Genomic DNA, 70,178 nt, shown 5'->3' with positions numbered 1-70,178 from the left:
ACTTCGGAGTTACGATGAACTCCAAAGCCAGTGTGCTCCCAAAATGCCTCGTGCTAGGTTGAGATGGGAATATACATATAAGGCACAGAGGATCTACTCCCATGGACGATGTGAGATGTTACAATTAATTTATGTCCCATTAATTCAAAATATTTCAAAATAAAAAAATAAAAAATAAAATAAAATTTCTATAATAACAAAAAAGACATTCAATTGTGGGTGCAAAAAGACGATTTTTTTAACAAAAGAAAACTAAATGGTGATATTTTAAACATACTAATGTACTCCAAATGATATTACATACATGATATATATATATATATATATATATATATGTATGTATATATGCATGCCCATGTATATTAAAAATAGTGTACCAATAAATTGGTGCATTATTGTAACTTCATGTAATTCAATGTGTGTGCAAATTAGTATTTTGATATGTTATTTATTTTTTGTTTAGATACATGCCAGGTTACTGATATGTTTATGTTATCATAATTTTAGTATGTGAAAACCTAACGGCAAGTTATGTGTAACCTAAACTACCGGTACATTTCAAACTAATAGTACGTTCCAATTCGGCATGGGCAAATTGCAATTTAGTAAGCATACATTGTAATTCGGTATGACTATGTTTTAAATTAGTATAGGTACGTTTCAATTTGAGAGTTGGTACATGTCAATGTTTATTTTTAAAGAACGATGGACATTGCAATTAAATCATACTTGAATTTCCAGATACAAAAATAAAGAATGAGAAATAACCATTAAAAACAATAGTTACAGTAATGAATAATAAAGGATGATACACCCGTTAATTTTAATTTTCTCATTTCTTAACGGGACTAGGGTCATTTAACTTATTAATTTTAGGGGAAACTTAATACGAGTCCAATTTTATGAGCCATTATTAGTTATAGTCCAATTTTGTTTAATTTTTGGGTTAGGTCCAATGATTCATTGTCCACATAAGCTTATTTGTATTCTCTTGCCAAATTTACCCTTAAATTGACCAATTAAGTAATTACTATTTTTTTTCGTTTGTGATTAATGTTAATCTTATTGTAAGATCCCACATTGCCCAAGGGAGTGGATCATGTAAGCCTTATATGTATATTCCCATCTCTACCTAGCATGAGGCCTTTTGGGAGCTCACTGGTTTCGGGTTTCGTAGGAACTCCGAAGTTAAGCGAGTAGCGCGCAAGAGCACTCCCATGATGGGTGACCCACTAGGAAGTTCTCGTGTGAGTTCCCAGAAACAAAACCGTGAGGGCGTGGTCAGGGCCCAAAGCGGACAATATCGTGCTACGGCGGAGTCGAACCCGGGATGTGGTCGGGGCTCGGGCCAGGATGTGACAATTTGGTATCAGAGCCTAACCCTGGCCGCGTGTGTGTCAACGAGGATGTCGGGCCCCTAAGGGGGGTGGATTGTAAAATCCTACATTGCCCAGGGGAGAAGTTCTGGTGTAAGTTCCTAGAAACAAAATCGTGAGGGCGTGGTCGAGGCCCAAAACGGACAATATCGTGCTACGACGGAGTCAAGTCCAGGATGTGGTGGGGGCCTGGGCCGGGATGTGACAATTTGTTATCAGAGCCTAACCCTGGCTGCGTGTGTGCCGACGAGGACATCGGGCCCCTAAGGGGGTGGAAACAAAACCGTGAGGGCGTGTTCGAGGCCCAAAGCGGACAATATCGTGATATGGCAGACTTGAGCCCAGGATGTGATGGGGGCCCGGGACAGGATGTGACAATTTGGTATCAAAGCTTAACCCTGGCCGCGTGTGTGCTGACGAGGACGTCGGGCCCCTAAGAAAGGCGGATTGTAAGATCCCACATTGCCCAGGGGAGTGGATCATGTAAGCCTTATATGTATATTCCCATTTCTACCTAGCATGAGGCCTTTTGGAAGCTCATTGGCTTTGGGTTCCATAGGAACTCCAAAGTTAAGCGATTAGCGCGTGAGAGCATTCCCAGGATGGGCGACCCACTGGGAAGTTCTCGTGTGAGTTCCCAGAAGAAAAACCGTGAGGGCGTGGTTGGAGCCCAAAGTAGACAATATCGTGCTACAGCGGAGTCGAGCCGAGGATATGGTGGGGGCCCGGGCAGGGATGTGACTCTTATCCTTAATTATAGGATTAGGATTTAAATCTCTTTTTTTTTTCTTCTCATTCCCCAAACCATTCATTTCTCTTTCCTTGTTTCTCCCTTACAGTGCGTTATTTTGCCCAGTAATCTTGTGCTTTGGGTTCTTCATCTCATGTTTTTTTAACTTTGAAATTCGATAGCATTTTCACTAGTGTTTCCTCCCTCAATATTATTTTTCTTCATGAATTTTTTTTGGTTTTTATCTACCTATATCATTTGTCTTTTTTTTTTTGTTGAATAATTGTATTTATCTACCTATATATATTACATATTTTGTTGATAATCTATCTAAGATTAATTGTGTTTATCAACCTACATATCACAAATTAATTGTGTTTTCTACCTGTACACTATGTTTTTGTTCATAGTCTATCTGTATCACAGATTATTTTGTATTATCTATCCATACAATAGGTTGTTGTTCATAGTCTACCTCTATCATAGATTCTACCTACATCACAAATTTTTTATCTTATTTTTTATCTACCTCTGGCAATGTTTCTTTTAATTTTTGATAAACTTATAAGATTTGTAATAATGTGTTTTTAATTAGAAAACGGGTAAATAAATGTATTTGAAGATTCAAATTTTAAAAATTCAAATTTAAAGAATTAAAAAAAAATTTATTTTCAAGGGGCAAAACAGGTGTAATAGAAAATCAAATAAAATTAAACCCAATTCAAAAATAGCTGAATTTTTTGGACCTAGATCAAGGTGCCCCTTAATTTTAACGAGATGATAAGACTCGTTAAGATAATAAGTATAACATGATAAGACTTGTTAAAATAATAGGTTTTACGCGAAAACGATATGAACACGACTGGTCTACCACTGTACCTATCAATGTGAATTACGTACGTCCATAATTAGTAATGAAAGACTTTGCATATGGCCCCTTATAGTTTCCTGATCTCTAACACAAACTTCCCTCTTTTGGCGTCGTGATTTCTGCCTAAAACTTCAGCAATATCTTTGTCTCGTGACTGAAATCCGTATTAGATTGTTTAACTTGGGCTTGTTTTTTGTTTTAGTGTTCTTTTTGTTTGATCATCATTTGGATTTAATTCATGATATTCTACTTAATGTTTGTATTAAAAAAAAAATGCTAACGAAATCGTTATTATTTCCTAAAAAATTATAATTAGTTTCTAGAGTCTAGACTTTAACTGAGCATTAAGATGATGATCTCATCAAACTCCAAAGGATAATGAATAGCCAGCCTGTTATTTCGTCAACCTAACATGCATGACTTTGTCAAGATTTCGGCAAAACCAAGACATTGGCTCTCTACTAACCATATTATTGTCCTCCAACTTGTATTTTATCACCCACACATCAAACTTTCATCTTATCACATGCAGTGGTGAGATTCTGAGTCTTGGATGGTCTTAATGTTAAAGGTCTAAGCTTTTTAGATAGAAATAGTGTGTGAGACGTATAAAAAACAAATTCAGTTTTTTCATTGAGGCATTTGTTCGAACACTTGATGAGTAGTATCGAGATAATTTGTCATGTGTTGTCCATGCAAGCTGTATGGCTAACATGTTTTACATCAAACATTTAGTAGGTACAAAGGGACTCGTAAAAAACATTTAAAGAGTCCAAGGAATACCTTAGTCCCAATGTGCATCCGCTTCTGACCACATGCACATCACATCCATCCAGGCTTACATATCGTTCAACTAAATACCGCCTCAACATTTCAGAAGAACAAGTCAACGGCTTACTATTAACTACGACATGTTGTCCTTAACTTGCATATCTTATCACATGCATGACATGGCAATATGAATGTTTCATCACAAAATAATAATAATAATAATAATAATAATAATAATAATAATAGTAATATTAATATTAATGTAATCAAAAGTAAAATCACTCAATATAACTATATGTCATAATTAAAAAAAAAAAATCGATTGTATAAATGGATTCATGAACGGACTTTCCTTGCGACGTGTACAGTATATATGTGTATTTGCTAGACTTCCTGGTGGTACTGCACTCGAATTCTTTCATCGAGCATAAGCAGACATAGAAATTTCTTCTTCTTTTATTGACGAGAAGGTGAAAACTCATTGCATAAACTGGTGGCTGGTGCAAGTACAACTAAGTTCCATAATACTCCCCCACCAATTGTCACACATTGACTCAAGAACAATCACAAAATATAAACCCTCGCTACACGGTGCGGCTAAAATACCAATTTTATTGTTTTTTATCTAACATTGACTTAGTTAAATATGAATTCACAAATACGAAGTGATACACGGATACAATTATATTAACTAAACTCAATGTTGCACTTCGTCTTTTGAACGGTAAAGTCACATTATATATTTTTAAATCAAATTTGGTGAGGAGGTCAAGGTTATTAAATATTTTATTTCTAGTGGAGTTGAAATTAAGTATGTTGGGAAAGTTAAAGTAAAAAAATTACAATAAAAAATGAAACGTTAATATTCTCTTTCAAGAAGCCTGTAGATAATTAGGCTGAGGCACATATACATATTTACTTTCTTCAAGGAGTGGTTTGACAAAGTTCACGATCCGACACAACAGTATATCTCTTGACTTGTCCCTCTAAAATATAACAACCCAACTAAATCGTTGTATGGACGCAAACCTATCTGCACAACCAAAAGAGTACAAAGCTCCACCACAAAAGAACAACCTTTTTGGCCAGTAAGAAAACAATGAAAGATGGAGTAGAGAAGATGGTCGTAGGAGAAGTGGGATTCTGAGATGATAGATTAAGCAAAATGATGGAAAAAACGCTTTTACTTATTCGTCACCCCTTAGTTAAGGGTAATAAGCACAAAATATCAAAGATAAGTTACAAGAGAGATAAAATGAAAAGCTAAGGCCATCTTCAATGAAGAGGGCTAAGGCCATCTTCAATGAAGAGGGCTAAAGGTCTAAAAGTCAAAAAATGATTTGATTTGTCAAAAAATATGTCTTCAACCGAAAACTGAGCTATAACTCTAAAAACCCACCATGCCATTTTTGGCCAACGGGCATCAGGTTAGCCAAATATAGCCCCCTTTTGACCCTTTTTTTGGGTCCAGCTACTCAGTTACAATAATTGATTCAAATTCAACGGCTAGATTTGAAAACATCCAACGATAGTTTATCTAAATGAACTAATAAATTAATGTTAAAACTAATAAACTATTGAGGGGCTATATTTAGCATTTTCAGTTGGAGATGGTATATAAGTATGAACTGATACTGGTCATTTAAAAACAATGTTTTACAGAGTTATAATTTTAAACGGAGCTATGTTTAGCCCTTTCGATTGAAAATGGCATGAGAGACTCTATCTTAATTTTCCAATAACAATGATAATTAACCTAATAATGAAAATGCTACAAGTGGTCACAGTCGCATTTAGCTGTGACGAGAACTCAATATGACCCTTTGTAAAACACTAACACAAAATATCAAAAAAAGTTTGAAAAATATGAATTTGAAAAAAAAAAGTGACTAGAATAATGTGTTTTTCGCTTTGCATTCCAATTCTTCTCTTCTTACAATTTGGATAAATTTACTACATCACATTGGCTGTTAAAAAAGCAAAAAAAAATAAAAAATCCTCAAAACTAATTTGAAAACAAAATACAATAATCGGAGGTATTTGATCCGTGAAGGCAAAATATATACTTGTTTCTTTTTTGAAAACAACCCTTCCAACAGAGACGCAGATACTTTTAAAATGTATTTATTTAACATGAAAAGTGGACGGTGGAAGCGCGGGTTTCTCAGAGAAGCAAGCAGTCAAAAGGTCAAGAGTCAGCAAATCAGCCCGCCTCTGCGGACACCTTAAATCATATTTCGTTTTGGATCAAACAAAATCCAACGGATCCACGAGAACCAGAATGGGTCCTACCCAATTCAGATCCCGTCACGTAACCTTTCTTTATATCTGCTAGGGCAGGCCCCAGTTGCTTGTGAGGTTAATGACATCGAAAGTTCAGTGTATGTTCCCCTTACTCGTTTTTGCTTATATCGGCTGGACTAGTAGCTTCAACTATATATAAGCATCCAGGTTACAGTAAGCTCCTCCTAATTTCCAAAGTCTCTCCTCCTTATTTCCAAAGTCTCTCCCTTAATTTGCTCTCTATTTCTTGTTTTTCATGCTTCCTTGGATTTTGGGTGTTGTGGCTTTTGCTTCTTTTTAGAGAGAGAGAGAGAGAGAGAGAGAGAGAGAGAGAGAGAGAGGATGAAGAAGTGTAACAGTGAGTCTTCTTCCAAACCGGACAGGAAGACAGTGGAAAGAAACAGAAGAATTCACATGAAAAGTCTCTGCTTCAAGCTTGCTTCACTTGTTCCTCCTCAACACTTCAAAACCACCAACTCCAAGGTATACAAATATAGTCATCACCCTCTCTAACTAGCTTTGAAAGATCAGTATCCCTTTACTTAAGAATGGAAAAATGATTCACTGTATCATTTATGACATGTTATGTTGTAAGACGGTGAATATGAATCATTCAATAATCTAATGACGTAACATATCAAATATCTGGGATGAGAGAACGTTGATCCTTATTAAATATATTTCAATAGAAATCAAATTTTATTACTGGCTTTACTGATTGCAATATTCCTTTCCCCTATTGATCAGGATACCATGTCACAGCAAAATCAGCTTGATACTGCGGCATCCTATATAAAGAAACTGAGAGAGAGAATCGAGAATCTGAAAGAGAGGAAGGAGAGAGCAATGAGGTCACAACTAGGCAGTTCTAAGTCTGACATTGGCTATATTGACCCAGAAAAAACCGCGATGATGGGCTCAAGATTGCCAGTTATTGAATTAAGAGACTCGGGTTCAAGCATAGAAGTGATGCTGATCAGTGGGTTGAATAAGAACTTCATGTTTTATGAAGTCATCAGTGTTCTTGAGGAAGAAGGAGCTGAAGTTGTCAGTGCTAGCTTTACCACCATAGGCGATAAAGTTTTCCACTCGGTGCATGCTCAGGTACTAAAACATTTATCCGAGAAGCTAATATCGTCTTACCCTTTATTTTAACCTTAAAAAAAATACTAAAACAATTAATTAAGGTCATTTATGAAACGGAATTAATTAATTTTTTTTTGGTGATGATTCTTTGTAGGTCAAAATTTCTAGAGTTGGAGTAGATACTTCGACGGTATTGCAGAGACTACAGGATTTGATGTAGCTAGCTAGCTTTACCTTTTGAAAACTGAAGATTTATAAATAAGGTTTTAGCAACTGCATCATGAAGGAGATCCGAAAGGAGAGAGATGCTTAATTAGGATAAACTGATGTTCCCAGTTGCTGGACGAGCCATTGAGCTAATGGTCAACAAATCAATTAATATATATATATATATATATATGTATGTATATATACACACTCACAGATGTCTGGAGTTAGCATTTTGTTTGTTGTTTTTCCCCTTTCTACATCGGTCTCAAAGTATTGATTCTTAACCATCTTTATAAAAAAAAAATTAGAAAATTTCATGTTTATATACAAGATTACACATAGAGGGTGTTGAATCCTTAATATTATGTTTTTACATATATTCATCCTCATGAAATCGATCAGAAGAGAGATTTCAAGAAATGGCAAATCTATTCACCTTATCAGTAACCAAGTTGGATCTGGTGTATCTTAAGAGATTTGCCTTTTCTATTGGATTGGATAAAAATTAAAATTAAAACAATTCTTGAATGAGGTATATATTCAACTCCAGGGACATGTCGCGATGAGTGGGGCTCATGCCATAACATAATCGGCTGATCCAAGATGTATTCTTACAAGTAAAGGGGGTTCGGACAAATATTGGCTGTGTTTTGGAAGGTTATGAGTCGAGTGACAAGTTCAATCACAATAAGGATTTTTTTATAGACATGAAATAAGGGTTAAATGATCATAAACAAGTTTCAAACTCGCATCTATATATATATATAATCATTGCCTTACATTGATACAGGAAGTGAAGGTTAGGGTTTTCAGGGGAGGAACGTCGGTTTGGAGAGAAGAAAGGAAAGCTAGGGTTTTAGAGTTGTGAGGCAGAGGGCAAACCTATACCATGTAGAATTATGTGTTCTCGCGAAATTTTGTTGCAAATTAACGTCCATTTTATATAATTACAGCAAGACTAGATTTAGTAGCTAGGATTCTAGCAGTGATACATAGGTGAAGCTTAATTAAAATAACAAGTCTTACATAAACATCTTAAAATTATGGACTTTTCTAACAAGAAGCGAAAGCGAAGGAGAGAGAAACAAATATAGGACTTCAAATGCCAAAGTAAATACTTATAACTACTTGAACTATATATATATATATATATCCCCCTTGCAACCCCATAAAATGCTCCAAAACTATATTATATAACATAACTATTTTTTTTCTAGTAATATAGTTTGTGTAAAACTAATCAGTGTTAATGTGCTAATCATATGAAACGGAGTTTATTCCCTGTCTACCATTAGGTTAATAAGTTTTTGTACAACTATTTTAGTATCATATATGGGGACAAATCTGTGGCACCATATTTTTTACGCAAAATTTGACACAAGTTTTAAAACCATTAGCTTATCCCATTATCAATGTTTAAGACTTAGTCTGATATCTAATTAGTTATTATAATTTCCCTTCATAAGAAATTATTATTACTTTTTTTTTAACTTATATACAAAATAACAATTAAAATGCACAGTAATCAATCAAGCCTCGTATGGTATGAATTTCAAAGGTTAATCAAGTAAGAAAACTCTCAATGGCTCTCCATCTCCAGTTTTTATTCACCACTGCAGGCCAAGGAAGAACATTCTCTCCCCTACGCAGGCACTCCTTCATATTGGATTTTCAAAGTTGTTCCGTCTCTTTTCCTTGTTCACGTTGAGTGAAAGAACCTAAATTTTCTAAAAAAAATTTGACCATCTTCCAAATACAAAAGGTTCATTGCTCTTCTTTAGTTTTAATCCGGGTAATTTGGAAACTAAAAGGGTTCCTCTTTTTCGACATGAGTATCAAAAAACAAAATTGTTCTATCAGCCAACGCTATTTCTTCCCTTCCTTGTTATTCATCTCTGGAATTCAAAAGAGTTCTGCAATGATTTGCACAATTAATATTTAACATCGTTTAGCAGAAGCAAAAAAATTATCTCAAGTGAGGATGGATAGAGAAGAAAGATGGAAGTTTTTTTTTTTGGCAGCACTGTACGAAGTATGAACTTAAAGCTGGGGTTAACTTTCAATAAAAATAGAGAACAGAAGAGATTGTTGGTGAAGACCAAGAGAAAAGAAAAGGAAAGAAATGGAAAGTTAATGGGGATTAGAAGACCAAGAGAAAGAAAAAAAGAAGAAGAAAGGTTTCATATTTTTACCTTCAATGTAAGTTTTTATTTTAAAAAAATCAAATTAATTAATTATCATATTTGGTTAAACCTCAACTATTGATAGTGGGATAGTTTAATAGTTTAAAACTTGTGTTAAATTTTAAGTAAAAATATGGTGTAACGGATTTTCCCTATTAATAATTATTTTTGTACGTATAACTAGTTTGTTCTCCTAGCTATGTGCCAAAAATACTACCTATACATTCGTAACTTGTAAGGAAAAATTACTGATGTCCATATAAACCAAACACATTCTTTTTCAAATATTTTTTAAAATGATAAAGTGAAGCTTTAATCCTTTTATTGAATAAAAAGGTGAAGGGAATAATGAAAATTTGACACCTGTTTTAGCTGTTAGTAAATTCATCACTTATTTATTAAATATTACCAAAAATTAATATAATAATATATAGTTATGTTTTAGTAAGACATATTTATAGTCAGTCTTACATGCAGTTAAAAAAATTTCATCATACTGTTGTTTTCATTACGATTTATCTTCTAGTTACGATTCGGCATGGATCTACTTTGTAATCCCATACCCAAGAAGACTAACTGTTGTACAGTCAAACATATATAACATACCTTCCACAGTCCCAATTATTCATGTTACTCACGTATGATTTAGTCATCAAAACGCATGCATTCACCAATGCATGTGTATGAGAAAATTTTAGAATATATTAAAGTGATGATGAGGGGATTTGGATCCTCTCCTGAGCCTAATGAGAGGATCCTTTTGATCAAGCAGTGTAGATTGTTGAATTTTTATCTAACAGCTACAAACATGAGGATCTCTTTAAAATTATATTAATTATAACCGTTAAATAAAAATTCAACGATCCACGCTGCTTGATCAGAAGAATCATTTTCTTGTGCTCAAGAAGGAATCCAAATCCATGACGAGGGATACCGATACTAAAGTTCACACAGAGACAGCGGAAAGCTATGTGCAGGTTTATAATAAGTACGGCTGACTTTCAAAGACCACTCGTACGGCCGCATGCATGAATAGTTAGTCTTTTAGGGGAACGGAAGAGTCAAATTCTATGTAGAAAATTAATTTTGGAATTGAGCGTCAAACCAGCTAACACGCTTTTCAGGTTTGGATGCTCGTATTATTTGTTTTTTAGGGATTCCGCCGATTCCTCACAAGGTCTTTATTTTTCTTTTTGTGTTATGATATCCTCCTTGAGACTTTTGGATTAAACTTTATACGAATGGTTTGTCTAAAGGAAATTTTGGTCCTCTCACTTGTGGGGGACGTTTTCAGAGATTGTTGTAATCGGTTTTTTGGTGGTTTATGTTAGGATATTGGCCATTGAAATTCCTCTTTTCACTTAACTTTATTTCATTATTATTGGTGTGGAATTTGTTTTTTTTTTTAAGGATTGGCATTATCTGTAGTTAGAAAGTAACTCTTCTAGTATTATTTCTATTTCTCTATTAGAATGATCTTGATCCTCCTTGTCTTCTTCTTCTCTCACGTATTTCAAGATGGAAATGTTGTAGCCGATAGTTTTGCTAACATAGGCATGCCTTCTACTAATTTGGTTTGGCACAATTCTCGGTTGTCCATACTGCTTTGTTTACAGATTGTGTGTGCTTGCATGGATTCCGCTTTACAAACTAATGCGTATCCGATAATGATCTTTTTTTTTCTTTGTGGGTTTTGACTTTGTCCCCCCTTGCATTTATTCTTTAATGATTTTTATTATTTACTAAAATTATATAAATACGGGACAAGGGATCAGTTTATTGTAGAGTTAGCTCTTTCTAAACTCTCTGAGTAGGAAAGAAATAACCTAATTTGCAGGTGATGGCTAAATTTCGGGATCCTAATTCTTTCTGATTGTCATGTGCTGGTTTAGAGAGTAAGATTAATATGGTAGACCAATGACCAAGCCTTATATGTTGCTAACTTCCTCAATCATTTATCATCCTTTTACCAAAAAAACAACTAACACGATTAGCTTTATGATCTTTTCAGCTGATAGATGCATGTGAATTTGTTATATATATATATATATATATATATATATATATATATTAGATGGAGCGCGCACACTATGCGTGTCTAAAATTTTCTTTCGGTTGAAATATTTGTGTGCAATTTAAAGTGAGAATATAAAAGAAAATAAAAAAAATCGTTGAAAATGGAAGTAACGTGAGAAAATGTAGAAAGTGGGGGAGAGAAAGTTGAAAAGTAAGATGGATTGAATTTACTATCTTCGTTATTTCACAATGTTTCAGTTGATAAAGAGTATTCTTTTTAGTATTACTGTGTGTATATATATAAATACACACACACACACATATATATATATTTGTGTTGGGGATGGCTCTTGGATTAACAATGAGTGATATCACGTTACAGATTGAGGCGTAGGGTTGAGGCTCTTGGATTCACAGCTGGGCGGAGACTAAAATTGAGTTTCAAACAGCCAAGAAAATTAGATTGGTACTTGACTACTGTGATTCACATGGTGATCAAAGATTGCATAATTTCCAACCTAACAAACGGTGTGCATGTGTGCTATATGCATAATTTCAGACAAAACAAAACAAGTTTAATTCTTGCTGGAGTGATTCAAAAATGACTTATGGGACGACACAAATTTTGAAGAGAACACGAACCCAAATATAAATGTGTATATATACAGGCCCTTTAAAGGAAAGAATTCTCATTTTTAAAAAAAAAAAATTGGGGACACCCTCTTAACCATTAGATTTGGCTTTAATGAAATTTTGTGGTTGAGATTAAATCACAGGCCACAGAATCTCAACCACAGAATTTCATTAAAACTAAATCTAACAATCAAGAGAGTGCCCCTATTTTTTTTTAAAAAATGGGGATCCATCCCCTTAGGAGCAACTCCACCGTTGCAAAGGCTCCCTCAGGCTATTCACTATTTAATCCACTCAGTGAACAGTAACTACAATTAATAAACAGTAACTGCCTTTTACATCTCCACCCTTACACTGAATAGCTCTAACAATAGGCAATAAAATATTAGTATTTTATTTATTTATAATTAATATTATATTATTAATTTATCTCCGGATCCTCCTCATTCTTCCTTCTTCTCCGCATATTTCCTTCTTCCTGCTTCTCTGCAGATTTGGTTCTACTTCTTCTTCAACTATGCATCTTCGTCTTCATTTCCTTCTTCCTTCTTTGTTTGTTTATTGGAAAACTTCTTCTTCAATTATGCATCTTTTGCATCTTCTCCAACAACCATCTTCGAGGAAGTCACTACGCCGGCTTCAGGAAAGCACGACATCGACTTTGGGAAAGCCCACGATGCCAAGTTGGCCTTTAAAGAAGACGGATCCGGATGCTCCAGTGGGTTTGGGTCCGAAGAGGGTCATCTCCGCAGCTTCCAAGGACGACGGAGGTCGAGTAGCTGTAAGATTGAGGCCCAGAAATGCAGAGGAGATGATGGCTGACGTCGCCCAAACATCAACCTTGCGTCACGTTGCCTTTGGGCTCTCGAGCTGGCAACTCGGGCCTACTTGGAGTGGTTGACGAGGATTTGAAGCTTTTGATTTATTTAAAGAGCTATGGTCAACCTTCACAAATATACTCCTCCCATGGCAATAACTTGGACTTTTAATCACATTTCGATAAGGAGAATCGTAAAGTGAGACTTTTTATGGATTTTCTACTATTTTATGCTTTTGGGATAATTTATATGTCAACATTATAAAATATTGTGAAAAAAAACATGAAATGGTAGAGAGTCCACGAAGAATTCCACTTTTGTAAGAGTCTCTTTAACATTCCTCTTACTTACATAAGATGAAAACTAAATTATTCTTCTTTTTTATACACTTGTGTTCATTAACACATGGATATCGAATTCATACAAATTCCTTTCTTATGTATCTAGCAACAAAAGAACTAAAAACGAACAGACTACGTGTGTGTTTCAACTTTAAATTCTTAATACAATACTCGAAAAAATCAATCAAGTAGCTCGAGAGAACTAATTGATCTCATTTGAATTTTTTTTTTCTTGTGCGACGTGTATACATGGGGCTCAATGGGGCTATTCATTTATTAGATGCGTTGGGTCTAGATAAACCTTAACAAGACAGGCACCATATATTCACATACAAGCTCAATATATTTATTTCTTGACTTGCTTAGAAAACGACATTGTTGCCTTTCGGCCGTTGCCATGTGCTCAACGTTAGACAACATTACATAGTATGGACTATTCACATAATAGAAAACGACATTGTTGCCTCTCGGCCGTTGCCATATGCTCAACGTTAGACAACATTACATAGTGTTGACTATTCACATTATAATACGAAGTTCATTTTTTTCTATACGTTGGAAGCACTACGTTCGATATTATTAGTCTCACAATTAAGTATGGAAGTCTTGTGTGTAATGAGTCAATTTGTAACTCATTTAGGGGCTATTTGATGTGCTGGTTGAGATAGGTTGTAAGCAATTATAATGGACTTGAATCCAATCATTTGTTTGTTGCGTCAAAATATGAGCTAGACAGGACTGAAAATGATGGATTATGAATTCACAATAGAATGAGTTATCTAACGTGTTCTTATACATGAGTTACAAGTCTTGCCTTACATGTTCATGATAATACAATTGTATTCTTAAAACCTAATCTCATCCAACTCACCAAATGAACGTTTAAGATATGTGTAACTAACTAGGTACGGACCACAATGTACCCACCTACCTCAATTCTTCAAACCACCTCAATTCTCATTTCTCATCTTAGTTTCATCCTCGGAATGTAATTAGGATTAAGTTACTTGTAAGTAACAACTAACACTGCACTTACTGCTGTGCTAATTAAGCTTAAGTGGATTGGGAAGAGGCCTAACTAGCTAGAGGGTGCATGTCAATTTGAAGTAGCTACTTGGATGGTTCAGTGTTTGGTAGCAAATTGGTGGTCGGTGGTCGGCGGAGATATGCATGCACATTGTATCATTACTGAAAACACAAACCCAAGAACAAATATATCTACATATTATATGTATGTATGTATGTGTGTGTGTATATAAATATAAATATATATATATATATATATATATATATATATATATAGTCCTCCTTGGAGACATCACCATTCAATACCATGCCACGGTTGACATTCTTTGGACGTCTCCTCAATCTAGGCTTGGTCTATCTCTGCTTTTTAGATAAAAAAATCACCCCCTATTTATTATATATGCCTCATAAAATTGAGAAATTTTTTAATAGGATCGAAACACAAGATGATACATCACATATCATTATATAAGTAAAAAAAGAATTTATTTTTTAACTGTCTAACCACTTATATAATAACTTGTAGGTAACAGTCTGTATTCCAACACATTAAAAAATCTCTTGACAAAATTAGTGTTGCTGATGACTTGTGGGGTAATGCTATCATCACATTATAATTATGCATGATTAAATATTAGTCATTGGAGACACTAGTTTTACAATCTAGCGGTCCATATAAACAGCGGGTTGAATTCCACGAACTGCGAATTTAAAATTTAATTATAACCGATCTATCCTGTGACTTAACTCAAATTCCAGTGTCGTTCAATCATAAACTTTAAAAAATATATATATATATATATATATTAATTAATTTTTTGCAACCTAATGGGCTGGGCTGTGTCAATCCATTGACATCCGATTCATTGCTCGTGCTGCTATGTCGACCCTAAAGTCGGGTAAGGTCTACATATAACAAAGCTCTTAAGACATAATCTAACCATTTGTTTAACGGTATTCAATTTCTACTTTGTTATATGTTGGTTCTAGTTGAAACCTCATAAACCACAATTGTTAATTCAAAAACAAAACCGAGATCTCACATGTATTTTTGTATCACCTGATCCGCTCTTGTCACATGCAATCGATCCTACGCAAGAACCTTTCTTATTTAGGACATTGCTTTAATCATGTTTGTCATTTAGTTTTTGGATTCGTATCAATTGGCGATGGTGGTGGTCTAACTACAAAGGGTTCATGAACATATTGTACACTTTCAATCCAACTTTTACACGTTTTTTGGATTCTGATATTTGTACCTTCCAACGTGAAAAAGTCAAACAAACAAGAAGTAAACGATGCATAATTTGATAAATCAATCTGAAGACTGAAGACGAACAAGCAAGTTGGTTCGAGTTCGCCAATTTAAAGATTAGATTGTAGAAACTTCAAACTTTCACTTTCATAGTCTTTTTTTTTTCTCTAATTCTTTTTTGGTGATGTGCTGTATTGAGTAATCAGAACTCAAACGTCAAAATCAACTCTTTATTTTTTATTTTTAAAATCGATAATTTTAACTTTATAAGATTTAAAAAAAATCTAAATACACTCCAAATTAACCAATGAATTTATATACACGTTGATTTTTTTATATATATATATATATATATATATAAAAGAGGACAACTGGTGACAAACAGGGATTAATCTATATAGGAACCGGGGTGGTCCCGGACCCTTCGAAGATTGGGAGAAACGATTGTGAAGTACCATGGAGGACCACCCAAAACTTTAGATGGAGCTCTATGAAGGACTGGATGGGATAAATCATTGTGAAAAATAAAAATTAGGTATAAGATCCACAACTGAACTGGATTTTCTTCGTAGGAGTTTGAATATGTAGTTGCAGAATCGGCTAGGTAAAGTGAATGAAGAAGATCGATTGTGTCCGTACTTCTGTCTTGTATGGAAATGGTGCCGTTTTTGCTTCTTTTTTTTTTTTTTCCTTCTTATCTCTTTTTTCCAATTGGACCCACTATCTTCTCTCTAAATATTTTTTTTAATCCCATTATGCCGTTTGGCCCTTTTTTATATCCCTACAATATATTGAAGCTAAACATAATTATAACCTTTTAAATTAATAGCCTTCACCTCATAATTATTAATATCTCATAAGAAAGAAAACCTTTTAATTTACAAGTACTCTTAAAAAAAAAATTAAAAAATTAAAAAAAAAAAAACCTTTTCAATTTACTAGTTCTCAAGAAAATTGACACTAAATATTGTGGTATGGCTTTTAATCTTTAAAAGACAAAACAGGGATGCCCATGTACACACAAAGTGCTCAACGAAGTGTTCATTTAAAAAATAGAGAAAAAAATTTACCTGCTACATACTATTTCCGTTTACAAAATCTTTAAATCCTTTATATTAGGACCACCTAAAGTTGAAATCCTACATTCGTCATTGGTGACAAACCACAGTTATTCACCTCTTCCGTCAAAAGTAATATTTGTTCAATCAGCCTGTATTTGATTGAAAAATATTTCTTTTGATGAATGGAATATGAAATTAATGTTTTGGATGCTTCACCTGAGTTAAGATTTTATATATATTTTTTTTCATTGTTATAGTAATTTCAATGCAAATTAATTGATATCTTAATAGATATTCGCGATTGAGCCGCCTTCTAAATTCTAATCCAATTTTCTAGCATTGTCAAGAAGAAAAATAAGAAATCCAATTTAGTTACTCGAAGAAGAAAGGGGAGGACAAAAGGGTTCAAGGAATTTTTAATAAAATAATAAGAGTCGTGGTAAAATTACATACTTTGGTATATTTAAAAATTTTATGGAATTATTACATACTTTGGTAATAGTGTGACCAGTAAGCCATAAAATTACAAGTTTGATAAGTTAAAGAATCAACATCCTTTGTACCTAGTCTTTGCTTTTTAAACTTATTAGCTAATTTAGTTATGAGAAATAGCATGTACCTATTTTTTTTGTTATGATGTAACATATGTTATTTGAGGTTGTGACATCAAAACAATTTTTTTTTTTAAATTCAAGTTTGAAATCTTTTTTTAATTTTTAAAGATTAAAGTAGTTTTTGTTTTAACAAATAATATCAAGAAAGGAGATTCAAGCTTGAACTTGAATTACAAATTTTTTGCAGAGATTAGAGTAGTTTAATTATCACTTTGCCACTAGAAAAAATTATAGAAAAATAAAAACGGAAGGGCATATATGTAGCATAATAATTTTTTGAAACCACCTCTAATGATGGGCTAAATGCTAAATTACCCCCCAAACCATCTCCAACCCATGCTAAAACATTGGACTAAATGCCAAATGTTAAAGCTGGGCGAAATACCCCACAGAATCCCCCCCCCCCCCGTGCGACTAGACTTGCTGGCCATTGGGCCAGTCTCTGCCCGTTCATGCTCCAACAAGCCCCACGCGGAGCGCCTGAAATTCGGTGGGCCCCGCTGTCAGCGGTTTGTCGGCCACCCAATGCACTCCAACGACTACATTTTCAATCTGATAGTTGGTTTTCACAAATCGTTGGATCAGATTCAAATTTGATTTTTTTTAAATATGTTATTTTAAAATACATTGAATCCAACGGCTGAGATCGAATATAATCAAATCTAACGGTAAAAAAAAAGATCTAACGGCCCAAATTTAAATCCAACGGCTAAAATTATTTAACTCAAAATTCACCCAAAAACTCTATAAATACCTATGTATTTGTTCAAACATCCACACAAAACTCAAATTTCTCTTAATTCTTCCAATTTATCTTTCTACCATTTTTTTCCATTTCCAAATTGTTCAACATGGCAAGAGAGCATATTAGAGGTTGTAATTGGACATGTGAGGAAGATGTTGCTCTATGCTTGGCATGAGTTTCTGTTAGTGAAGATGGTGCAGTTGGCACAAATCAAAATAAGAAGGTTTTGTGGGATAAAATCATTGCAAAGTTTCAAGAAAACTGCAATAGTGGCGGATGGGATGGTGGTGGTTTTTCAATATTTATCAGAATTTAAATTGAAGGCTTGCTTTGTAGAAAATTTAGTGATTTTTCAATATTTATCGGAATTTAAATTTTTTTAGATTAAAATGTTCATAAAATTAATTTACGATAGTCTGCATATTTTTTTTTTAAATTTAATTTAAGAAAAAAAATAACCTAAGTTCATTATTTAATAATCTCAGCTAAAATTTTAGGCCAAAACAGTTGAAGCAGAAAAACTGTTACTAGGCTAAAAACTAAATTTTTTGGACGAAAATATTTGATTTTTAGGTCAACCATTGAAGATGCTTTAAATATAGTAACTTTTATTAACTTACCAACAAAAATAAAAATAAATACGTGTGAATAAAAAGGGGGAGAGGAGTTCAAAGAGAGGGGAGGTTGGGACTCGGGGGAGGAGACCAAAGTGGGTCAGAAGACTCAGAGACACACGTTGATTGTAGGCAACACCATGTGCTCGCATGTCACATTCCCCTCCTCTGATTCATTCATTTCATTTCTTACCCCCTCCTCTCCCTTCTCTCCTCTCTCCTCTCTCCTCCTCCTCCTCCATAGCCTCTCTCTCTCTCTCCCCAGTCGTGGTCAATACTCATCGTGTCCAAGTCAAGGGACAAAACGAAACAGAACCCAACTCATTCAATTTCTAAGCTTCTGAAATCAGAAGCAGCAAAAATGAAGGAAAGCTCAGATGGGTTTGTGAGGGCAGATCAGATTGATCTGAAGAGCTTGGATGAGCAGCTGGAGAGGCATCTCAACAGGGTCTTGACTTTGGAGAAGAGCAAGATCATGAGAGACCCCGAAACCAATTCCAACAGCATCCACCTCACCACCACCTCCACCTCCAATTCAACCGTCCCCACCACCGCCACCTCCACTTCCTCCAGGACCCTCTCCATCCCCAAACGCCACCGCCAGGAGTGGGAGATCGACCCCTCCAAGCTCCTCATCAAGTCCGTCATTGCTCGTGGCACCTTCGGCACCGTCCACCGTGGCATCTACGACGGTCAAGACGTCGCCGGTATTCCCCTTCTGTCACTTGCTCTTCATCTTTTATTTGGGGGTCCTTTGAAAGTTGTCAAGTGTCTGCCCTTTGTGATTTTCTCCCAAAAATCCAATCTTTTTCTTTCGGTTTCGATACCCATTTCTTAAAAATTTAATCTTTTTGTTGTATTTTTTTTCTGCTTGTATTATGGATGTTTTTAGCAAAAACCAATTGGTTTTTACTTTAATTTAATTGAATTTCGGGAGATAATTGAAGATCTTAGTATTTTCCACTTTGGTTTTTCTACTGTAAAATGTCGTTTAAGCACAAAAGTAAGGTTGATTGTAGTGTTGTTTTACAATTATTCACTTGGTTTAGTCAGTTCAAATGTTGGATTAGGTGTACTGTGTGGTTGATCTTGCAAATCAATACAAGTTTCTTACTTTATATACATTTAGGTACTTATATATATTTGTGGTAAAATTCCAAATGCATATTATTCAAGGGACTGCAATGAAGGTTGCCGATTGTCCACTGTAATTGTACTCTTATGGAATCCGTGACTCTTACACGGGTTTGTGTTGAATTTTCTGTTGAGAGCAACAACTTGGATAATGTTGCTGTACTCCTCAACTCTCATGTGACTTCCCCGCCTGTTAGTTGAAACCTGTCCAGCAACTGAATAGGAAAAATGCTCATACATACATATTTATGTTAGTGAAAGTAAGATCCTTATTTGTCGACATATTATTGTAGTCACTGTCGTCATCATCGTCTAATTCAACCAAATTATCCTTTTCGATTCTTTGTATTTTCCCTTCCTTTTTCTTTTTATTGGTTCGTCATGATATTCAATCTGGTTGCAAGTTCTACCGTTACAATGACGGCTCCTTTTTTTTAATGCCAGTTAAACTGCTTGACTGGGGTGAAGAGGGTCACAGGACAGACTCCGAGATTGCTTCTCTAAGAGCAGCTTTTACTCAAGAAGTTGCTGTCTGGCATAAACTAGATCATCCTAATGTTACTAAGGTAACTTTCTACCTCTCTATTTTTAGAATTGTTGTTAAGTGTCAATGGATTTGATCGATTCTTCGAACTTTTATGAATATCAAAACCCGAATGTCTTTGTTTGAAGGAAGCCTTTAGCATACATAACGTTAAAGACATTCACTACGTCACTTCACTAGGGTTGGTTTTTCTGGCGTTATCCATAATGTGTCCGCAGAGAGGTTTCTAACTTCCTAGTGATAAAATTGTTCTCTAGTCACCATATCATTATCCTTCTTGATGTATCACAGCCTAAGGTTGTAACCTTACCCGAGAAAGTTGCCTTCCTTTTCTTTGGTATCCTTCAGTTGCATCTCTCACCACCTGAGTGAGGTAGAAGCATGAGTTTTTGTATCATGAATTTTCAGAATTTACTGAGCAATTTAAGGTAGCAAATAAGTTAAGGATAACTTTTTAAATATCTGTACAGTAGTGAATACATGCTACATTTTTTTCTGTCTGGACGTCATAAATACGACAATTTTTTATGCTATTTAACAGGCTATAAGTTCAAAACTTAAATGCTGCTTTAGTACATAAATTGCATGCATAAAATATTTTGTGATTATATTTTGATTTCTAGAAATATGATATACATTGCAGTTAGTTTCCAGTAGTTTTTATTACAGATTGAATCTCGCTAAACTTCTGGTCTTTTTGATGTCCAGTTTATTGGGGCGACAATGGGTTCATCAGATCTACAAATACAGACAGAAAATGGTCAAATTGGCATGCCAACTAATATCTGTTGTGTCGTTGTGGAATATCTTCCTGGGGGTGCTCTAAAATCATACCTCATAAAGAATAGGAGAAGGAAGCTAGCTTTTAAAGTCGTTGTCCAGCTGGCACTAGATCTTGCTAGAGGGTATCCCCTTTCAGTTCTTATACTATTTTTAATTTCCTTTTCGTTAGAGCATTGTAATTTGGTAGATAAAGAGTGAACTTCAGGCTGCGTTATTGTCAAGCCAAGCACTTAGACTCACTTGTGCTGTATTTTCCAGGTTGAGCTACCTACACTCACAGAAAATTGTTCACAGAGATGTAAAGACGGAGAACATGCTGCTGGACAAGAGTCGTGTAGTCAAGATTGCTGATTTTGGTGTTGCTCGTGTTGAAGCTTCAAATCCCAATGACATGACTGGGGAGACCGGCACGCTTGGTTACATGGCTCCTGAGGTATTTGGTCTACTCTAGTTGCTAAAATTATTCTGGCTACGACTTCACCACCTTACCAGCTACGTTTCTTGAATCTTAGGTAGTTGGTAATCACATGTGTATGCGCATGTAGTTTCTTGAATCTTATTGCATGAAAATGAAACTTTGGCATTTCCAAACCCTGTTTCGCTTGACGTAAGGAGGGCGGTTTTGCTAATATTATGCTAAGACAGGAAACGTACAATAAAATAATTGTTTACTGTATGTTTAGTGACCTGACAAATGGGTGGGTGACAGGTCCTCAATGGCAACCCGTATAACAGGAAATGTGATGTTTACAGTTTCGGCATCTGTTTATGGGAAATATATTGCTGTGACATGCCATATCCTGACCTTAGTTTCTCCGAAGTGACTTCAGCTGTGGTTCGCCAGGTAAACCATTTTCCTATCTCAACCATCAGCCTAAGTTGTAATTTTTTGTTCCTCGAAATTAATCCTTTTATTGCTATCATGTGCCTCTTTGCAACCACAGAACTTGAGACCTGAGATACCTAGATGTTGTCCAAGTGCCCTTGCAAATGTAATGAAGCGATGCTGGGATGCGAACCCAGACAAGCGGCCGGAGATGGATGAGGTAGTCACAATGTTGGAGGCGATTGACACAACGAAAGGCGGAGGTATGATCCCTCAAGATCAGTCTCAGGGCTGTCTTTGCCTTCGAATGAAACGAGGACCGTGAAGATTTTATTCGTTAAGATACCAACTGGGATGTGATTATTTCCAAGGTCAAAAGAGTCCAATTTGTACTTAAGATAGCAAACAGAGAAAAAGATATATGGGATATATCAAAAGGAGATGAACAGAAAGGTATAGATTGATGGAGCAATGCTATTTTTCTCATTTTCTTCGAGGATGTAAAGCTTTTATTAAATATTGTTACCCTTTTTTTCTTTTCTTTTCGTTAAAACGAATGTGTATTTATTTGACTGGCACTACCAGCACCTTGGAAGATCCGTTTATATACTAGTTATAATGACATGAATTTATGACTAAATTGACCATATTTTTTTTTTAGGTATGTGCCTGTTTGATGAATTATTTAGGTAATTGACTGCATGGAAGTGTTTGTCCCAGTCAAACTAGTTCTAAACATCAGAGAGTTGAACTTGTTTGATTGGTTTTAGCTTACCAAGAACAAAAGTTTGTGTTTTAGTTTTTCCCAAGGACAAAGAATTGGATAAAACTTATTCAAAAAGTAATAAGGATCAACTGAGCAAATTTGAGGGTGATAGGACCGCTAATATACAAATAGCATTACCTCAACTAATACAGTTAATTACAGCAGTAATCCATCTAATGACTAATTCGACATATAATTCAGGCAAAAACCTGCAAAAATTTTGAGGAACTAAATGGCTCAAGAACTAGTTGGCCATAGAAAATAAAACAAGAAACAAATATTAATGCATGTCAATTAGTTTCTCTATAAGCAGCCGACCCTACTTAGCGGGAAAAAAAATTTGTTGTTTGTCAATTAGTTTCTCACTAAACATTGGACACTTGGACCTCCGACCGCTGTCTGACATTAACGTCGTCTTCCCATCGAGTGGTTTTGTAGAAGACGGCGTACAAAATGAGCTGCATTGCGCCGGAAATCGTTCCCAGACCATTTGGAATCTGCCAAAGTTATTCAAACAAACATGTTAAAAATTTGCACTTTTGTATAGGAAAAGGTTCCTTTATTTACTAGTTGGCGCTCATATGGTCAATTAATATGTGTTGAAACTTAATTTGGTTCATAAAATTACCAGAATATTGATATCCAGTTTAAGGAGTGAGTAGACCAGCCAAATAACTCCATTGAAGAAGTTAGCAAGTGAGAGGCAAAATGGCATATACTTTACGCTCTTTGTCTTGATCACCATGCCCTACCAGTCAAAATAAAAACACATAAATATATGAAATTGATTTTCTCATAGATCAACGAAAATGAGAGAAACTTGGGTAGGGTAACAATAATCACAGACTCACAAATTAATGGGTCTCATATTATTTGGCTATGATCCGGGAATCTTATAGAACTACAACTATCAGTGAACACCATCAAAATCTCTATGCCCTACTTAAGTTCTTCTCCAGTGAAGAGATTGATCAATATTAGTTGAGAGTACTAATTAATTCATAGAAAAATATATACATACCATGACTGTCAATGGTGATACATACATAAGGATGTTGAAGACAATGCAGATGATCCCAACTACCAGAGACCGCTCTTTAGTTGTACTGAAAACGTACATGGTAACAAAAACCACAATAACAAAGAAGACAACTTCAACCACAAGTGCAATAAAGACCTTCAACTGCAACCCAAGAAAAGGAAAAACATTAGGTTATAAGTTTTACCACAATGACAAAGAAGATAACTTGAATCACAAAGAAATATTAATACTTGATACATTTAACAACATAACGTATTTTGGCGCACCAACTAATGCATTTGTTAATATACTTTTTAATAAAAGTGGATCGTATCGTTGTGTGTCTAAATTATATTACTTTTATTAATTCCGTTAGCATAATATATACTTACGCGTTGTGAACCTGGAGAAAAGATTAAGAAGACGAAAATGTAGACGAGTTCGATGACAAATCCAATGCCATTGATTGTTATCACAAGAATGCTGTCAGGATGGACAAAGGGCAGGCCATAGAAGAACCATAAGGCACAATTCAGCAACGTTACCACGTAGGGATCCGGCTTGAAATCTGATACTGCTTTTTGCTTTACTATTCTATAAAATGTTGGGCTGCAATGTTGGATTCATTAATCAACACAATTAGATTAATTAGTTTTGTAATTGCAGAGGGGAGAGAGGGAGGGAGGGAGAGAGAGAGAGAGAGAGAGAGAGAGTTACATTGGGGAGAGAAATAAGCACAAAGAGATGACATTACCTGGATGCAAGGTATATGCGGAACAAGAAAATCATTAGAAATGTAAAAGATTTAACAGGAAAAAGTGAAAAAATATTAAATACTAGAAAAACCTAGATTAAGGAAGATTATGTTTAGATAATTTTGTCACAAGAAAACACATTCAGACAAAAATCAACTGGTAATTATGTTTAAATAATATATACAGTTTTATCAAAATGTATAGAGCATTTCCGATGTATTTCTTCCACATTATACGTGCAATATATGCAGTTCGTTTATCTTTGTGTACACATTCATGTTTGATTCTTTGTCAGCCATCAGTTCATGCAATTAACCAAAGACGTCACACATTCTTTCTTGATAAAACAGTCATTGATTAATTAGTATTTTCATTTAGTTTACGATTTTGACAAAGAAACCCTAAATCATGTGTTCATGCATGGTAATTGCCATGCACAAGGTCACCAAAAACTCGATATGTCGCTACTGATAAAAAAATAAATTTGAAAACGTAAAAGTAAGAGGTAAAAAGCAAACACCAACACAATTTCACTGACCGATAATGCCAATAATCGTTCTGACTAAGCATGTGTCCACCATTTTTCCGTTTAAAGAGTGCTAGTTTAAGTACTTAATCTTAATGAATCCAAATTTTAATTATTTAAAGGGTCAACCTACCTATATATGAACGGATGCATGAAGTTTTGGATCAAAACAAGATACCATCCACTAAATTTGGAGGGTCTCTAAATCTATTGACTAAATTTTCGTCCTTAATTTTCTAATCAACCGCAATTAACATTTTCTTTTGTTAATTAATATATGGTTCTGGATAATTCACCGTTGAATTAGGAGTGGTGTGAGTGTGGTGAATCATCCCCTCACTATATATCTGTTTCCAGATAGTATAGAGCGGCGTTTCATGGATTAGGGTTCCACAAAAAAAAGGAAAACAAAAAACCCCCGCAGTTCAGTAATTTCAGGTAGAGTATATAGCAACCCCGGATTTCTCTCTCCTGTATATTACGTTCCACATGTCCAGCTTCAAGCCGGTGTTTCAATTTCAATATTGGGAATTGTTTCGCTCACAATCTTCAGGTGATGATGATGTTCAACACCTTATTTATAACTACTAGATGAATTTAAATTTTCAGATCTAGTGGATACTAGATAGATACAAATCTCAAAATTTAAACACATCTAATTATAATAAGTTGAGTAGTGAGCAGTATCACCACTTTATTGTGGTGACAAAAATTACATCCTTTAAGTATCAACATGCGGAGAAATTTTTATAGTTACTAGAATTCAAATAACATTTAGAAGACAATAGTTACTACACATCTGCAGCAAGTGTCAATTAGTTGGTATGATCAATGTTAATTAGTTGGTATGTTAATACTATCTACTCTTTTTTTTTTTTAAATAAATATAAACAACAAGCTCTTAATGTCAGATTTGTATCTAAAATAGAATCCGGATCCTCCCCGGATCCGCTTTATGAGGATCCCTGGGATCTGTAAATCGTATTTGTTTATCGTACATCGTGCGGTCAGAAATTATTTAAAATTAAACACAAAAAGTACATGATAAAAACTGACTATACGATATACGATAACGAACACGATTCACGGATTTCCAAGAGGATCCGGAGAGGATCCTGTTGGTCTAAAATAGTCCTACAAAATAGAGTGGAGTGGCTTTAACCCAAAAGAAATTAGGTCATCGATCTCTGCACTATCTTATCTACTTGGTTTCCAAGCTTTGGCATTTTCTTTACCAAAAAGGCTTTTGCATTTTCAGAAAACCTTTAGGTTTTTATTAACAAAGAAAGTATTAAAATTAAATGGTAAAAAATAAAAATAAAAAAAAACCGTTAGGTGGCAGAGAGTTCACGAAGAGTCACACTTTGAAGAGAGTCTCCGTATGATTTCCTATAAATAAAAAATAGTAGTGTCATATACATCTTTTTATGTTGGAAAAATTCATATAATAACTATAATATTGATTCTATTAATTGAATAGAAAAAAGTGGTGCCTTTTGGTTTTATATGTGTTTATTCTAATATGAAATTCAAATAAACGGTGTCAACTTTTGACTATTTATGAATAGTAACATGCTTTCCGGAGACACATGTCTACTTCTGTAAATAGGCAAGTCCCTAAGTAGTCATGAATAACTTTTTTATTATTCACATAATCATACATAGAGTGCACTAAATATTATAGTCTCATTAAGTCCATATGAGAGAGTTTTCAAAATAATCATGGTTTGGAGTGTTACTATTACATAGGTGAAGCTACAAAGGGATCCCATCGCCAAAAGTGAAGCCCATGAGCGATGGTCCCCCCTTTGCTCTCTCGAAAAACCTGCAAGTCATGGAGCCCTTTCCTAATCGGCCATAAATTCGAAAAGCACATTAGCGGACGCCTAGGCCGGACTAGGAGGGACTAGGTGAAGCTATACAGTGCTCAAATCCTCCTTCCAATGTTTTGGGTAATCGGTTTGATACTTATGAGTGGTTGAAGTATAGTATAGCAAAAGATGTTGCATTTTGACATTATTGCTATTTTTTCAAATGTGATTTTGATAAAATAGGAAATGTTGGCATTGATGTCCTCATAGAAAAAGGTTTTCAAAAATAACTTGTTTGTATTGATAAAATATAGACAACATTACTATATAAAAAGATTTGATTGCTGCATTTTTTTGAACCTTGCACTCTTTTAAATTCGCCCCACCCTCGATAATTTCTAGCTTCACCACTGATAGTGGACCCCGATAAACTTTTCTTAAGGACATAATATCTAACATTTACCTCGACCATTATTAAGTTTTTCTAATCTATTTTCATACGCATTTAGTGTAACATTCCACATCGCCCAGGGAAGTGGATCCTGTAAACCTTATATGTATATTCTCATCTCTACCTAGCACGAGGCTTTCTGGGAACTCACACGAGAATCACCCAGGAGAGTGGATCTTGTAAACTTTATATGTATATTATCATCTCTACCTAGCACGAGGCTTTTTGGGAGCTCACTGGCTTTGGGTTCCGTAGAAACTTCGAAGTTAAGCGAGTAGCGCACGAGTGTAATCTCATGATGGATGACCCACTGGGAAGTTCTCGTGTGAGTTCCCAGAAACAAAACCGTGAGGGTGTGGTAGGGGCCCAAAGCAGACAATATCGTGCTACGGTGGAGTCGAGCCCTGGATGTGGTGGGGGCCTGGGCCGGGATGTGACAATTTAGGAACTCACACGAGAACTTCCCAGGGGGTCACCCATCCTGGAATTGCTCTCGCGCGAACTCGCTTAACTTCGGAGTTCCTACGGAATCCGAAGTCAGTGAGCTCCCAAAAGGCCTCATGCTAGGTAGAGATGGGAATATACATATAGGGTTTACAAGATCCATTCCCCTGGACGATGTGGGATGTTACATTTAGCATTGTTTTTCTATAATCTATATGCATTAAATTGTTTATTTAATTACAAGACTTTGTTTTATTTTATATATATATATATATATATATATTTAATATAGCAATTAGATCCTATTTACCCTTTATTTATCCTTGTCAAACTTTTGATATTGCATGTAATTATCGACCCACTTTCGTACATGATTAAACATGATAATTTGATAAAAATTATTAATAACTAGATTTAAAATTAAAAGTAAGGGGCATGTTTATATGAATTCTCCAACTACCACCATCTAAGGTAATCTCTAACCGAGGGCTGGCCAGAGGGCTCGTTTTAGTCCTCTGGCCATCCAAGATATTAATATTTTAATGAACAATACACGACGATTGGGCTCGTTTTAGCCCTGTCACAAAAAACGGTCTCCAACCGAAGGCTATAGGGCCAAACATAATTTATTATTTAAAAACTAAAACTTAAATTCAAATCCAACCGCTAAGTGACGTCAATATTTATTATTTATTATTTAAAAACTACAACATAATGTTGCATAATGGCTTAGGAAGTTATAGGAAAAAAATAGAATTTAAAAAAAATTATGAAACAAATTTTGTAAAATAGAAGTTATAGGAAAAAAATAGAATTTAAAAAAAATATATTAAACAAATTTTGTGAAATAGAAGTTATAGGAAAAAAAATGGAATTTAAAAAACTCAGTGTGGTATAAATGTTAAGATTTTGAGGTCTAACAATGGGGGAGAACAAATTTTGTGAAATAGAAGTTAGAGGAAAAAATGGAATTTAAAAAAATATATATGAAACAAATTTTGTAAAATAGAAGTTATAGGAAAAAAATAGAATTAAAAAAAATTTATATATGAAACAAATTTTGTGAAATAGAAGTTATAGGAAAAAATAGAATTTAAAAAACTCAGTGTGGTATAAATGTTAAGATTTTGGGATCTGACAATGGGGGAGAACAAATTTTGTGAAATAGAAGTTATAGGAAAAAATGGAATTTAAAAAAAATATGAAACAAATTTTGTAAAATAGAAGTTATAGGAAAAAAATAGAATTTAAATATATATATATATATATATATATGAAACAAATTTTGTGAAATAGAAGTTATAGGAAAAAATAGAATTTAAAAAATCAGTGTGGTATAAATGTTAAGATTTTGAGATCTGACAATGGGAGAGAACAAATTTTGTGAAATAGAAGTTATAGGAAAAAATGGAATTTAAAAAAAATATACGAAACAAATTTTGTAAAATAGAAGTTATAGAAAAAAAATAGAAGTTATAGGAAAAATTTTGTAAAATAAATAAATAAATAAATAAAATTGTAAAAAAAAAATTCAAAAATAACGGCTAGCTGACATCAGCTAGCTGTTGGATTCAAATTTTTCTTTAAGCAATCATGTTGGTTATAACCGACGGGAATATATTTATATTAAATATATTAAATATACTCCTGTCAGTTATAACCGACAAAATTGCTATGATTTTCTAGCCAACCCTTTGGCCCTTTCAGATTTCGTGGGGCCCACCAGCCCTCTGGCCTAACCCTCGGTTGGAGACGGTTTTCAGGTTATTTTAGGCCTTCTAGCCCTTTGAACCTTTCTGTTGGAGATGACCTAACTTATTATTTCTGCGACGAAGTTGGGCTAACTAACAAGCTTGCCTTGCATTATATATATATATATATATATATATATGACATCATAATTATAAATCAAATTAAACATGCCCTTTGTTTAATTGAAAATGTCTAATTAGCAAATTCTTGTGTTGTACAAGTTTGGTTATAGAATCGCCGTTTTAAGAACCTAATTTGTTGATGAGCAAAATCCAATTTCTTGAGCGTTTGTTTAAATTAATCGGTCAGATTAATGATAAGTTATGATCATTAAGAAATATATAGAGTCATTACTTTTTACATGTAAGTCACAATAAGATATGAATGCAAAATTAGCTCTCTAAAACCATTAACATAAAAGTTTATGCACATATTTCAAACTCTAATTAGCGTTTAGCCTGGCCTCAACTTTAAACGCAAAACCAACTCTCTCTGCCTCTCTCTCAATCAGAGAGCTTAACCTAATTTTCAATCTTTTTAACCATAGATTACTTCTTATTTTGGATGGATTAGTCTAAACTTTGAATAAAATCTTTCTGCCTCAATTCTCAAGGCCTGGAATTTGTATCCTTTCTATCCGTAATTTATTAGCACAAAGGGACAGAAGCAGCCCACTTGTAACTACAAAACTGCCATGCACATAATTCAACCAAAACTCAAACCCCAAGACACACTTATAAGCTTCTGTTCTTTCCTTCTGTTTCAGTTTCTTCATGCCACCTGAACCGGTCTGTTCAAAACTGCGTTATTTCAGATAAGATCGATGGCTTTGATGCATGAGGTGGCCTTCGAAAGCTTTCGGGCTCGTTTAGGTTGCTTCTCTAGAAAGTACTTCCGCTAGAAGCACGTTGGAAATTTTTAAAAAATCCAATCACTTGGAAGAGAGCTTCCTGGATAAGTATATGGCAGATGCGAGTTATTCTTTCAATCGCAGTCGGAAGTGCTTTAAGCCATTCCAGAAGCTTTCGGCTAATTGGGTTTCATCTCGGTTGTGTTACTTCTGTACAATATTTAGGGAATGGAGATTTTAATCTCGGTGATCTTACTGTTCGTGGGGGTTGCTGTTTTAGTAGTAATCCATGTGTGTATCGGTGGGAGAGCATTCAACAGAGGCAATGATCAAGGTGTTAATCTGGTTCAAAGAAGCAGCATTGTTGGGATCAAAAAGATGTCCAATAAGGAACTGAACATGCCGCCTTGCTTCGACTACACGGCAGAAGAGAAAGGGACCACTACCAACCACCCTGTGGATTGTGCAGTTTGCTTGGAAAGTTTCAAGGGAGGAGAAAAATGCAGGTTGTTGCCAAATTGCAGGCACAGCTTCCATGCTCAATGCATAGACTCTTGGTCGAATAGGCATGCCCCTCAGACCTTAACGAGGGGTTTTCGGACAACAACGTTCATGGTCACGCTATAGATACAAAGCATCGCCATATAAATTTCAACTCACGAAGACCAGGACTTCATCTACTAACATGTTAGCTTACGAATTTCGGATGTTTACGCATACCTCTAGGAAAACATACAATGTAAAGTGCTCTCAAGATTTCACATTCACAGGGACAAGCTTAACCTTTGTGATTCTAAGCAAAACTCAAACTCACCTCAAACCACTAAATCTTGAGGCTTTATAAAAAAAAAGTACATTGGAAAGGTAAAAGCTAGTGTTTTGAAACGAAAGATAACAAGAAAACCCATCTCAAGTTCACAAAACAAAGAAAACTACCGACGTAGTCTGCAGACTAAGCTGAGCTCTTCTCAGTATTGTTCTCAAGTTCCCTCCTCAGCTGCAGAGAGAAGTCATCGTTAACATCATCATCATCCCAGTCGTCTTCCCACTGCTGTGTCACTTCTTTGCCTTCCTCTTGGTCCTCCCATTCTGTCATTGTTCAAAAACAAAACAAGACGAAGTTAGAACGAGGCATAACTCTTACCAGATCAGCATTGCAAGCGTACACACAACATCATGAACCACAAGTAAAAGCAATGCAGGTACTCTAAACTTAAACCAGATATGCAGGGAAGCACTGTGTTTACACAAATTAAGTCTACAAAACAATACCGAACACAACAAGAACGGCTCCATCTTCAAAGCAGTTATCCAATTTGAATTCTTCGTCAAATTAACGAATATTCAAACAAGTTACCCGATTTGGGAAGCATGAGGCCCAGAAAAAGTTAACCAATTTGAATTCATAAGCAAATTACCGAATTTCAACAGTTTTAGCATACCACAGGGTCAAAACTAAGAGACCCAAAAACTTAAATCCACCTACTAAATGCCAATGCAGGCGAGACATTGCAAAAATCCCCAAATCAATTTAAAAAATACATACAATAAGTCAATAACAGTAAATTTCAAACATTTCCAATCAATTGAAACCCTAACAAATAAATAGCACAAATTGAGATTGAATTGAAATTAAGGCTAAACGATTCAAACATGTATTGAAGCGCAGAATTCATACCTTCGTTGATATCAAACTCTTCGAACTCGTCGTCGTCTTCGAATAGATCCATCTTCGCGACCTCCGTCACCGCCTGGGGCTCCGCCGCCATATCGATCCTCAAAGCGCACACACCTAATACAACAAAAAGCCGATTCAGCTTTCAAATTCCACGAAATCAGATTCAAAACATAGAGAAATTAAAGAATAAGTAGAACATACAGAGAAAGAGAGATTGGAGAAGCTGAGAAATTAGGAATTAGGGATTTTAGGTGGGAAGCTTCTGGTTTTTCTACAAGGAAGTGTCAACGGTCAAAGAGGTAAAAGCCGAAGTGAGATTAGATTTGAGGGTAGGCCCATATTTTTCTTATGTGGGCTTTTTATGGTTAAGCCTTGGGCCCATTTATTTGTTCTTGTTGATACTTAAAGGACATGTTTACCGAGGAATCTGATTTTGATTACCGATCATTCTTTTGTTTTTAATAAAAGTTTAGATGCACAAAAAGTGAGTGGGGCTCACTACAAGTAATTGGGCCAAGTTAAAGACTAAATAATATTTCTCACATTTGAATTTAAAATTTTTAAAAGTAATGATACAGAGATAATTACTTAAATTATATTTTGCAGATAATATAATGTGGCGGGTGATGATTAAAGAAATAATCCATCAATCAACCACATTTTCATGTTACTTACAAAATATATTCTAAAAACATAATCTTTCCAAAATGAATAGGTATTGAAAACCAAATAGGACTAGGAAGGCTACTAGTAGGGACTCTTTCCAAAACTAAATAGGGTCCCCTTGTTCCGCCACAAGAAAAATCAAATTCAATTGTATAAAACGATATACAACCAACAAGGTCACATATGGCTACTTGAAGAAAACAAGAGCTAATCTCCTTACAAATCAAAGAGTAAAAAGGCCTAGGTTCAAGGGTTGATTAAGTTGGTAAGGGTCGTTCTCTTCACTAGACCTTCAAGTCCCATTACCGGCAATCTCTATTGATGGACAATCTGTATAAGTCCTCAAAAACACTTCTGGTATGTCTGATCCTGTAATGGAGTAGCCTCCCCTCCCCATAAACTTTCTGTTGCCGGAAAACTAATGATTGTTTTTAAATATTTACACCATCTATGAATGTATTTACATGCAAAATCGAGATGAATCACGGTTACCGAACGCATTGTTTGCGCCTAACTGCAGTACGCATCCATCTCGGTGCGCTAGTTTCACCAAAGTTATGGAGAATTTTGATGAGGGAGCACGCTTCCTTGATCGAATGAGATGTTCCATCAGTCAAGAGCGAAAACAGTCTAGGCATTAGAGATGATTCCGTTGCCAAAACAGCAACAACTTCCGCCCCGCCATTGATGCACAAAGACAGCAATGTTGAAACACAATACTTTTTCGCTCTTTGGGATGTCGAAGTTTGAAGAATGCGGATGATCAAATGCAAATCAATGGCGTAGAGGATTTCGTGTGATCCTACCGCATTATCGGCCAAAATTGCAAGAATTGCTAATGCATCATCAACAAGCTGATCAGGGTTTTCTGATGATGAAGATATTATGTCAATTAGCAATGGAACAATGCCTGCGTCCAGCACTTTTTGTCGATTCTTGGCACGAAGGAGCAGCCCGAGAATTGCAACCACGGAGTTCTTTTTGCCACACGTTGTTCCTTCCCTGATCAGCTCCACAAGAGCTGGGATGGCCTCAGGTAATTCTCCAATTAGTTTCCGATACTCGCTTGTCGAAGAGAGGTGAAATATCGTTGCAGCTGCGCATTGCCGGGCTTCTAAACTCAACCCATTTTTAAGAACAGCAACAACTGATGGTAGTCCTCCCCATGAGATTATCAATTTCATTCCGCTTGCATACTTCGCGAGCTTCAACAAGGCTGCAATTGCATTCACTTGCGTGGATGCATCGGCGGAATTCAATACTTTCAGCAGAGGAGGGATGGAGCCAGCCTTGATCAAACAAGACCTATTGAAAATGTTTGATTTGGCTAGCAGTCGAATTTCATAAGCAGCCTTGTTTTTCTGCTCGCTTGTTCCGCAAGCAAGCCTTCCGCTGAGAAATCTCGAGAGAAACTTCATTGCTTGTTTAGCAACGGGGCTACCAGGCGCGACAATTTGATCTTTGTCGGAGCTTTGCCTTCCTGACCTGCCAAGAGAAACGCCGTTGTATTCACAAAGATTTTTTAGTAGCTTGCGAAGAATCGAATTCGGTACCAACTCTGTGTTTGTCATCATCTCTCCTGTTTTGGGGCAGAGCGTATTTCCGGATTGGAGCCATTTTTGAATCGAACTTCGGTCGTAAGTATGACCTGTAGATACAATCACCGGATCAAGCATTAGCTCAAGAGAAATCGGGCACCTGAAATCTTCAGGGCTTAAGCAACGAAACATCTCCACGTTGCACCTCGAATCGATTTGATTTGCCGCGTTTTGATGATCCAATGTTTCGAAGATCACTCCCCTGCTGTAGCTCAGGAACCCCACCAAGCTACTGAGAAAAGGAACCTCCCTCTCGTCGCCATCCAAACGCTTGAAAGCAATTTCTTCTTCCAAGAATATGATCTCCATGTTGCAGTCGCTCCATCTTTTGATTCGAAGGTAATCGAGGACCCGCTTTACGGCATTCAAATCGGGCTCGATTCCCCTTTCGAATTGGCTCAGAATCGCAAGCAATCGTTTCGAAGCTAATTTGTCATCCGCTTCGAGCTCGATTTTGGCCTTCCACGATTGCTTCGACACCAATTCAACCAATTCCTTAACTTCATCGCCAACATCGATCAATTTCAACGGCAAAACATCAAGAGCCGTCGCCAAAGCTCGAATCAGCAGCCGAAATTGGGTAGCAAGAAACTCGCATTTCGTCAGCATCAAAATCCGCCCGCCTTCTCTCGTGCAGTCTTCCAACAAAAACCGGAATTTTTGGAAGACGAAATGAAGCTCGGAGAAGCAGAGGACAGCGGAAGATTTCGAAGGAACCGAATTGCATTCACGTACCTCCTCAAAGAACATGAGAAGAACACGAACTAGGCGAATTGCTTCCCGGCTATTCTTCCGTTGCGTCGCGAAGCATTCCGAGTGGAAATTGCAGATTGTGTGGGAGAGAGGGATCAGAGACTCGAGAAGGGTCTCCTGAGAAACACATTCGCAAGGGCGCACCGCCGGAAACATGAGTATCCGGCGGTGGTCGCTATCAAATTTCGAATTCATTGATACAATTGTGTGTGGAGAAACAGAGTGGCTTTGTTTTTGCTCTGTTTTTGTACATAGAATTGGTGTAGAATTCGAATCAGAAGAGAAATGGTTCTCTGTTTTTGCTCTGTGTTTGTTTACGGAATTAATGGGAGGAGCAGCAAGAGTAGCAACTATATATGGAGATAACGGGCACGTGGCGGGATCCTAGCAGTCCACGTTCCAAAGTTGTCTAGGATTGCTGGATAGGCTACCTGGACACGTGGCGAGGTGGGGTTCGTGTCTACGTACTGATTGTAGTTGGCCGGAGAGTGATATCTGTGCGGACCACAAGCCGACTAAGACACGTGGACACAGCTTTTGGGCGACGTGTTGCGGTGGCAATGGGGCAGCCAGAGGAACACGCGTGTTTTCCTGTGTTGTGGGTCAATTTAAGGACAATACTTGGGTACTGATCAGTCAGTACCCAATTTTACTCACTTACTACGTGGTCCAGTAATTTTAAAACACACGTCAATTCCGTTTTCTTTCAAAACCTTGATATCATTGTAACCAAACATCCAATTTTTTCATTAAACCCGTGACCAAACAAAAACCTTCTTCCTCCACCTCCCTCTGAATCCGTGAGACCAAGAACACCTGCTCCAAGCTCCCCTTCGTTGATATCATTTTTTATCCCTCCTCCAAGCGTCGACTCCACATCGCATTGAGATCGCAGTGAGATTACAGCGATGAAATCTACGGCGGCGACTTTAAACACGAGCCCATATACCCGAATGTTGCAGCGGCGTGGTGGTGAAGCGGCTTGGCGAGTGAGGTCTCGCTCGAGCTGAGTACGGAGGACGAGTTTGGTGCAGCTTTGGGCTTGGAGCTTGCGGACGACGGGTCATCCGACGAGGCCACGGTGGTCAGTTGACGCTTATGGATGGGGTGTCTGCTTGTCTTCTTGTCGAGAGAGAAGATGAGTGCTTGGATAGTGATCAAGAGGAAATTTGGAGTGTTTGGTTAGGGAAATAGCGGGTGTTTGGCTAATAGTGAAAACTTACTTAAAGTGCCGGCTGTTTCAATATTATTGGTTCACCTCAAAAATTCAGTATGTGGGGTCCTGACCGGTCAGGACCCAAGTATTATTCTAATTTTAATTAGAGACAAAAGTCGGTTGACTAAATAGAAAATTAGAGTTTAAAAGCATGGGCTAACGCATGCAAGTTCACGTTACACCTACCAAAATTTTTTAGTTTAAACCGTTTATTAACAATTGATTTATGCATAAAAACGGGTAGATTTTAAAACAACGTAAGGTCTGACTTTTACAAAATCGCTTCAGTCACTGGGTGAAGATAGTGTGTAAAAAGATGGTGAATGGAAAACAAACACAAAATGCAAGTGGTTTATTTTAAGTTGAATTACGTCGTGAGTGTAGTGGATTTTTCATTAATAATGTAGAGCTTGCATGGTACTAAGGTTCATGTATAATCATCAATGGTAAGTTCTAATAATGGATTAAAGAATCTAAGATTATAAGAGGCTTAATTGTGGGAGAAAGATCTTTTTATAATTGAGGAGAGTTTCCTATTTTTGTCATCGGTCGATGTGTGAATCTAAGAGTTTTATTCTAGTGTTGACAAGTGTCGCGTTATATCTCTCAGTTGGAGAGAAACTCATGTGTTTCATCAGTTGTGCCTTAGCATGAACCCTTCAACAGGTCTCTAAAGGAATATAGTGATCAGTATTCGGCAGTTTCAGGATTGGTGAAGTATGGTGCAAACAATAATAATGATTGGTGAAGTATGTAGATTATTATTTTTTTTTTCTTCGTATAATGGTGTTCAAGAAACGAAGCTTCTGATTAAGATTTTGCTTTTGTTCATGGGGAATATTTTTGCTCACCACTTTATTTATCACCGTTAGATGAGTTTAAATTTCGAGATATAAACACAAATATCAAAATTTAAATTCATCCAATGATAATAAATAAGATGGTGAACAAAAATGCACCATTATTCATGAAGAACGGGACTTGACGGCTGAAGAATCAGCAGCACTCCTTGCTGATCACCAATCACGGCTAGACACGTGTCCAAATTGTTGATTTTTTAATCTAACTTAAACACGTGTCCAACCGTAATTGGTGATCAACAGGGGTTGCTGTTGATTATTTCAGCAGCCAAGTTCTATCCATTCATGCATCATGATTCTTTGAATTGTGAATGAACTTCTTTGAATATGATCTTATAATACTTCTTTCGTTTTTTAATGAAACATGACGTCGAGAAAATAAATAATTATTTTAATCAGAATTCATTAATGTGTTAGAGAAATCTTATCTTAAACAATGTTTTAATACTAATGAAACTGCTTAGGTGTGGCGGTGAAGTAATTTCAGCAGTTTTATTTCTCAAGCAATTTGGTCACTTAAGCAATAAGTTAATACATAAATAATCAGTTTTATTTCACTAATCAAATTCTTGTTTGTGGCCGCAAATGGGTTTGACAAGTGGACCAACAACATTGCGCCAAATTGAACGCGTCTATTGTCTTTGCTTTGCAATAATTTTGGAGATTAGTATATTAATACGCGTTCATTGGATTTTGGTTTATCCTATAATTGTGATTGGGGTGTTAAAAAAATATATCTTTGATGTCATTCTCCATGGAAGGAGTAACTAGTCGATGTCCGATCAAGCGGTGCTATCGATTTATTAATATTGTAGTATACGTTGTTGTTGATTATTATCATACTCTAGAATTTAGATTAACGAGTTCTAATATATTATTTTGTCGACTACTTATATTATAAAATATATGTTAATAACATTTCACGGCAGTGTTAGGTTAGAAGAAGAAGAAACATTGAGAAAAACGAATCTATTTTTTTTTATTTTTTTATTTTTTTTTATAAAAGACACTGTTACATTGACATATCAAGACAATTAAGTGTAACTATTTTTGACTAACTACATTTAGTTACAATCTGATCATCTCATCCAATGACTGTTATCCAATTTGACGTGTGACTGTCACTGAAATTTTTCTCAAAAAAACCTTATTGTCAAGCTGTGATTTGTTACGAAAAAAAATTACTCTTATCTTTCAGACAACTTTTTGGACATGAGATAGATGTGTTCTAATCCTCTTAGCTACATGCCCCACCCTGTCTACCCTGAATTTGTTCCTGGAAGTGCCCTAAAAAAAAAAGAATCTTTCCTCTCTGATATTAAAATTCGATAAATATTAAAATCCGATAAAGATGAAATTGGATTTTTTTTTTTTTTTTTTTTTGGTGGAAATCTATGGGTATATCCGATTTAATCTTCTTGTTCCTATACTTTCAACAACTTGGTACAAGATTGTCAATCTGTCTTGGTTATTTGAAATAATTTCACAAGAGAGATTCAAACAGTTTCTTTGGTTCACAATTTAGAAATGAACGCCGAATATCACTAAAATTTGAACGGATGAAACTTTTTGAAGCATTCCCATAAAACAGTACAACGTCTTTATGCTACCAGAAACTCGTCAACTTCTTTCGATTCCAGACAGACTTTGTGTATCTTTATTATTTGAAACCACATAAATCGGAGCATATGGTTCGGTGTTCTACAACCATGCCGGATTCTTCAAAGGAGTGACAACAGCCTTCACCTGCAAGTAGTTATGAAGGCTGTAGATTCCCTTCTCTCTGCCTATTCCACTCATCTTGTATCCACCAAAAGGAATTGCAGCATCAAACACGTCGAAGCAATTCACCCAGACTGTCCCAGCCCTCAATGCCCGTGTCAAGTAGTTGGCGGTGTCAATGTTCTTGGTGAAAACTCCGGCAGCTAGACCATAGCGTGTTGCATTTGCCCTCCGGACCACTTCATCGAGCTCCCTGGTACAAAATGTGAAATTATTAGGCATGTCAAAAATATTCCAATGCAAGAACCTGATGCAGTGTGACAGTTTTAACCTACTTGAATTTCAAAATTGATTGCACTGGGCCGAAGATCTCATCCTTTGCTATCAACATATCATCCTGATTCAAATGTTCAGGAATCGTGTTACGCGAAATGATATTTCAAGTGTATAGGTTGAAGCGGATAGCTTTGGATGAAGAAATAATTTACCTTAACATTTGAGAAAACAGTAGGCTGGATGAAGTATCCCTTGGAGCCCAATCTTCCACCTCCACATTCAAGGGTAGCATCGCTATCGATGCCAGCTCTTATGTATCTAAGGACCTTCTCAAACTGCTCATTGTCGATCTGTGAGTTGTCACAATGATTAGAAGCCTAACTTAAAAACTTAAATTCTTTATATCGCAGATGAGTACATGAAAGGAAAAGAACATCGTTGAAATCACAAATATTTGAGTACCTGAGGGCCTTGTTCAACGCCCTTCTTAAAGGGATCGCCAACAACACGTTTCACAGCACGTGCCTTTGCTTTCTCTATGAACTCATCATACACACGCTCATGTACAAAAGTACGAGACCCCGCACAGCAACATTGCCCCTGCATGTCATCCAAGCATTCATTGACGATGTGTTCTGAACTTCTGATTGTACAGAACCCGGCTTTGTGGAAAACTAATTGAACCAACCTGATTAAAGAAGAGAGCAAAGTGCGCAAGCTCCACAGCATGATCAATGTCAGCGTCTTCACATATAATGAACGGTGATTTCCCTCCGAGCTCTAATGTTACAGGCTTAAGATTGCTTCTTGCAGCCAATTCAAGAATAATCTTTCCAGTATCAGTTGATCCGGTGAAAGCTACCTGAAAAGGGACGCGGTAATGGTTTTAAGTAGCTGGCATATCCAGTGTACAGGGAGAGTGAAGGACAAATGTGCTCCAAAAATACCTTGTCCACATCCATATGACTGGCAAGAGCAGCACCAGCAGTCGGCCCATCTCCAGAAACTACGTTTAGAACACCCGGAGGAAGACCAGCCTGTCACAGAGGAAGCTGAGTATATTGGAAAATGAACTAGGACGGAAAAGAAATATAGAATACTTCATGTTGATGCAGAATAAAAATTTAATTAAACTATAGATTTATTTTTATATATTTCTCTTGGCAGGTAGATGTGTACGAGTGAGGGAGAGTGAGGCGTCACAGGCCTACCTCTTGGAATAGCTTGGCCACATAGAGGGCAGTCAGAGGCGTCTGCTCAGCGCTCTTTAAGACAATCGTATTACCACAAGCCAGTGCAGGCCCAACTTTCCAGGCAAACATGAGTAGAGGAAAGTTCCATGGAATAATCTGTCCTGCAACACCGATTGGTTCATGCAGCGTTTGCACATGATAAGGTCCATCAGCCGGAACAGTTAGACCATGGATTTTGTCAGCCCATCCTGGATGATTTGAGGAATAAATTGTAAGTAAAAACAATGTAATGAATGAAAAAGAAAAACAAATCAGTTCATTTTAGTGTTCTAACCAGCAAAGTAGTGAAATAGACGAGCCAACATTGGTAATTCGGCGGTCAGAGCTTGTTCATAAGGCTTCCCGTTATTCCATGTCTCTAGAGCTGCCAGCTCTTCACTGTTTTTCTCAACCAAATCAGCAAAGCGTAATAATATCCGTGATCTTTCCTGACAAAAAGAAAAAAAAAAGATGAAGTCTCAGTGAAAATGCAGATCAATATCTTTATATCCCTCGTATACTAATCCAGCAGCGAAAGCACAACAGAATAATGTACTTTAAAATCCAGACCAAAGCGATGTACAATAGCTCTTACATAAGCGCTCATCTTCGGCCACGGTCCCTCATCAAATGCCTTGCGAGCAGCAGCTACTGCCCGGTTAATATCTTCTGCATCACCCTCAGCCACATGAGCAATCACTTCTCCTGTACGAGGATCGTATGTTGGAAATGTTTTTCCTGGCAAACAAGAATTTCAAACATTAGCTCCATTACATTGTTTTTCTATCCGGCAGCCACATCTTTTTGCAAGTTCCAATTAGCCAAACACAAAGGCATCAAATGAAAATCTTTTGTTCAATGAAGAAAAATATTACCTGACGCAGCGTCAACGAATTTCCCATTGATTAGGTGCTGAGTGTGACTAATTTGAACAGGTGGAATGATTAACTCCTCAGTTGCTACAGCAGTACTGCTAAACCTGCTAACACTTCTCCCTGCAGATCATAGGACGAATATTATTGGTCGTATTAAATCAAAGAAAATTAAAATCAAAATGCCATCCTTGGTTGTATGATGCCATCCTTCATTTTTTTCGTTCTGTAAATCGTTAGTTGAGTCATGCGATAAGTGTTTTTTGGTCATACTCTTTCCACCACACTCCAACACAAGAAGAAAGCCATCATTCAGAAATTCCACACACATACACAGAGAGAGAGAGAGAGAGAGACACCAAATCAAATGCAGAAATTCATATAGATCGTCGTCGCGTGTTGATCCTGATTAGTTGCAGCTTCAATTAGTCGCAAATGTGGGTTAAGTCAGTTGGTGACGGACAGTGTGCCCGTCACTTCAAATCCTCATATCGCTTTGTCAAAAAGCAAAACTGAATTTTACTCGAGTCGTCTCTCTTTTCCAAATTACTTGCATGATCTCAGTTGGGTTGCACATCAACCTTAAGCTTTTAGCATCATTTTTGTCATCAGGGGATCTTACATCACTAAATTTTCATTTCTGGGGGATTCAGCTAGCTTTTATAAAGATCCAAGATGCTAGTCATCTATGTAATCCACAAACAAAAACAGTCAACGCCCCTTTTAATGCCGGATCAAACTAGGTTAACAACGGATTAAATTTGGAATCTGATGATCAGAGAGAGAGAATATCAGATCAAAACAGTAAAAGCATGTATGAAGATAAAAAAAACCATGTAATCAAAAGAAGAAAACCCAAGAAAGATTAACAGAAGAAAAATCGAAACAAAAGTAAAAAAGCAAAAAAGTAGAAAAGGCAAAGGTGGGAAAGCAGGTGGCCACCTCGAGAGCGAAGCAGAGAAGCTGCAGAACCAGAGGAAGAAGAAGCGGCCGAGAGGGAGCGAGAGAGTAAGGAGGAGAGTCTCCGAGCTGCCATATCCACCCACAGAGCTTTAGCTGCTGAGAAGAATACCTCAAAACTCAAAAGCCTTATCTTTTGAGTTTTGATTCCAATATTATAGAAAAACAGAGTCTTGTGTGTTCTGCCTCAAAAGCTTCGAGGAAGACAAATAGCGCTCTCTCTCTCTCTCTCTCTCTGTAACCCACTGGATGGCAGTATGGCACATACACAATGACGTTAGTATAACACCAAATTCCAGATGAATTTAAAAATTAAATATTATAAAATAGCAGCGAAAATTACTAAAAAGCTAAACGAATAAAGAGTATGCTGTGGATTTTCGGTTAAACTTTTATAATTTGTCAATTTTTTTAGGCATTAGGTTTTAAATTTTTTCATTCAATTTTTATTATGTATTTTAGTAATGTGCACGATATATAGCAATTGTTTGTTAAAAAAGAAAAATAATTTCTATTCCTAGTGTGGACATCCTTTCTTCTTCTTCTCTTATGTTAGTTTATTTCGTACACTTTTGTTTGAATTTTAGAATTTAAGGAAAATTTGACTAATTGTAAAAAGTTCACAAATGTAATTGGTTAAAATTCAAGTTCAGCGGAAAATTGACAGACACTTTAAGTTCGGAGGAAAAATCTGCCTAACCCTCTATCAACTAAACAAACCAGAAACTATCTATTCCATCAGAAAATAATAGATTATGATCTGATTCCTTCTCATCACCAACCCTATAATTTTATTGATATCTTTTCCACATCACATATTTTATGGGTCCAAACGTTATTAGCCTTACAAGCACTATTGTTCTCTTGGTTTCATCGTCATCATGGAGTATGTTTTTGAATGGAAAAATAGATATCAACTTTTAAGTTGTGTTTAGATTTTTTTATGTCAGGGACACTAAATTTATATTATTCATTGAAGTGGATTCGAATTTAAATTTATATAGGGAACATAATATCTTAGCCAATTTGATAAAGCTTTAGGTATGCAAGGTGTTCAAATTAGTCGTAGAAGATGATTAGTCATGAATGAACCTTATCATTTCTAAACTCACACAAAATAATAGGATTTATGCGTTAAAGAATACAAATCTCCCATTAGAGATTTACAAAATTAAACATGGTTTATATTGAATGGTTGTACTTCTGATTACAGAGAAAACTTTTGTGATAAAATTATTACACTTATTTAGGGGTGGGTTCAAAAAACCGAAAACCGAAAAAAACCGAAAACCGAACCGGACCGAGACCGAAAAAAACCGAACCGAAAAAAAAACCGAACCGAAATTGTCAAACCGAACCGAACCGAATCTGACCGGTTCGGTTTCGGTTTTTGAGGCTCGGAAACCGAACCGAACCGAACCGAACCGATATATATATATATATAATTTTTTTGAATATTTATAAATAGTTTAGTCATACAATCATAACAAAACAGAACCTGTTGTCAAGTTGGTTTCAGTGAAACTTTACAAGCATGGAGGCATGGGTTCGAACCCTCATGCCTCCAGGATTTGTGAGATTTTTTTTAATTTTTTAATCTTTTTAACAAAACAACCCTAACCCTCCTCCTCCTTATTTTTCATTCCGCCTAGCCTATTAATATGAATGTGAACTTTTATATTTCCTTTTTTTTTTTAATAATTTTGGAGGGAGAAAGAAAAAAAAAAAAAAAAAAAAAAAAAACCGAAAAAAACCGAAACCGAACCGAAAAAAACCGAAAAAAATTTGAACCGAACCGAACCGAACCGAAATTTCGGTTCGGTTTCGGTTTTGAGAAAAAACCGAACCGAAAAAAACCGAACCCAGCCCTACACTTATTGCCTTGCGCATGTAGTAAAATACAAATTGTAAGACAATATTTGTGTTGCTAGTAGTGGGTTGATGGTTCAACTTTTTAAAAGATTAGCATTTAAAATTAAAATTTGAACATTATCATTAACTTAGACAATGTCTTGTCCCAACACCTTCGATTATTTTATATTAGCACATTTGAAAACGAAATCGGCCGCAATTGTGTCATCTTTTTAGGGCACGACACCTTAGGAATTAATACAATATAAGTATGGTTAAGTATCTTCAGCAATCTGACCGAATGGAAAAAATTCCTAATCTAAATTAACATGTAAAAACTAGGAATGCGATAAATTGAAAAAGAAAGTCTTAACAACCAAAGCAATTTACCATTTATAAAGGTGTTTAAAATGATTGCATTATGAGGAGATTTTTTTTTTTTTTCTTTTTAACAACATTACGAGGAGAATTAAATAGTCACAATTGATAAGGCATTACCAAAAAAAATAAGGTACCACATAAATGAAATGACAAGCGTTTAAAGGCTCATTTGACAGTGCTTTTAAAGTAGCTGAAAGCACTTTTGATGGAAATATTTTTGAGACAATCCTTAATAAAAATACAAGTGAAATTTGAAAAAACACTTAAAGTGCTTCTTACAAAAAGCACATAATTAGTACTTCTTGCAAAAAGTATTATAAGTATTTTAAGTACTTCTTACAAAAAGCACTCTAAACGCTTTTGAAACTCAATAATATTTTTTCTAAAACTGATTTCAATCATTTTAAAAATGTTTCTTGACAAACCCTAACTTGGTGTAGAAAACGATGGTTGGTGGCATCTGTTAAGGATAAACAAAAAGGGGAGGGAAATATTGGTCTAGCATCCAAAAATAAAGGACGTTCGAGAATAAACATGATTGTGCAGGCACCAAAATCCTTTACATAATGTAGTTCCAAAGAAAATGTCATTGTCATTTGGTGGGTAATGAGTGGGCATGGCAAAGTGGCAATGGTGAACGTCATTATCATCCTTCTTTTTTATTCGGTTTTTTAATTGAAAGAAACGAAATTTGAACTTTTCATATTTCTTAACCAATTAAGGCTAAATTAGTCTCTTTCTTTCCTTCATTGTTGCTAGTGTTTTCTTCGAGTTAATTTCTTATAAATCTTTGAGAAAAGCAAAACATGTAAGTTAGATGGTTGTTATATGGCGTTTTCAAAGTTTTAATGTACTAATATGACGAAAGACATTATGATCATCACATAAATCAAAGAAAATTATCAGGAAATTGTTATTACCACTCCAAAATTCTCATTCTACACTCCTAACTTTCTATATTTAGAAAGAAAATATACTTGTGAGGAGTGTAGAATGAGGTTTTTAGTGCTAATAACACTTCCCAATTATTAAAGAGATCATAACTAAATACCACAACACTTCATTAACGCAACACAGAGTTAACCAAACTATATATACAGCAATAATAAGAAAAGGGGTCAAACAACTAGGGTTCCTCTTCAATCCACTCGACAAAATTCATTGTTCGTAGCGTAAATTGAGCTATTTTACAATCCACGCATTGTAGGATCTGGGTTGCAATGACAAGTGAAAACTCTTAAACTCCACCACGTTGCAGGATCTAGGACTCCATCAACACCAGTAGCGGAGCCAAAATGGGGGCAATGGGATTCCTTGACCCCAATAACCTTATGGCCAAATTGAAAGGCCTAATATTAAATTTAAGATTGAAAAATGTTTTATTGATGTGCACAATGCTGCAAATGGAAGCCGCTATTATATACATATACATACAGCACGCATGCAATAATCAAATATAAAACAAAAGGCATCCTTGCTGCCCATGATGCAGCTGCCACGCCTATGATGTGCATCCACCACGTGCAAACCCTTGCTGATCAGGATGTGGTATCCACATACAACTGTCCAAACTGTCTAGAATGTGCATCCACATGCTACAGTCCTGCGGTCCACTTTGTACAGCTTGAGTGATTTCTTTTCCTTTAACACTTAGAGCATTTTCGGTGCAGCTTGAGTGATTTCTTTTCCTTTAACACCTAGAGCGTTTTTGGTGCTGACAGCCCCAAACAAGAAGAAGAAGAAGAAGAAGGAGTTGCTACTCCATTTGTTAGCCATCACTCCCTCAGCGCCTCTTCTCCTCCTGCTAAATCTTCCCACCACTGTGACTACTAGTCCACTACTACTCTCATTCACTTTTCCCACATTTTCCCTATTTTAATTTTAGCCTATAAAAAAACATCTAATCTTAACCAATTCAATCATTTTAGCATTTTCTCAGCGATTTCCCAAATCGGACTTTTGTTTTTGAGTGCTTCATTTGTCTCCAATTCAATATGTCAAAGGTACTTGTTGTTTCCCTTCCGGCCACTCTTTTCTTTGTTTCCTCATTTGTATTCAATGCTCATTCTTTTATTTCGGCTTAATTCACATAAATAATACCGAAAAGAAGTGTGATTTGTTGCTCAAAGAAGGTGACATACTTGGTGTGGCCAAAAGGATACTATCAAAGACGAGAGCGCTTTTCTCAGGAGAGCCATCCATGACCCTCAAGGTAATGACAAACAAAACATTAAGGCAGTGTTTGAATTCGGAATTGCTTGCCTTGCGTGATTAGTAACGGAATCTCAACTTTTGACCCCATTACTTATCTTAAATTTTTAGCTTCGCCACTGATCAACACCGTTACACTACACTCTTCATTTGAAGCAAGTGCATTTACCACCAGGACATCCCATAGCGTAAGGCACCCAAAAAAAAATGAATTAACATAAATTTTATCACTAGGCCAAAAGCAATGTCTTTGTAAGTTACAACACCACCGAGAAGTAGTTGGAATGCGGCGGAGGATGAGAAGGTCATCACCACCAAGTAGTAGGGCTGCGGGGATTCGAGATCTTACTAGAATGACTAATGAATAAGTGATGGATCTATATATATCTCTATAAGTATTTTCAGGCTGTAATTGCAGTGAACTATCAATGAAACTTATATTTTAATTATGTGTTGTATTGTTACATTTACATAATAATTAGTTTGATTTTTTCTTATTCCGACCACACGTTAGTGAGCGCTAACTGTTTAGTACAAATCTTACCTAGTTAATGAATTGAGATCATTTCCAAATCTCTATGTGGGAGCCGGCAGACTGAAAGATCCAGACCATTCATTTAAAATCTATAGCTCCTATTGTCCATCTCACTTACTCACCTCATACAAACTAAGAGCTCGAATCTCTCTCTCATCCCTTTGAACTGCCCAAATTTTTTGGTCTGCGGGCTTTGAACTTGGAAATCCTGAGAGGATCTCGATTCCTAGTTAATCAACCATATTTATAATTTTGTCTGAGAAATGTTTCCGCATCTAATGTAGTTTTGCTCATAGACAACTACGTTCAGATTTCGGGGTTAATCATTCAGGCCCTGTTTGGCAGATCAAATAAAGGATCGGATAGGATTAGTTATACAAACTCGGGTGTTTGGCGTTCACTCGTACTAAGTAAGCGCTAGATTAATTTAACTAGTCGGATAGGATAACACGGTATACATCCGCTTAATAAAATCAACCAAAATGCCCAGATTATTTAGTCGGGGAAGAAGAATATGGGAGAGAAAGGGAGGGAGTTTGGGGGGTGTGGCAGAGAGAGCTAGGGAACAATTATTTGGGATTCTTCTGCAGTCGGGGAAGAAGAAGGGAGAGAGTGGGAGGGTGTTTGGGGGGTGCAGAGAGATCTGGGAACAAAAAAATGATTTCACTTTTTAAAATTTTTTTTTTTTTAAGTTTGATTCCTCCTATCTAGTATAATACCAAACACAGTATAAATAATATGGTCACTAGTCCGATATTGCACCAAACACCCGACTAATTTAGTCAGTACTATCCGGTGGCTATTTATCCTATCCGACAGAAATAGTCATTACAGTCCGAGCTGCCAAACGAGGCATGTGTGTTATTCATGATTTTTTATGAGATGTAATTTCAAATTCATTGTCAGAAGATAGTCCAACTGTGCGTGTGTATCTATGTAATGGCACTTTAAGGAAATAGATTTTCATTTTTCTTTTAAAATGTAGGATTAGTTGTGGGACTTATTATACATCAAATTTCAAATATTTGAATTGTCTATTTTGTAAGTCTCAATCCATAGATTATCCTTAAAAAAATTCAATTCAATCTAAAATCATTTGCCTATTTAATTATCACAATAAAATTTTATTGTTTCTTATAAAACATAAGTGTTCGTCAATTCCTTTCAACTCAATTACATATCTCAAATATTTATAATTTGGCTAATATTTTGTAAAAATGTCTTAGTGTAAATAATATCGTTTGTTAAAATAAAAGAAGATTTGTAAGAATGATCTAAGATGTGCAATTTAAAAATGAACAATTCAGATCGTTAAAATTCAATATAATATGAACCCACATCTAATCCCCATATTTTATAAATAGAATCTCTTTCCTCTTATGTGTACATGTTAGTGTGTGATACTTTTTTTATCTTTTCCATTTTTTATTGAACCCTAATTTTAGGATCAGGATCCTCTCCTAATCTAAGGATGAGGATCCTCCTAACCTAGAAATGCGGGTCGTTAGATGAAAATTCAACGGTCATAATTATAATAATTTTAAACGGACCCCCTGTTTGTAGCCGTTGGATTTTCATCCAACGGCCCACACTCTTTGATCAGGAGGATTCTCATCCTTAGATCAGAAGAGAATCCTGATCCAACAAACACTTGTTCCATGTCAGATCTTTCCCTAATTTCAAAGACAGTGTTCATCTTTATTTCAATAGGATTTGGATCCTCTCCTGAGCTAATGGAGAGAATCATTCTCATCAATCATACTAGGCCATTGGATTTTTATCCAACGACTACAATCATTATAACTTTAAAGGATCTCCTATTTATAGCCGTTGGATAAAAATCTAACGGCCCATGATGATTGATGAGAAGAATTCTTTCTATTAGCTCAGGAGAGGATCCAAATCCATTTCAATAAGAGATGGGGACTCAAAACCAAGTGAGGGAGGAGTCAGCAGGCCCCCTCTTCCTCCTCCAAAGACTTTTTCTTTTCGTATGTGTATGAATCTGATGAGAAGAATTCTTTCTATTAGCTCAGGAGAGGATCCAAATCCATTTCAATAAGAGATGGGGACTCAAAACCAAGTGAGGGAGGAGTCAGCAGGCCCCTCTTCCTCCTCCAAAGACTTTTTCTTTTCGTATGTGTATGAATTTGAGAGAGAGAGAGAGAGAGATAAGAGTCTTATTCTTGGTTGAGAACCGAGCTATACAGGGTGTCACTTTTTTTTTTTTCTTTAACCGGGTTAAAAAAAGGGGTGTAGATAGCACCCCTTATTTTACTTTTTACACACTCTTTCATAATTTTTGTTAGTTAATCTTCTTTAATTCATTCCATCCAACGGTCAAAAATTTAAAAAATATGTAAAAAGTAAAATAGAATGTGTGAATATCATATTCCTAAAAGAATCGCGTCACAATCTCGATGGCAGCGTTTACACTTTACACCCCTGCTTTGTCGGTTTTGTGATTATACTTGTTTGCCGCGGTGCTTTTTTCATCTCGATGGCGGTGTGTCAACCCCGTAATTGACAACGTGTTCGGGCCACTCCAAATTTTGTCAAATATTCATGAGACCCACACAGTTGGGTTTGCAACATGGCTCTTTTTGGTCCAACTCTTTTGGTGAAGAAGTTTTTAATTAAGATAGGAATATGGATAGTGTATTATGTATTTTTATATAAGTGGTAAGAAATTTTATTTTTTAAGTTATTAAATTTTTAATATATATATCTTACCATTTATATAATAACACATAATATACTATCTTGTGTGTCGATAACATTGAAAAATCTACGCTTTTGGCGGTCCATCTCTTTGGAGCAATCTTAGTGGTCCATCTCTTTGGAACCACCTTTGAGTTTACTTGGATTTTCTTTGCTCTCCGGTCAATAACAATGGAACTCTCCTTTTGAGAAATCACTGTTGTATTTCTATATATTTTGTTTTTGTGCTTAATTGTTTTCTTTACATTTTGTTTTACCCCCGAGGATGGCTGCCTTCGCTGAAGAACACTATCAAACTCTGGTTGTAGTGGACTGACCCACTGGTCAATCACTACTCGTCTATCTATCTTGTTTAATCCATTGCATATTTCCTTACATTTTAGAAACTGGTAAATGATGACAATATATAGTAATACAAACTATATATATATATTTAACTGGTCACTCTATTTGGTATGTATTGTGGCAAAAATCAAAGGATTCTGATTATTATATACTCAACTAATCTGCTGAAAAATCAGGTTCATCTGGCTTGAACAGTTTTTTGGGCATACTAGAGCTGGTTTCGTCATGTTGAATAACTGATGCCACCTTCTGAATCCCTCTTCTGGTGGTTGCGGCAAATTTGGAAGCCAATATCGCCGGCCCAAGCGGAATATTCTGCTGCCTATTTGCCTCGGACGATGACCTCTCGGCACCTCCTATACCATCATAATCTCTACTAGTTCCTACTCTAGATTCATTGCCATTGCCAAGCTCTTCTTGCTCCAAAACATGTGCGTAATAGTACTCCTCCTCTATTGCCAACTCCATTGCCAACTTTCTCTTCCTAAACCTCCTCCAAGCAACTTGTATAAAGCAAGCCCCCCAAGTTCTCCACTGGTGTGAATAGTACCGAAAAGCATGCTGCAGTCTTTTGCTGTGGAGGCGCTTGAATTGAGTGGCAACGAACTTTAGGTCTTCAGCTCTCAGCGCAAATGCCTCAACTTCGGTTAGGGACCTCACCGTACGTGTCGAGCATGGAAGGTTGAGGCTTGATGTAGGCATCAAGGCCCATGTGAGCAACTCTTCGCCGCAGAAATCGCCCGCCCTGAGGGTAGTTGAGTTGTAGAACCCTGTCCTTCCACCATCAGTTGTGGAGCTCTCAAGTTGCCCTCTGATGATGAAAAGCATCTCATTCACAGGATCACCTTCCCTGATGATGTACGTGTTCCTGGTATTCAAGGATGACTCGAGACGTTCACATATGGCGTCTAGAAGCTGATCGTCCATTTGTGCGAAAAAGGGTACCTGAGAATTGAAGAAATTATACCACCAGTAAACGATCGGTGCCAACAACTTATAAACTCAGCTGCATTGCGCTTATCAGCAAGTGTCAGCATGTGACCAATGGTTTACATTGACAGTCTCCCAAACATAATGCTTACACGGCGAACAAGGGCAAGGCATAAATGCCTTTGGATCTGGCGGCGGAGATCCGCAGGCAAGGATTGCAAAATGTTTTTCTCATCTACACCTCTTGTGGCAATCCACTTATATTGAACAAACCGACGAACACGCTCTTGCAGTTCCGCAGGGAGCTGACGGTGCCTCATCCACTCCTCTGTGTCTCTCCTTCTTACCCGCCATTCTTCAAGTCTAATCGTTGCAGATTGCAGGTAGGTCTTGAAGAAATCAGAAAATTTATAAAAATAAGTAACAATGTATCAAAAATTCAACCATGTGAAGGAAAAATTAGACCTAGATCAATAAATTAAGACATTTTCTTGTATGTAGTAGATGCCTTGAGCAAATTATACCTGCATCTGGCTCATGAGATGTGAGAAGAGAACTAGACCAAGAACGGCAATGAGAATGCAAAATGAGGTTTCACTGATAAAAGTGCTTGTCTTAATATCTTGTCCGTAAGAACTGCGTATCGCGAAATGAGTACAAGATATGAATTAGCACAAATAGCTTGCTTAATTTTTAACTGTTTTCATTCCTTGACGGACAAGTAACTATTATTATATGATCCAAATGTAACAGCAGAAAAATGCATTTTGGCTTGAGCTAGTAACAGCAAAGCATACCATAAATTTCTCATACCCCACCAAAGGCAGTAGAAATATTTTTCAATGATGTATGCAGAAGCAACCTCATTAGTAAAAGCCTCCGCAAACATTCCAAACTCAAATTCGTCCTTACCAGCTGCATCACAACTAGTCTGAACTTTTGTGATTTGCAGCCAAAGTTTTCGTTCGGGGTTATTGGCACTGCCACAATCAAGAAACGAAATTTTACAGGATGGAGAATGTGTGTTATTCACCTCCTTTTTACATTCTCCCGTCCAGCACTCGTACTGCCGTCTAATGGACAGCACATACCATGAAGCTCCAACAATCTGCACTGAAGAACAACAACCATCCTAACAATCAAACCAAATAAATAAGGCACGGTATAGTAAATCCCTGGATCAATTATTATTATCTCGCATTTTATGTTGTCAGACCACCAATTTGGCACCACATATTCGAAGAAGAGCTTATCGAAACAATGATATCAAAATCAACAGCCTAACAACGTAAGATGTCACTGTCAAATTGTAAGTACGTATTAATAATTGAACGGAAACAAAATGGGATACAAACACACACATAGATATAACTAGCTAGCTAGGTTCTTACATGTGCAATTAGACAAAACAGAATGAGATTGTAAGCTGCCCCTGACCAAGCAGTCTTGGCTACAACGCCGGTCGATTTAGTAATTCGTCGGTTGAGAGGGAAAAGTTGAATAAATCGAGGAATATATTGAATGAGCACAATTAAAGAAAGGGTATGATTAGCATGAGCAGCTGTTGGGTTTTTCACTGCTGGAATTACAAACCAAATCACAATCTGCAAAAACACAACAAAACAAAAATAAATCATATATATTCTATAAGTGATGGTATTCGTTGGACACTGCTTTGTTAAAAACACAAAAGTAAAAATTAATCCAAATATCGAGATCCACCTCTACTAAGGAAATGTACTCCAAATTTGTAGGGGAAATGATTCCCTCACACATGTTTTCTTATTTTGCACTCCACCTTTTGTTTATGTCGTTTGATTTTCCTTTGATTTATTTAATCAACAACTACAAAAAACGTGAGAAAAAAAGTGTGTAGAAATCATTGTTGAGTAAATACCTGTGGGAGTGGTAGGGAGGCGGCAAGATCGATAGAGAAGTCGCCCTTGAGGTAGCGGATGGCGATAGCCCTGGGGTCCTTAACGAGCTGGCCCCGCCCAAAAACCCTAGAACCTGGATCGATATAAGCAATTCGAAACTTGATTAGGATATGGATAATGTAGAAGAAGTCGGCAACCGTACGGAGAAAGGTGACCAAGATGCCAAGGCCCATGTCGATCTGCATGCAAGCAACTTGGTCGCTGGCCGTGGTGGGTAAGAAGAAATAGAGGGGGTCGAGGAAGAGGCCGACGATGCATATGACAAAGAAGATGTGGTTCCATTGGGTCACGCGTTCGGATCCTGGGTCGAGGATCTGGTACCACCACGGGATCTTCTTGCTGAGGGAAAATGGGGTCGAGAAGTTGCGGAAGCGAGCCGAGGCTGCGGCATATGGCTGGAAGCTGTGCATCATCTCTGGGCGTTTTGAGATTTAGCCACGAGGCAGAGACATATTAGTTTGAGAGATTTGTGGGGGAAGAAAGAAGAAGAAGAACCAGAAGAAGAAGAAGAAGAGAGGAAGGGCTGAGGTTTCGGACTTTCATGACCGTTGCATGAACGGGAAAAACGCGCCAAATGTTCATTACTTTTCATTTTGTTTTTTTTATTAAAAAATAAAAAACCACTTGAGTTGAATGAAGACTTAAAAACTTTTATTATCTCTTTCTGGCACAATCAGCATGGGTTTAATGATTGCCCATGATTCTAACAGCTTCAAAATCTTTATGTATATTTGTTCGTATATTTGTATTTAACCTGTATAAACAACTATGACAAATCAAAGTACAAATTTCTCATTTTTCTTCTATCGTCCATATCTTCCTTTTCTCTTGTCTTCTATCGTCCATATCTTCCCTTTTCTTCTATAGTATTGTGCGCACTAAGTGTTGATGTAATGCCTCAGTTGACAAACATTGGTTGTCTTCAACATTACTCAACAATTTCCTGCAATTGTTGTCCTCGACAAGCCTTTACAGTTCATAGGAACATGATAGTCACAAAAAAAAAAAATAAATAAAAAAAAAATAAAAAAAAAAAAACTCAAATTTTTTCAATAACATTTTGTGACAAATATCATTTTTTTTTCGTATGACAAATATCATTTTTGAATTTATGAAATAGAAGAAGTCATTATAGAATGCTAAATAAAAGAAGACATGTTTTTCATATGAAACTACACGATGTAATCCCTTTTCCCCTTTTGACCCAAAAATTTACATTTTCCCACTTCTTTTGAGTACGTACTTTTGTTTCTACACACAACTTTCTCAAAGTGTAAAACGGTAGTTTTCCAATTTTCATATTGCTTTTTGATCCGATGTTCTCACCGTATATACTAAGATTAGAGGCCACCCATTATTTTTTATTTTTTTTAACAAACGGTATTATCAACACTAAAGGGGTGAGGGAGTGGCTAAGCCTCACAATGAGCTAGCACTGATATGGTTCAAATTCGTCTTTGATAAGAGTTGAACCTAAGACCTCTCACTTATAAGTGAAGAAGAAATACCACTAAATCATAATATTAAGTGGCTGATGCGAAGGAATTTAAATACAAGAGGAAAATAGAAAGTGAGAGAGAGAAACTGAAGGGGTAAAACTATAGCTGATTCTTTTTTCTTTTTTTTTTCTTTTTTTTTTTCTGAAACAATAGCTAATTATTTTATTGACATTATTTATTGGGCAATTAGTTGGAATGATCAGTTTTTTACATTCGGTTGCATAAACGATCAATTTTTAGTAACAACAACATATTACTCATATATATGATAAAATGATGACATAACAACCACACAACAATAATATAATAATGACATGACAAAAGCTGCTTATTTCTGCAACCAAATGTCAAAAACTGATCATTCCAACTAATTTTCTTTCATTTTCTTTTTGTTCATTATCAAACTTATTAAGGATGAAAACAGTATAATAAGTGACATTTTACACACTATAATTGCCTATGAGTATAGAAAAACACCTACCATATTCTACCATGTTCTAATATGATTTTTTTTAATAATAGTATGGAAGGATGTACACCTACCATGTTCTACCATGATTTTTCATTAGTAAGGCATGAATCACGTTATTTTTACTATTGTGAATTAATAACACTACATAGTAGTGTGATTATCATACAAAAATTTTCCTTTCATCTAACTAATAGTATACTAATAAAACATAATTTCCCTTGCAAAAGAGTTTTGCTTGTAAATAATTTATTAGATTCCTCACCGTCATTAGGACCTATAAGTATGCACAAATGAGCAAATGGTTTGGCCACCCCGCAGAAACACCATATAGCTTGGTTATTGGTCAAGCTGAGCCTCCTCAGTTTTGACAAATAATTAACTACAACTCAGAGAATCCATTAGACAAAATTAGTTGACGAATTTTTTTTAGGGTTTGTTGCATAGAGCAGACAGCATATCTGAATATAATTTGTATGTTAAAATGGCAAAAGAAGATGGAGTTCTGGTGGTCAGAAATGGCGATAGTGAAGTCTCCCTTCCACCAATCTCAGCTGGAACAGAATACAATACTAAAGAACTTGCAGATGATGATCCTACTGATGACCATCCAAAGGTTCCTGGATGGTTTTCTGAGTATTGTCCGATATGGCCAGGTGGGTTTCAATTGACATGAAGTTTTTTTTTTTTTTTTTTTTTTTTTAATTTTTTTTTTTAATACTTTTAGAGTACATTTTATGACTGTTTAATTTGATTCAAAATTTTCATTGAGTTAATTAGTTTTTTCAAGGAATTCAGATTGAGTTCTAGGTAGTCAGTAACAATTTCGTTTCTGCATGTTGTGATAGGTATGAATAAGCTTATTTCATTATTGTTTACCATGATGAAAGTATAGCTTCATATTGTTTTCAATTCAAGTAATTCTTGCTTCAGACAAGGGAGTTGTGTATATAGTCTTTGTAAATAGGGTCACGGGTCTGTTGTCCCCAAATGGTTGTCTCCTTCCGTTTCTTTACTAAATTTTCAACACGTAATCTACCAACTCGCATAATCCAATAAACTCAAATTCTTAATTTTGAGCAATTACAACTTGACCCTACTTCTAAGACGTCGAAGTAATCGAGGTTCAGACATAAATACATTGTAGGTTCAATGATGTTTTATGGAGTTAATTAGATTAGCTTTCCAAGCGGTGCAGTGAGATAGGGAGAAGATGGTACAGGGATCAGATGCTTCTTTTTGGGTGGTGCTTTTCTAGTTTTCTTGAATGTAAAACAGACAAAAAGTTTTCAGATTTCACAACTTTAGTCTAAAAACAAATGCCTGCTATTTTTTCTTATCCGTGAATAAATTTACTTTCCTGATCTTGTAGGGCAAGCCCACTTTTTGAAGGTAGAAAAAATCTTATTTCAAGGGAGGTCCGAGTATCAAAGTATGATGGTATTTCAGGTAAATTAATTAACAGTCCTCGTTATAAAGTGTGAAAGAAAATCACTCTCTTTGTCACACAATTTAACAAATAAACTCGGTAATATTAATAATGTAACAATATAACATTTCATTTCGTAAATACAATTTAAATAACATTTGCTTATTGTGCAGAATGCAACTTTTAACTAAATATGTCATTAAGAGAACTTTTTGACTAAGAGAAAGTTTATGGTAACCTTTAGAAAAAGGAATTGGAGATCATTGTTATAATAAAAATACTAGTCAATATTATGAAATTAACTATCATCATTATTTACTTTTGGATTCTTTAGCTACTTTAACGTAACATGACATCAATGTTTAATGTCTAAATTACAAGGAATATAAGGTTACATTAATTGTCAAAGTATACAATCTAATGTTATATAATAATGATAAAGTTATAGTTAACATATAATCACAATATTGTTATTACAATAACAAGATAGGTGTTTGTGTTGTGGACGCCTTATTACACTATCAAAATATTACTATACATGTGTGTGTGGACGTGATTGCATTAAAATTATTGTAGGGTACGTTGACTAATTAACCTTTGGCTAAATTATATATGGTTGATTAATTTCTAATTTGCAGTCATCAGCATATGGCAAGGTTTTTATTCTGGATGGAGCACTCCAACTCACTGAGAAGGATGAGTTTGCTTACCAAGAAATGATTACACATCTTCCTCTTTGCTCCATTCCGAACCCAAACAAGGTAGTCAATTAAGAATTTGAGAATACGCCACAACATTTCATGTGAATGAAAGAAGACAAGTGTCAATCTTACACGTTTCATACATAATTCCATCAATTTTTTTATAAATTAACTTACGTATAATTGAAGTGTACTTAATAATAATAATTAGAGCTGGTAAATGGTTTAGTTTAGTTGGTTTGGTTTGGGTTCATCACAAAATAAGGCTGGTTGGGAAGTACATTTAAAATAACCGAAAACGCTTTTAAATAAAATGTTTTTGAGTTCTAAAAACATTTAAAATGCTTCCTACAAGAAGCACCTAACTAGTTCTTGTAGGCAGCCCTTCAAATTCTTTTTAGGTGCTTCTTGCAAGCAGCATTTCAAGTGCTTTTCTATAATTCACTTGCATTTTAACCAAAGATTTGTTTCAAAAATATTTTCACAAAAAACGATTTCGCCATTTTAAAAATAATACGAAACGAGCCATAATTTTTTATTGGATCACCCAAACTTTATCTATTAAGCTTATGAGTGAAAATAGTTAAACTCGAAATGATTAGTTCAGTTAACGGGTCAATTGTTTCACCCGTTAACAAAAGCTCATCTCACGTTCATAGCATCACCAATAGAACCACCACAAATCAAAGCAGCAACAACCTAGACCCGCCATAACCCACTTGCTCTATTCCACCACCTCCAACCTCCTCTCCCTCTTAGCCTCCTCCAAAACGACGGCAATGCGATGTCGTCTCCATTGTCATCTACGACGTCAATGGCAATCCCCGCCGTGCTCCTCCTCTCCAACTGGCAACACTTCTCGCTTTCCAGCCCGACTCCAAACCCTCCACTATGAAGGGCTTCGCGTCCTCATTCGAGTCAACATCTGGGTTCCCGTCAGCGGTCAGTATTGCAAGGCTGAAATCGAACATCAAGGGCAGCAGTGGGCCGCTGTCAACGCCAACTCCTTAATGGGTGATTAATGGGTTGCTAACGGGTTCACTCATTATTGCTACCTCATTATGTCTCCACCTGTGAATTGAAATTATGTGACCTAAATAGGTCATGTTAACGGGTCGAGTCCATCTTGACAGCTCTAATAATAATAAATCCCTAGTTTGCAGAAAATTAGAAAGCTCATCAAGTAAATGCAGTTAATTTTGTCACCTACCTAATCCTTTTTTTCTTGTGTCAAAAATTAAGGTTTTACTCATTGGGGGAGGAGATGGCGGCATCTTAAGGGAGTTTTCTCGACACTCTTCTGTCCAGCAGATTGATATTTGCGAAATAGACACCATGTTGGTTGATGTGAGTAAAAAATTCTATATGAAAATTAAAGGAAGTAATCCAAATAGAAGCTCTCAAACTAAAATATCTACATGAATTTCTAAGCAATTTATATATAAATTTTTAGGTGTACAAGAAATATTTTCCTAGTGTTGCTATTGGATACGAGGACCCTCGGGTGACCCTTCACGTTAAAGATGGTAATTAAGTCCTTTCTAGTTTCTATATAAATTTATGTTTTGTATGTGCTTTTTTCTAAATATGGTGAGTCCTTAATTCATGTTAAATTTGCAGGTTTTGCATTTCTTAAGTCTGTCCCAGAAGGAACATATGATGCGATAATAGTGGATGCGTTTGATCCTATTAGTATGTGGATGCGTCTAAAATATTTCCAAATACTAATAATCTGTTAATTAATATAAATCTAGCAAACAAAAAAAGTTAGCATATACGAAATGATCGACGTAATTTATCGTTCTGTGCATGCATGCATGCAGGGCCGGATCATGAGCTTCACAAGACTCCCTTCTTTGAGTTGGTAGCAAAAGCCCTCCGACCTGGCGGAGTCATGTGTATTCAAGCAGAGAGCATATGGTTTCGTTCTTTAGACATTGAGCAACTCATGGCCAAATGTCGACCAATATTCAAAGGCTCTGTTCAGTATGCATGGACAATTGTTCCTGCATATCCAAGGTATGCATATATTATAAACATATAGCTTTTTAATCCGTTTGATAATCTTTTCAGTGTTCAAAACAAGCCAAATTTTGAGGACTTTCAAAAAGCATCTTTTCGTTTCTGATTTCATATTTTCATCAGTAACTAAACAAGTTTTCAGTTTTTATAAAAATATAAACAAATAGTTTTCAAACGACTCCTAAGTATCCCGTTACCAGTCTTAGTACTAATTAAAAAATTCAAACACTATTTTCTAACTACTCTCAGTCGATTATTAATTTCAGTGGGGTGATTGGTTTCTTGCTTTGCTCCACGGAGGGGCCACTGGTGGATTTCAGAAATCCTGTCAACCCAATAGACCCCAACAATAGTTATGGGATTGCAAAAGAGCCCCTGAAATTTTACAACACAGAGGTACCTAACATAATTCCTAACTAATTATGCATGGCTATAAATTTAAAGCTCGATTCTCTCTTTTTTTTTTCTCTCTCTCTTAATTTCTGTCGATTCCAATTGATCAGGTGCACATGGCTGCATTTTGTTTGCCATCTTTTGCAAAGAAGGTGCATAATGGGTCTAAAGTGAATGGAGTTGGAACGCTCGCAGCTGATGAGGCAAAACACAAGTGAATATTCAAGAAGAAGACAACAAAATCTATCCCAACACTAAACATCATTGTTGTGTGTGTTTTAATTTTATATGATGGCAAACTATATATGGTTGTGTTCCATGATTTTCTGGTGGAAGTGTCCTGTTAATCATGCTATTGCTTTGCTTTAAATTAGAAAATGACAACTTACTCAAATATTGTTTTGTACGCATGAATATGATACTTGCATTCACTTTACGAGGAGAATACACATATTTTACCATGTAGGTATAAAGTATTAGGTTTTTGTCACCATCAGATCATCCATCTCAGCTGAATATTGGAGTTTGAGTATTTGAGTTTCATCAAGTGTTGGTTAAGGACATTGAGATCGGTTAATCATGTTATTATTTTGGCAAATGTGCTTTTAGGCTTATGTGCTTTTGTTATTTTGGGCTTTTGGGATTTTAGTCATCTTTTGTTTACTCAGTCTGGATTGTGCTGTTTCAATTAAAAATATTATTGAACTAGCATTTTGGTCCCTTTTTTATTTTTATTTTTTATGATAAGATGATATTTTATTATAAGCTTAATCTCTACTAATTAATAAAGGGATAATTTGATATAGATCCAATTTTGTGAGCCATTACTATAATTAGTCCACTGCATTGAAATAGGTCTAATAATTGATATTCCACGTAAGCTTATTTATAATTGGGGCTTTTAAATCTAGGTCCAAAAACAAAGGTAGTTTTTTAACTAAGTCCAGTTATCCAATTACATATTTTTATACCAATTTTGCCCTTTTAGATAAAAATATTTAAATTCTTTAATGTTTGTATCATTTATTCAGTTTTTAATCTTGAATATTTAAATACTGACTAAAATATTATCTAGTAACCACCTAATGATGTTTACCTACAAAACCGATATAATTTAGTAACTACCTATTGTATAAGAAGAAAAATACTTTATACCAACAACACAGATGTAATCTACCTACAAAACAAAAATAAACTACCTATTGTATAGGAAGAAAAATGCTTTATACCTACAAAATAGATATAATCTACCAACAAAATAAAAATAAACTACCTATTGTATAGGAAGAAAAATGTTGAACCTCCATGGCAGAACATTAGAATAGAAATATGATATAATATACCTCCATTAAAGGAACAAATACTAAACAAAAAAAAGGAACAAATACCAAGTTTCAGATTACCTTTATGATACGCACAAAAATATAATAGAGCAAATATAAATGCATGATATTGTATTATTGCTTGCAATTGATACTGTATTGCCGAACGAATATGTAAAAAAATTGTGAAAGCTATGTAAAAACTGAAATTGTCATGAAGGAATTTGGAGGGAGGAACACAAAATATCACCCATGAAAGATGAGAGAAGAAAGATGATGATTGATTCCATGATCTAACAAGGGGAATTGTTTAGAAGAAGGAAAAAAAAGGAGGGATGAAACGGACTGGGGGTTGAGATTTTATTGCTATAACTAATCCTACAATTAAGGGATTAGTTAAACCACAAATAATCATATAATTAAGAAATTTTGAATATTTACTACAATTTATAAGTCTAAGGGATAAATATGGTACAAAGATAATTTGATATAGATCCAATTTTGTGAGCCATTACTATAATTAGTCCACTACATTGAAATAGGTCCAATAATTGATATTCCACGTAAGCTTATTTATAATTTGTACCATATTGATATTCCACGTAAGCTTATTTATATTCCACGTAAGTATTTTTCTTCTTATACAATAGGTAGTTACTAAATTATATCGGTTTTGTAGGTAAACATCATTAGGTGGTTACTAGATAATATTTTAGTCAGTATTTAAATATTCAAAATTAAAAACTAAATAAATGATACAAACATTAAAGAATTTAAATATTTTTATCTAAAATGGCAAAATTGGTATAAAAATATGTAATTGGATAACTGGACTTAGTTAAAAAACTACCTTTGTTTTTGGACCTAGATTTAAAAGCCCCATTAATAAAACACTCATTGTCAACCAAAATCCTATGAAATTACCAGTATAACCCTCTAATTAAAACAAAACATGAATAAGAAATATAGGGCATAAATGTAATTTCACACAACCAAATTTTGTTTTTGTTTTTTTTTTTCAAAGCCTCACCTACCTGTAATCCTAACATATCTCTAATTTAAAAAAAAAAAATAAAGAATAAAAAACTTCTCACTCCCACATTCTCTATCACTCTCTTTCTCTCTCCTTCTATTTCAAAAACAAAAATAAAAAAAAATTCTCACACACTTTATGTGTGCCCATATACTAGTACAATTTACGGGAAGGGGATTTGAATCAAATTCAAAGGAGCGGGCACGCTGTCCTAGTTAGTTAGTCTATCTAACATTTGTACGTTTGTTCTTTTTATATGATTTTTGAACATCAGTTAAGCATATTGTGTTTTACATGTCTCATCTAAAGGGTTACGACTTTAGGATTAACTTGGATTCAGTTCCGATCTTGCTTTAGTCTCAACCCCCAAAGGAGAGAGCCAGACTTTTCGGCTTTTGAGTTTCGGAGTTTTGAGATTTTGGGCTTAGGATTCACCATTGATGTGTATGGACTTATGGGAGGAACTTCTCAATGAAGAAAACTCACATTCCACCTCTGGTAGAACCCTCTTGTTCCATCATTTTCATATTTTATAATCATTTCGAGATGGATAGCACTTGCATTTTCTTTTGGGGACAAGCTCATTCTCCTACTTTCAAGTACTTTTTTTTTTTTTTTTTTAAACTGTAGGAACTTTGTAATCGAAACCGTCTAATTTATTAATCTTAATTTAAACATTATTCCTACGAAAGAATTTATTCGAATCGAAAATCACTTAACCATTCAAATATATCAAATAAATCGATGGTTCATCATTACAAATGAATCATTGCTCTGAAATTAACCTGGAACAAATTAAACGTCTAATGATTTTTTGGTGGGTGTTTATCAACCTACGACATGAATTGAAAGGTCATGTAGTCTCAACTTTCTTGGATAGGTTTTGAATAATATTACAAGTTTTCTTCCACATTAAGGAAAAAAAAAGTGGGAAAACAATTGCTTTTAACCAAATTCATTTTTGTGTTATAGGTAGATATTGCACCAAGCCTATAATCTAGATCTAGTTAGGTGGGGAGGGGAGACTTGACAATGTCAAACATTTGGTAATCTTGTACAGCCCAATTCCCAAGACATGTTCACTGACGGATTTAGAAATTCATGCGGCTCGAAGTGTAAATGTTTCAGCAAAAACATAAAAAATCAATTAACATGTTTGCCCATGTATCTCTCAATTTGTTACGAAGTGAAAATTTAATAATAATATTCATAGCGAAAAATGTTAACTCCACCGACACACGGTTGTAAATGGTAAAATTAAATTCAATGTAACCCCAATAATTATCGACTCCATACCTTCCACTTCACCAGTAATATCAGACGAGTGGGAAATGCCCTCAAAGTTGGGTTTCTATGGAGGTCAAGAGCTGTGGACTCATTCACCCAACTTCTTCGGCTATAGCCACGTCTAGGCCCAATACCTAAGCCAAAAAAAAGTCCAACCAATTATCCGCCCCTGTGTTGGTCTCCACTCTTTGGCCTCTCAAAAATAAAGTCCATCCATAACAAGCATTACTCCGTCAGGCTTTCGCCCATTGCAGAAAATTCTCCACTGCTGCCTCTTGTTGGAGTATGGACCGCGTCTCAGTCCCATTGACCGATTTAATAAAAAACCATATGTTTTAATTTTTATCAAATAAATCAACAGATAAGTTCCAAGAAGCAGTGTTTCTTTCCTGTGTTTGATATTTCTAATTCCTCACCAAATTCCTTACTTATATGGTTGGAAAAATCCCCTACTTGAAATGACGTCATCACCTATTTTAGCAACGTCAGGCGGAAAGAAAGAACGCGTAAGAACCGGAAGATACCAATCGGCAACGGGCGCGGAGAAACGGTGGGACCCGCCGGCTTGTCAACTTCTTGGTCTTTTTAACGGATAAGGACTCTCTCTCTCTCTCTCTCTCTCTTTCTCTCTCTGTCTGCATGCAATCGCGAAATTGCAATCGGCTGACTCAGCCCACACGCCCTCACTCCGCCCGCGACACGGCACGAGACTAATATACATGGCTGGCCCACCACGGAAACCAGATAAGGCAGGCCCCACCTTTTTCTCTGGCTGGTTTGGTATTGATGTGCTTTGAAAAAAAACTATTTCTGCTGTCCTGTGAGAATAAGCAGCTGTGAAATAAAGCAGCAGAGTGTTTAATAAACTTTTTTGAAAAAGTGCTTTTGAAAAAAAAAAAGTATTATAGTGTTTGATAAATTTTTATGTAAAACATATGTGAAAAAAAACTAATTTTTCAAAGCTGGGTTTTGCAGCTTTGTGTTTTTAGCTTTTTTTTTTACCCAAAACTGTGAAAAAAAACTGAAGCTAAATGTTTACCAAACATAAAAAAGCTCCTAACTTTTTTTGATAGCCAGTTTTTTTAGAATCATACCAAACTAGGGCTTAATTCAACATGCAACTTTATTTTTTCTACTTTTATATTTTGCCTTTCCGTTTTTTAATTTTCTACTCCAAAAAAAGTATTTGTTGACAAGTGAGTTATTTTATAGGAAAACTAATGAAATGACTTTAAAATTTTGAGTTTTACCGATAATGATAAAATAAAGGGTAAAGTGAATAGTATCATGATTGATTTTTTTAATGTAAAAATGTACTTTTTCATTAAAGTGAACAATACCAAAAACTTTTCGTTAAATTTCTCTATTTTATTTCATATAATTCCCTTGCTAATCCGAATATCCATGGTAGACTATGGTCACGTCTTTACTAGTGATAGCAACGTGGAGGATCGGATATACCCGAATTCTCCGCACCCGTTAAAAATCTGAATTTTTTTAATTCAAGATGACTACTTTTGTCGAATAAAATTGAAAATATTACATTACCGTCTATGTTCGTAAAAATAGATGTTGAAATCTCGTTTCTTGGATGTGAAGGAGAGAAAGAATTTGTTGATCATTTCATTAACTTCATAACTTATGTCGTGTAGACCTTTTTCTTGTGATAATTATTGATTGATAAGTTGTAGGAAATGACTAATATCACTGCAAACAAAGACTAACACAAATTCAAAGTTGGTGTTAAAGATTATAAATTGACTTACTAGTTTTTAAAAATTGTCACTATAATGAAATGTGAAAGACTCGATAAGAACTTTCCATCTTCCACGATTCTTTTTATACAATTTTTTTCTGATAAAAGTTTGGTTTAAAGATCACGCCGAATCTCTTTATCAATGATTCGATGAAATATCTTGGATCTATTTTAAATTAGTTAGTAATACATGTATCACTCAAATAAATTTAGTCAAGATTAACTTTTGAAATCTCTATTGATTTTTTTATTTTTGTGACCAGGCTTCACATGAAACTTTTTTTATTATGAGACGACTGATACGAATTAAGTTTAAAGTTTATTATGTATTTAATTGGATTAGGAGTTATCTCATTACCCATTGATGTCAGATTAATTTAATTTTTATATAGTCCCCATCCTACATAACATGATAACTTATTTTTAGTCACAGGTTAAATAGTACACTAAAATAGAACTAACATCATTTAAAAGCCATGAAAATAAAATTCTATAAAACAAATATTTGTTTGAAAACTTAAGTCTAATACGAGTACGTGAAAAATGTTAGTGTTCTACGACAAAAAAAAAAATGGTAATATAGGAGTAGCTCAACCTTTTATATATAAGCCCTTAGTCTAAAACATGACCAACACAAATAGGTTGACCTGAAACATGTGTGATCGTTTGAGCTTCACATGTGAACCAACTTACTCTGATATAAAGAATAACCCAATCTTTTATAAACTATTATTTGATTTGTTCCTCGTCGGTGATGGACTTTGTCCTCCCATTGCCAAGATAGGTTATCTTGCCACGGAAAGGAAAATAAAGAAGTAGAGATGAATGGTGTAGGGCCTTGCAACTAATTGATGGTATTGCATCACATCCAGCTGGGAATGGTATTGTACAAATACACACAACCATAAATCCACACGATTGTATTCCACTTGTGCACAAGATTAACAAGAGGTGGTGGGGCATGCCAGAAGAAAAATCAAATCTTACTATCTTAGTAGAGTAGTAGCGCGGGGCCCAAGAAGGAGCGACCAACCACGAGGAAGCAAGTGTGACCACGTGGATTAATGTCAATTGTCAAAGAGAAGCCAGAGGGAACTGGAATAAGTTAGGCGTGCTGGACTGGATTGAAATAAAAAAAAATGTTGGCGTGCTGGAAAAGAAGAAGGGTGGGAATGGAAGTATGGGAATGGGAGAATGGGTCCAAATCCAATCCAGTTAGGAAAAGGAATGGAATAGGATAATATAGGACGAGGGGAAAAAACGGATGGGAGAGAGAGAGAGAGAGAGAGAGAGAGAGAGAGAGAGAGAGAATTGGATTTAATATATAGATCCTTGTCTCCTAGATTTTATCCGCTTTGAATTGCGTGACTCGAGGATGGACCTATGTTTTCTCCTTATTACATCTGCCTGCCATTTCCCTTCTATTTTACGTTTGGGCTGCGCCTGGAATGACGGAAAAAAAAAAAAATTGTAGCAATGATCTTTTAATTATTTTTTATTGAAACAAGATAATAATTGTATATTTTAGTAAATTAAGGGATCAATGATCATAAATGTATAGTTGGTGACCGTTTCTACAATTTTCATGAACTTCTTTTCAAGAAAATTGATTTCTCGTTTTTGTTTGCATCGAAAATACTACTTTGTATGATATACCGAGGATGTAGTTGTTGCAAAAAATTGACAATCAATTCCTTTTTTTGTTTTTTGGTTTTCCATGATGAAGGAAAATGAATACCAAAGTGTGTTTAGGCATCACTATCCCCTTATTTTTCTGTGTGAGGAAACAATTTTCCAAGCTTAGATTTATCAAACATGGGAAACACACAACAGTTTCTCATTCCCAAACTCCCTTCCTCACATACCAAACGTAGTGTTTGGGACTAGATTAAGTAGGATAACTCATAACGTATTTTCAGGAATACGGACATGTTAAGCTGCGATTCTGAGATATATCCAAGGTCGACACGTGACTCTATGATGTTGGGGTGCCAAGAATACACACAAGATATACAAATGAATACTAAATTGAAACTCAAAATAAAGAGTGTCTCTCCCATAAATATAGTCAACAATTGTACAACAAAATGTGCCACAAATTACCGTGAACAAACATATTAATGACGAGGAACGTATTTTTGCTATGTTACTAATACTTGCACTTGCTCTGCTATTCTACCCCAGCCTGGCTGAGGAAGAATTACGGAGCGTAAAAGCTCATGTTGCAGATGCCACTACTATTTTCTTGATATATCCAATTGGTCAAGGAAGCTTTTCTATCTCTCGAGCACAGGTTTAGGTTCGGGCTCAATGGGAAAATAAAACAACTGTTTACTATTGAACTGGGACCAAGAAAAAAAATTTATTCTATCGAGGAGACCCGCTCTTCCTTTATTGAAATAAGTGCAAATGGTCTTGAGCCCTTCCCACGTGCCATAAATGATCTACGAATAGGAAGAATCCTAGAACAAAATGAGAAGTAGCTAACCAACTTCTAGGAGACACATGACCTTCACTAGTATTGTGCCCATAAGCTCCCAAAAAAATGACAATCCAAAAGAAATACAAGAAAAGGTACAAGAGTAATCTACTCACTCCAAGCACTCTGATCTCTGCCCTGCTAACCAAGAAGCACCTTGTATCTACTAAACTCTACCACTTGCACAATCACTCCCTACACCGCGGGAATGGTGCATCCGTCAAGGCAAAAACCTGGATAAACTGTGAAGCTAGCTCGTGTGAGTGACAATAATTGTCGGCTAAGGATTTCAATTACCGCTACGCTTGTTTTAATCAACGTGTTGGTGAAGAATATTGCATGCTTGCTTTATGGAAATAGATCTTATTAAATTTCATGTAGTGCTATATTACATGTTGATCGTATTGGTTGGTTATTTTGGTTGGATACTTATTTTTTATTGATTATTGTGCTACCGTTTGGAATATTGTTCATCGATGAAATATGTGAAATATGAAATGAGATTATTTGTGAATCATTTACGATGTGTCATGTGGTTAGAACTTCTAGTGTTGAGAAAGGAATTATGGAAATGAGGTGATGAAAAATGATCTTTTTGTGTAGTTGCCAAACTCGTAGCTGGTATCAGGTCTCAGGCAAGCCTAACATTTGTTTATTGTTCATTGGCGAAATATGTGAAATATGAATTAAGATTATTTGTGAATCATTCATAATGTGTCATGTAGTTAGAGTTTCCAGGGTTGAGAAACGAAATATGAACATCAGGAAAATGAAAATGATTTTTTGTATAGTTGAGCAAACTTTAGTAGGTACTAGGTACCAAGTAAGCCCACAGTGCACAATTTCTTTTAGGTAGTCGGGACTGGTGGTATAGAGTTCAGGCAAGATGACTAATTAAAGGGAAATTGGTATGATTGAGTTACAAGAGTTATCACTTGTGATCAAATGGTATGTATGATATAAGACGTACAAGGTCTGGGTGTTTAATTATACAAATTAGCGGGTATAGTGAAGGTTCTTTCCATTGCCTTCTTGCATTGTTATTTATAATGACTTAATAAAAACGGCTTTTCGTTAACCAAACGGCCAACAAACGACGCACCGACTTACTCGAGCGTGAAATTGGCGAATGCAAAACAGTAAAAAGGTCAAAAAACCGATCTTATCCAAATGGGCGACACCGTGACAGAAGGAAAATTTCGTGGTCGAGCAGCCGCGCTTACTGCCCATCTCCCCACCACGGTAAAAATGGTTGCCCACTCAATTGCTAATGATCATCTCCCCATCAATTGTAGGTACCAATTTTTTTTTATTCAACAATACCAAACTCGTTATTTATAAAATTTGAACAAACAATTCATTTCAAAACGAAGAGAATTATTACTGGATTACTATTTTTAGTACAAATTTTATATTTGAATCACAATTCATTTTGATTCTTTAACTTTTTACCCCGTCGTGATACTTCGGATAAAAAGAAAAAAGTTAGGGCAATGGCTTATGTATGTATTATTATGGATAGACGTTTAAGCGTGCGTTTTACTTGGCATTGATGTAATCATGTGAGTGAGTTATACAATGCATTAGATACACTGGCACATGAGTGAGCAAATGTTGCTCGAGAAATCTTGCCGCAAGATAGGGAAAAATTCATGTGAAAACACACAATACACTTCCTTCTCAAGGTAATGGGATAATACTTCCATGTGCCTTACATCATACATGTTTTTCCTTTCATATCATATGTATGTTTGTAAAGCGTTATAAGTAGACATGTAGATAATATTTAGATGCTTAAGAAATTTTTATTTTTTTACTTTTATCCAATCAAATATGTATATATAAAGCCAATAGTCCCTTTTGGGGTTACTGGCTTCACCAAAAAATTTTGAACAACAATGCCCTCTAAACAAAAAAGTTCAAAAGCAGCCTAAAATAATAATGCAGGGTATTTTCGTCATATAAACAATGTTTTTAATATTTATTTTTTTTTGTACATTTTTATTTATATTTATTTATCAATCAATGTTGGAGCGAGAATTGGGTTTAGGACTAGGCGCAAGGTTATTTGTATGTATTTATACAATTTTTCTACAATGCAACAAAGCGTATATATTTTGAAAAATAAATGGCCAGATTTAAACTATGAGATCTAACTGCTACAAAAAAGATAAATTATATAACTACAAATACGAGATATTAATACCACGAGACATTGTAGCACACCATATTATTCATAAAAACTCAACATATAGAAGTTTTTCTAAACTTGTAATCAAGTCTTACTTAAAAGCAAAGAAGTGTTTTAATGCTATAGATAAGTAGATGGGTATTTTAGGAAATTTACCAACAGTGGAATTTTATTGTTTTGCAAGCAACTCCAACGGTTGCAGTCCTCTAGCGTCGTCGTGGTCTTTTAGGCTAAGTAATTTCTTGTTGGATGTATATAATAATGCCACATGAATGTGACTAATTGAAAGGTCACTTTGTTGATTAAATATGGTGACCATAATAGTGGTACTTTTCTTTTTTTATTAATCGGAAATGATTAAGAAACGGTAATCAATTTAATTTTAAAATCAGAGCATATCACAAATTTCCTTGAGAACTTACGCAACAATTTTTGCCCCGGAATCATAGTAGTACTTTTCTACATACGTAGCCAATAATCCAATTAAAAAAAATTGACCCCAAACACTATTTTTTGTGGGCCTATTTTAGGTTTGTCGGCATGCAAGGATTAATTTA

At 35.6% G+C, this 70,178-nt stretch overlaps 9 protein-coding genes across 9 annotated transcripts; 3 read left to right on the top strand and 6 right to left on the bottom strand.

Annotated features, from left to right (window-relative positions):
• Positions 1-6,182: 6,182 nt before the first annotated feature.
• Positions 6,183-7,584, top strand: LOC137711860 (transcription factor bHLH162). The gene is made up of 3 exons (XM_068451015.2): positions 6,183-6,514; positions 6,779-7,135; positions 7,272-7,584. Exons 1-3 carry the CDS (start codon positions 6,374-6,376, stop codon positions 7,335-7,337), a joined length of 564 nt encoding a protein of 187 aa, XP_068307116.2. The 5' UTR covers positions 6,183-6,373; the 3' UTR covers positions 7,338-7,584.
• Positions 7,585-18,682: 11,098 nt separating this feature from the next.
• LOC137713472 (serine/threonine-protein kinase 52) lies at positions 18,683-22,560 on the top strand. The gene is made up of 6 exons (XM_068452772.2): positions 18,683-19,340; positions 20,212-20,333; positions 21,020-21,216; positions 21,353-21,527; positions 21,804-21,938; positions 22,039-22,560. The coding sequence occupies exons 1-6, from the start codon at positions 18,995-18,997 to the stop codon at positions 22,243-22,245; spliced, it is 1,182 nt and encodes a 393-aa protein (XP_068308873.1). The 5' UTR covers positions 18,683-18,994; the 3' UTR covers positions 22,246-22,560.
• A 179-nt stretch (positions 22,561-22,739) lies between these two features.
• Positions 22,740-25,076, bottom strand: LOC137713473 (bidirectional sugar transporter SWEET5-like). The gene is made up of 6 exons (XM_068452773.2): positions 25,001-25,076; positions 24,425-24,461; positions 24,100-24,316; positions 23,708-23,869; positions 23,315-23,434; positions 22,740-23,183 (listed from the first exon to the last, which is right to left on the bottom strand). The coding sequence occupies exons 1-6, from the start codon at positions 25,041-25,043 to the stop codon at positions 23,052-23,054; spliced, it is 711 nt and encodes a 236-aa protein (XP_068308874.2). The 5' UTR covers positions 25,044-25,076; the 3' UTR covers positions 22,740-23,051.
• A 5,844-nt stretch (positions 25,077-30,920) lies between these two features.
• LOC137713958 (protein DELETION OF SUV3 SUPPRESSOR 1(I)) lies at positions 30,921-32,323 on the bottom strand. Its single transcript, XM_068453320.2, has 3 exons — positions 32,176-32,323; positions 31,975-32,088; positions 30,921-31,385 (listed from the first exon to the last, which is right to left on the bottom strand). Exons 2-3 carry the CDS (start codon positions 32,063-32,065, stop codon positions 31,249-31,251), a joined length of 228 nt encoding a protein of 75 aa, XP_068309421.1. The 5' UTR covers positions 32,066-32,088; positions 32,176-32,323; the 3' UTR covers positions 30,921-31,248.
• Positions 32,324-32,932: 609 nt separating this feature from the next.
• LOC148691094 (U-box domain-containing protein 18-like) lies at positions 32,933-34,058 on the bottom strand. The gene is made up of 2 exons (XM_088684608.1): positions 33,133-34,058; positions 32,933-33,044 (listed from the first exon to the last, which is right to left on the bottom strand). The coding sequence occupies exons 1-2, from the start codon at positions 34,056-34,058 to the stop codon at positions 32,933-32,935; spliced, it is 1,038 nt and encodes a 345-aa protein (XP_088540734.1).
• A 19-nt stretch (positions 34,059-34,077) lies between these two features.
• Positions 34,078-35,309, bottom strand: LOC137713957 (U-box domain-containing protein 19-like). The gene is made up of 3 exons (XM_088684607.1): positions 34,384-35,309; positions 34,198-34,288; positions 34,078-34,125 (listed from the first exon to the last, which is right to left on the bottom strand). Exons 1-3 carry the CDS (start codon positions 35,184-35,186, stop codon positions 34,078-34,080), a joined length of 942 nt encoding a protein of 313 aa, XP_088540733.1. The 5' UTR covers positions 35,187-35,309.
• Positions 35,310-38,587: 3,278 nt separating this feature from the next.
• Positions 38,588-42,498, bottom strand: LOC137712910 (aldehyde dehydrogenase family 2 member B4, mitochondrial). Its single transcript, XM_068452110.2, has 11 exons — positions 42,112-42,498; positions 41,173-41,292; positions 40,893-41,035; positions 40,593-40,746; positions 40,277-40,506; positions 40,013-40,102; positions 39,754-39,927; positions 39,528-39,665; positions 39,278-39,415; positions 39,125-39,186; positions 38,588-39,042 (listed from the first exon to the last, which is right to left on the bottom strand). Exons 1-11 carry the CDS (start codon positions 42,203-42,205, stop codon positions 38,769-38,771), a joined length of 1,617 nt encoding a protein of 538 aa, XP_068308211.2. The 5' UTR covers positions 42,206-42,498; the 3' UTR covers positions 38,588-38,768.
• A 7,769-nt stretch (positions 42,499-50,267) lies between these two features.
• CNGC16 (cyclic nucleotide-gated channel 16) lies at positions 50,268-53,556 on the bottom strand. Its single transcript, XM_088683764.1, has 6 exons — positions 53,001-53,556; positions 52,495-52,707; positions 51,901-52,235; positions 51,628-51,739; positions 51,256-51,492; positions 50,268-51,118 (listed from the first exon to the last, which is right to left on the bottom strand). The coding sequence occupies exons 1-6, from the start codon at positions 53,451-53,453 to the stop codon at positions 50,330-50,332; spliced, it is 2,139 nt and encodes a 712-aa protein (XP_088539890.1). The 5' UTR covers positions 53,454-53,556; the 3' UTR covers positions 50,268-50,329.
• Positions 53,557-55,304: 1,748 nt separating this feature from the next.
• On the top strand, positions 55,305-60,018 carry LOC137713731 (spermidine synthase 1-like). The gene is made up of 9 exons (XM_068453073.2): positions 55,305-55,664; positions 56,381-56,457; positions 57,076-57,198; positions 58,381-58,485; positions 58,592-58,664; positions 58,759-58,830; positions 58,962-59,157; positions 59,427-59,556; positions 59,664-60,018. Exons 1-9 carry the CDS (start codon positions 55,493-55,495, stop codon positions 59,769-59,771), a joined length of 1,056 nt encoding a protein of 351 aa, XP_068309174.2. The 5' UTR covers positions 55,305-55,492; the 3' UTR covers positions 59,772-60,018.
• The last annotated feature ends 10,160 nt before the right edge of the window (positions 60,019-70,178 follow it).

This window comes from Pyrus communis, chromosome 14, assembly GCF_041283825.1.
Source record: "Pyrus communis isolate YQ-2024b chromosome 14, ASM4128382v1, whole genome shotgun sequence".
NCBI classification, from domain to species: Eukaryota; Viridiplantae; Streptophyta; class Magnoliopsida; order Rosales; family Rosaceae; genus Pyrus; species Pyrus communis.
The sequence above is the reverse complement of the archived record's forward strand: the minus strand, read 5'-3'. Positions and strand labels throughout refer to the sequence as shown.

Coding starts and splice junctions, on each gene's coding strand:
- LOC137711860 (XM_068451015.2), top strand. CDS start 6,374: ATGAAGAAGTGTAACAGTGAGTCTTCTTCCAAACCGGACAGGAAGACA. Junction 6,515..6,778: donor TCAAAACCACCAACTCCAAG/GTATACAAATAT, acceptor CCTATTGATCAG/GATACCATGTCACAGCAAAA. Junction 7,136..7,271: donor TCCACTCGGTGCATGCTCAG/GTACTAAAACAT, acceptor GATTCTTTGTAG/GTCAAAATTTCTAGAGTTGG.
- LOC137713472 (XM_068452772.2), top strand. CDS start 18,995: ATGAAGGAAAGCTCAGATGGGTTTGTGAGGGCAGATCAGATTGATCTG. Junction 19,341..20,211: donor CGACGGTCAAGACGTCGCCG/GTATTCCCCTTC, acceptor TTTTAATGCCAG/TTAAACTGCTTGACTGGGGT. Junction 21,217..21,352: donor GCACTAGATCTTGCTAGAGG/GTATCCCCTTTC, acceptor TGTATTTTCCAG/GTTGAGCTACCTACACTCAC.
- LOC137713473 (XM_068452773.2), bottom strand. CDS start 25,043: ATGGTGGACACATGCTTAGTCAGAACGATTATTGGCATTATCG. Junction 24,317..24,424: donor TGCTTATTTCTCTCCCCAAT/GTAACTCTCTCT, acceptor CCAACATTGCAG/CCCAACATTTTATAGAATAG. Junction 23,435..23,707: donor TATCACCATTGACAGTCATG/GTATGTATATAT, acceptor TTTGACTGGTAG/GGCATGGTGATCAAGACAAA.
- LOC137713958 (XM_068453320.2), bottom strand. CDS start 32,065: ATGGCGGCGGAGCCCCAGGCGGTGACGGAGGTCGCGAAGATGGATCTA. Junction 31,386..31,974: donor AGAGTTTGATATCAACGAAG/GTATGAATTCTG, acceptor GAACAATGACAG/AATGGGAGGACCAAGAGGAA.
- LOC148691094 (XM_088684608.1), bottom strand. CDS start 34,058: ATGAAGTTTCTCTCGAGATTTCTCAGCGGAAGGCTTGCTTGCGGAACA. Junction 33,045..33,132: donor AGGCGCAAACAATGCGTTCG/GTAACCGTGATT, acceptor TTCCGGCAACAG/AAAGTTTATGGGGAGGGGAG.
- LOC137713957 (XM_088684607.1), bottom strand. CDS start 35,186: ATGAATTCGAAATTTGATAGCGACCACCGCCGGATACTCATGTTTCCG. Junction 34,289..34,383: donor GCAAATCAAATCGATTCGAG/GTGCAACGTGGA, acceptor TTGTATCTACAG/GTCATACTTACGACCGAAGT. Junction 34,126..34,197: donor GAGATGATGACAAACACAGA/GTTGGTACCGAA, acceptor TTCTCTTGGCAG/GTCAGGAAGGCAAAGCTCCG.
- LOC137712910 (XM_068452110.2), bottom strand. CDS start 42,205: ATGGCAGCTCGGAGACTCTCCTCCTTACTCTCTCGCTCCCTCTCGGCC. Junction 40,747..40,892: donor GGCCGAAGATGAGCGCTTAT/GTAAGAGCTATT, acceptor TCTTTTTGTCAG/GAAAGATCACGGATATTATT. Junction 39,928..40,012: donor GTCATATGGATGTGGACAAG/GTATTTTTGGAG, acceptor GTCCCTTTTCAG/GTAGCTTTCACCGGATCAAC.
- CNGC16 (XM_088683764.1), bottom strand. CDS start 53,453: ATGATGCACAGCTTCCAGCCATATGCCGCAGCCTCGGCTCGCTTCCGC. Junction 51,740..51,900: donor TGGGGTATGAGAAATTTATG/GTATGCTTTGCT, acceptor CGCGATACGCAG/TTCTTACGGACAAGATATTA. Junction 51,493..51,627: donor ATCTCATGAGCCAGATGCAG/GTATAATTTGCT, acceptor GATTTCTTCAAG/ACCTACCTGCAATCTGCAAC.
- LOC137713731 (XM_068453073.2), top strand. CDS start 55,493: ATGGCAAAAGAAGATGGAGTTCTGGTGGTCAGAAATGGCGATAGTGAA. Junction 55,665..56,380: donor GTATTGTCCGATATGGCCAG/GTGGGTTTCAAT, acceptor CTGATCTTGTAG/GGCAAGCCCACTTTTTGAAG. Junction 58,831..58,961: donor GGATGCGTTTGATCCTATTA/GTATGTGGATGC, acceptor GCATGCATGCAG/GGCCGGATCATGAGCTTCAC.